The 71011-nt window shown below is 37.3% G+C and overlaps 6 protein-coding genes across 8 annotated transcripts; 3 read left to right on the top strand and 3 right to left on the bottom strand.

The window, feature by feature from the left end:
- The first annotated feature begins 3708 nt into the window (after nucleotides 1-3708).
- Nucleotides 3709-8306, top strand: XK-1 (xylulose kinase-1). Of its 3 annotated transcripts, none has more exons than XM_021972222.2 (9): nucleotides 3709-3864; nucleotides 4010-4269; nucleotides 4928-5067; nucleotides 5149-5401; nucleotides 5495-5627; nucleotides 6256-6314; nucleotides 6657-6934; nucleotides 7785-7854; nucleotides 7980-8306. In XM_021972222.2, exons 1-9 carry the CDS (start codon nucleotides 3798-3800, stop codon nucleotides 8175-8177), a joined length of 1458 nt encoding a protein of 485 aa, XP_021827914.2. In that variant the 5' UTR covers nucleotides 3709-3797; the 3' UTR covers nucleotides 8178-8306. The 3 variants fall into 3 exon arrangements, with proteins under 3 accessions (XP_021827914.2, XP_021827913.2, XP_021827915.2); XM_021972221.2 differs by having other exon boundaries at nucleotides 6226-6314; XM_021972223.2 differs by having other exon boundaries at nucleotides 4924-5067; nucleotides 6226-6314.
- Nucleotides 8307-9058: 752 nt separating this feature from the next.
- LOC110768496 (uncharacterized) lies at nucleotides 9059-16130 on the top strand. Its single transcript, XM_021972246.2, has 3 exons — nucleotides 9059-9184; nucleotides 9410-11889; nucleotides 12589-16130. Exons 2-3 carry the CDS (start codon nucleotides 9472-9474, stop codon nucleotides 15970-15972), a joined length of 5802 nt encoding a protein of 1933 aa, XP_021827938.2. The 5' UTR covers nucleotides 9059-9184; nucleotides 9410-9471; the 3' UTR covers nucleotides 15973-16130.
- Nucleotides 16131-35447: 19317 nt separating this feature from the next.
- On the bottom strand, nucleotides 35448-38864 carry LOC110768483 (uncharacterized). The gene is made up of 5 exons (XM_088245127.1): nucleotides 38348-38864; nucleotides 37225-37452; nucleotides 37054-37146; nucleotides 36533-36637; nucleotides 35448-36411 (listed from the first exon to the last, which is right to left on the bottom strand). The coding sequence occupies exons 1-5, from the start codon at nucleotides 38753-38755 to the stop codon at nucleotides 35791-35793; spliced, it is 1455 nt and encodes a 484-aa protein (XP_088101253.1). The 5' UTR covers nucleotides 38756-38864; the 3' UTR covers nucleotides 35448-35790.
- A 724-nt stretch (nucleotides 38865-39588) lies between these two features.
- LOC148292432 (uncharacterized) lies at nucleotides 39589-44305 on the bottom strand. Its single transcript, XM_088245820.1, has 3 exons — nucleotides 43456-44305; nucleotides 40387-40452; nucleotides 39589-39605 (listed from the first exon to the last, which is right to left on the bottom strand). Exons 1-3 carry the CDS (start codon nucleotides 44303-44305, stop codon nucleotides 39589-39591), a joined length of 933 nt encoding a protein of 310 aa, XP_088101946.1.
- Nucleotides 44306-58534: 14229 nt separating this feature from the next.
- Nucleotides 58535-60568, top strand: LOC110768486 (RNA-binding CRS1 / YhbY (CRM) domain protein). The gene is made up of 2 exons (XM_021972230.2): nucleotides 58535-59177; nucleotides 60203-60568. The coding sequence occupies exons 1-2, from the start codon at nucleotides 58608-58610 to the stop codon at nucleotides 60476-60478; spliced, it is 846 nt and encodes a 281-aa protein (XP_021827922.2). The 5' UTR covers nucleotides 58535-58607; the 3' UTR covers nucleotides 60479-60568.
- Nucleotides 60569-60871: 303 nt separating this feature from the next.
- On the bottom strand, nucleotides 60872-67736 carry LOC110768485 (MATE efflux family protein). Its single transcript, XM_021972229.2, has 14 exons — nucleotides 67187-67736; nucleotides 66996-67090; nucleotides 66290-66398; nucleotides 66107-66162; nucleotides 65547-65602; nucleotides 64937-65075; nucleotides 64719-64856; nucleotides 63795-63863; nucleotides 63598-63708; nucleotides 63243-63371; nucleotides 62753-62830; nucleotides 61629-61700; nucleotides 61487-61549; nucleotides 60872-61404 (listed from the first exon to the last, which is right to left on the bottom strand). The coding sequence occupies exons 1-14, from the start codon at nucleotides 67635-67637 to the stop codon at nucleotides 61303-61305; spliced, it is 1668 nt and encodes a 555-aa protein (XP_021827921.1). The 5' UTR covers nucleotides 67638-67736; the 3' UTR covers nucleotides 60872-61302.
- Between the last annotated feature and the right edge of the window lie 3275 nt (nucleotides 67737-71011).

Here is a 71011-nt window from a genome sequence, read left to right as displayed (position 1 = left end):
CATATCACATGATTAGTACTAAACATACTCATTACGTGTGTATAATAATGTCCCTGAATACATTCCACTAGGAAATACATATATAATATTATTTCTATAATTACATATATTTTTCAAAATGAATCATCATGAAAAAAGTACTTCAAAATTAATTAATTCATTTGGTTATAACACAGGATAAAAACATTGGCATGTTGGTTATACCGTAACCACATCATCATGTTGTTTTACTTATCTGACTCTAATTAAATAAATAAACGAACACAATATTTTTTTATAAAAAATGGAAAGACTCATGATAATAATCAAAATGGTTAGACGATTTCCAATTTAGCTTTTTTTTTTTTTTTTTGTGTGCATAGATGTTCTTAAAATGATGACGTAAAAAGGGTTCATTTATATTAACTTACTAAACGATTAGCGCTTGAGCAGTATGTAGTTTGAATATCATAAGATTTTTCTTTTTATTTTTTCAATTACCATGTGTTGCCATGTTTACCTTCAAACATATTGGCGATTGTACGTAGCATGTGATTTGTCTAATCTTATTATTATTATTATTATTATTTTGCTATAACAAATCTTAACGGTGTTACTATTCAAGTAATAATATACAATTGGAATTTCACTGTCCAATAAAAAATTTGACTGAGTGATCATCATAAAATATTTCTTATTTCAAGGGGTTGAGTATTGTTAGTATGAGTACGAGTTCATCGAAATGCTGAATCAAGAGGTTGAGTATTTGTTGGTTTAAGCGTAATTCTCTCCAGATCAAATCAACATGTTGTTGTGTTTGGTCACTGAAGATGTTGTTCCTATTTTGGCTCTTTTATAGCTTTATACTGTGATATATTTCACCAATAATTACTATCATTTTTTCTCAAAAAAATATTTCTTATTTCAACATAGGAAATATATATTTGGTGTGTAGTCTCTTTTAACTCCTGTAACCCTAGTTGGAATGAAAATGAAGTTCAATTTCAAAGTTTTTCACTAAGTGGCAAACTTGCTATTTATGAATTATTATAGTGTCTCTTCTTATCCATCGATATGATCATTTTCATAATTAAAAGTTGTAAAAATTGCATTCAAAGTAAAGCATGGGACATTGACAATTCATCACCCCTCCCCAGTGAACTAATTTACCTTTTGCTTCCAAAAGTGGTAATATCAACTATAGTTAATTTCACTATTGACATTAAAAAAGAAGGCTATGATTGAATTATTAATCGAATATAGTTTTAATACTTTTGAAATGGCTTACCTTCGTTTGCCTTGATAAAAGAAAAAGATTGATTTACATACCCTAACCCAAAAATTAGAGACCAAGAAGATGGATTCACGTCTTTTTTCTTTTAAAATTCTGATAAATTATTGATTCATCTGGCGTCTAAATATATGATTAGATGTTTATGCGCAAAAGCGTACGGATAGTACTACGTGATAATATTGATTATAGGTGAGAGTAGATGACTGATTAATATGGATTCTTAATTTTAATAATTTAAATTTATTTAACAACCGCCGTATTTATTATTTGAACTCAAAACTTCCTCCAACAAAATGAGTTAAATGCCATTGACCAAATGAACATTTATCGCACTCAACATTTGTGGATATCGTAAACATTCAACATGTACTTTTTATCTTTTAACCCAAATAACAGAAAAGGAATTTTTTTTCATTTTGTCAAAAAAGAAAAGAAAAGGGTTCTAATGAATGATAGAGATGAGACACCTTATATAGATTCATAATTATATGAGAAAAAGAAGGGTAAAGACGTAATTGTGGGTCCCAAGAAACTGTAGCAACACAATCCTACAGAGACGGGCTTGTCTTACTGACCAACACCAACCCATATAGCATTAACAATAAAATCCAATTTTAATTTGGGTTTTTAAGATAAAATCCAACATAGAAGAGCAAATTTCTAAAAAGACCTTGTGCTTCTCTCATTCTTTGGCTTGGAAATGGGACCGTGGCTGGCTCTTTGCTGATGCACAACTTTAACTTGAATCTGCGTGCTGGAAGAGTACAAACAAAGAAAACAAAAATGGAATGGGTGATCAATTTTGCACTCATATTTTTGCTTGGAGGGCTTTGATTGCCACAAGTAAAGCAAGCAAAATGCATTTGCAACCTTTTGTTTTTTAGGTGGTCCTAGAGGTGTTTGTGAATATGCCTGTGTGACCTTGAAGAGAAGCTGTTTAGCTGTCACCTCCACTTTATTTTTCCCGACATTCAAATGGCTCACGTGCAATTGGGGCCTTCTGCCCTTTTGCAAATTAGCAATATCCATGTGGGTCTATTTCAATCAAATCATATCTTCCCATAATCCTATCCCATTCATCAATTTTTTTGGGTGTGTTTTTTGTTTTCTGTTCTTCTTTTTGTTGTTTTCAGCCTAAAATATCAACCTAATTCTAATTAGAACAATCATTAGAGCTTAACAAACAAAATGCCCTGCAAGGAAATTGTATTTCAAATAGTTAAAAGCATTTACTTTTGCATCCGAGATTTTTAAGTTCGATTTTCCTCTCTCCCATTATTGCTTGTATCAAGAAAAAAAAAAAAAACCAACAGCCAATCCAAACGTGCCATGCCATCAATGCTACACAACATGATTGTACTGACTGTAATGTCAGAGTTTGGTTATCTAGTTCAATCACATATTTGCATCACACTTCTATCAGGCCCCAATCCAAGAAAGTTACCTAAATCTGGAGCTGTGATGTGAATCACATCCCAAATGATTGAAAAAGACACTTCTATAATCAAGATTCGATGAAAAAACAAAAGAAGTAAAATCAGAACATCAACTAAACTATAAAATTCCAAATATGAATTTTCATCAACAATTTTTGTTTTTGTTTAGAAACTTAGGTACCAAGATCATGGAAGAACAATTCAATATAAGCTCATGCATAATCAATCAACATTTATTGACAAACACAAGTTTTTTTTCTTCATAAAGTTTAATAAAATCAATCTTTCAATCATGTTCTAGAGGCTCCCAAAGATCTCTTACCTCGATTCCAAAGCGTTATTGTGCCTCTTAAGTATTTCCACACTAGTCAAACCTACCAGTCCAACCTCAAAGACAACCAAACTAAAACCAAGCAATGTCTTGCTCTTATTCGGAACTAGTTATTCATTCTTATTTGTCTCTTTGTATGTTTAATAAATTATCTATGCATATGTCATACTATAATTTGCCGATAGAAACGAATGACTCGTTGCAGGTAAGGAACCAAATAATGTTCTTACGAAAACAAAAGTATACAAGAAGAGTTCAAAAATGGTGACTTTATGAGGAACCCAAAAGGCCCAATTCTCTCATTACTTAAGAAAGGTCAGGGGTTCGATCCCTGCTCTTGTACGGAGTCACCACTTTGGCCAGCACTTTACCCCTTACGGGCCGACCCGGTGTGAGCGGGGATTAGTCTGGGTTGTGGTTAAGGCTTAAAGGTGCCACCCATAGTTGGAGCCCATCCAGGACCACCTCGTGGTTCAGACCAAAAAAAAAAAAGGCCCCATTCTGGTCACGTAGGTACATTGCAACTTCTTAAAACTCAAGTCGCAGGCTTTAACACCATTGGATTTGAAGTCCATTTACATGAGAAGGGTATTTGGACTTTTGGGCCATTACCCACAATTCCCCAACCAAACTGAAAATCAACAAAAAAGCTATCGACTTTTGGTTAAAAATCCATGTCCCCTACTTGCTTGCTTCCCCTTATCCTGGTAGCAAAGAGCAACACCCTGTTACAGTGGCACAAAGAACACAGTAGACTATGCTTGCCTCTGTTTACAATCCTGCAATCTCCTTTCTGTTTCCATGGTCTTCATCCCCTAAACATGGTTATCTCTCTCTCTCTCTCTCTCTCTCTCTCTCTCTCTCTCTCTCACACACACACACACACACACACACACACACTTTTCATTTGTGTTTCCTAGCTCGTTTATTAATTTGTGAAGTGTTTGGTACATGATCTTGATGCTTCAGGGTTGTTTAGTTCATGGAAGCAATTTTCAGGAACTGGGTTGTGTTTGTATGATAATGTGAACAAACTAACAAGAAGAAAAGGTCCAAGACCAATACCAATGGCTTTTGGAAGCAACACAAATGAGGCTGAAGTGGGGGTTTCACTTGGGGAGAGGCTTTATCTTGGAATGGACTTTGGTACTTCAGGAGCGAGGTTTGCGCTCATCGACAAGCGAGGGACAATTCATGCTGAGGGAAAGAGAGAATATCCTCATTTTATGGTATGCTAATAATTTGTGTTGCTATATATCTCTTCTTTTAATAATATGTGTTTAGTTCCATTTTAATTTATTGGGTTCTATATATCCATTCTGTTGCTTCCAGGGACTAGTATGAGATGGAATGCTTGAAACCATTTAAAAAAAACATTTATTCTGATCAGTAGAAATCAAACTTTTGTGTTGCTAGGGAGTGTGTGTCTCTATATGTCTGTGCGTAGAAAATTTATACAAGGCTTTGTGCTTGATCACAGATGTGGGTTAGGCCAGTTGGCCAGGGCAGTGAGCCCGCCCCCCTTGCACCCAACTTCAAATCCCCCTCCCCGTGGGTTAGATTAATTTAGAGTAATTTATCGCTTGTATTAAAAAAGGCTTGTGCTTGACTGAGAATTGAATAGTACTTTAATGGGGTTAATAGTTGAGAGAATTTCTACGGTAGAAATTGGTTTTGGAATTTTGGGGGACAGTTGTATTGAAATTTTCAGTCAGAAGCTACAAGGAGTTGGAGGTTTTCAAATTTAACTGGATAAATCAAAGATCAAAGTTGGAGTTAAGTATGGTGGAGGTGGACCTTACCAAGAAGAAGGAAATGCTTTTGTGATTAGTTGCACCATATTTTCTACTCCAAGTAATTGATATCTGCTTTCTATTGTTTAGGAAGAGTGAAGAAAAGGTGGATTGGGCACGTTCATGGAAAGCTACACTCTTCTCACTACTTGAAGACATTCCATCTCATCTCCGCAAGCTAGTTGCTTCCATTTCCATTGATGGGACTTCTGCAACTACTCTCATTGTAGACAGGTGGATATCTTAGAGATTTGATGCTTATGCTTGTTTTTGTATAATCTCATTTGAAGCAGGCATTTGAATTTAAACATGCAGCAACACAGGGGAACCATTATGGAGACCTCTCCTATATAACGAGAGTTGCCCTGATGCTTTGCCAACAGTTAAGTCTATAGCTCCTCCAAACCATACAGTCTGCTCTGGTTCCTCCACTCTGTGCAAGCTTGTCTCATGGTGGGAGAATGATGATTCAAATAAAAAATCTGCACTTTTGTTGCACCAAGCAGATTGGCTTTTGTGGCTTCTTCATGGAAGGCTTGGAGTGTCTGATTATAATAATGCCCTGAAGGTATTTTTCAGTGATCTTTATACATCACATCTTCTGGCTGTAAATCATTAAACTTTTGTCTGTAGATGTTATAATTTCATTTAAATGTCTTAGGTTGGTTATGATCCTGAGCTTGAGTCCTATCCACCTTGGCTCCTGTCTCAGCCATATTCACAACTGTTACCTTCTGTCAGAGCTCCTGGAACTTCAATTGGTCATTTGAAAGAGCATATAAGATCAGATTTTGGTATATTTTCCTGGCAAGTTTCCTATTAGTGGACACGTATAGCACTTAAAAACTTGTTTTAATTTTTTTTGTTTTTATACACAAATCCTATTATGCATTTATGCAATGGATCATTGAGCAAATTAACCTAAATGTTAAGTCTGTACAGTAGCAAACTTAAAAGTAACTTTCGTTCAATTTGTTATGGTTCACTGCTATCTAGGAAAAACAACAACTAATAAAGAGTGTCTTTTGAAACCACATAAAACTTTAATGTATGAAATAACATGTTCATATTTCCCCTGTGGATAATATGTGTTTTCCTGGATATTGTAGTAGATTTATATTTGAAGATGATGGGAGATGATCATGACTTTTTAAGACTGTCTGTCATTAGTCTGAAATAACACTCATTACTAACGAATACAATTCTGGGTAGTTCCATCCAGCAAACAGTGCTAATGCATCAGATAGGAAAAAGAAATACTTCGAATTGTTCTTATATGCTTCTTTTATTCAGGTTAAGACTGAATTATGGAAATAGCATCAAGTCATACAGTGCATGTCTTATCATCTTTCTGTTGCACATTAAACCTGAATATATAAAATGTCCTTGCAGGTTTCCCAAATGATTGTGTTGTATGCGCAGGAACCACTGATAGTATAGCAGCCTTTCTAGCAGCTCGTGCAACACAACCTGGGAAAGCTGTAAGAGTTCCATGTGTACCTTCTTACTCACTCAGAAAGTTTCATTGTATGCATTGCTAAATGTGAAAAGTTCTTGTGGGCTAGCCATACTGGAAAGCTCTCATCACCAGGTCTTAAATATTCTGGGGGTTCAAGTTATGGCCATGAAACCTCATTCTGTTTCTGCACCTCCAAATCCTATGCAGACCTTATCTTGCTCCGTACATTGAGTTTCCTAGTACTTTTTTTTACAAATTTGTACATATGTTTCATTTATTATTTTCCTGAGGTTTTGTTGCTTCCAAAAGGACTCATGCCCACTATTGATCCTTACTTTAATTTGTGTATAATTTTTCTACATAGGTAACTTCTTTGGGTTCAACACTTGCCATAAAACTGTTGAGCACTACTAGGATTGAAGATGCACGGTTTGGGGTGTATAGTCATCGCCTTGATGATAAGTGGCTTGTTGGAGGTGCTTCAAATACTGGTGGAGCAGTTCTTAGACAAATTTTTACTGATGAGCAACTGGTGAAGTTGAGTGAACAAATTAATCCCATGGAAGCCTCTCTTCTAGACTACTACCCACTGCAAACAATTGGCGAGAGATTTCCAGTGGCAGATCCGAATATGGCTCCTAGGTACGTGGAATTTTCTGTATTTCTTGAAGGAACTAGAAAGAAATATCATGAGAATGATAGATGCTTGACTTTATTATCCAATTTATCCTGGTATGTTGCATGTATTCTTAGGTTCTCAATGTGCAGAAGCATGGTCAATCTTTCTCGTAATACAAGTAATACATGATAAGATGTTTCTCTAGAAATATTATCTATATATATATTCCCATTTGTTTATTTAGTGGAAACAGAACATGGTGACTGCACCACGTTCATTGTACAAAGTATAAATAATCAGCTGCAACTTGGATGGGATTAACAATAGGATCATGTAATCAGGGGTTGGTCATCTAACACTAAGAGATGAACAACTGATGGGGATTTTGGTTATCCTATGCTTCAAAAACCCTTTACATGAGAAAGTCTTGCACCTGAAAATCTGCTTGTCAACATAACATGACTGAAGAAAGCAAATCTCAAACCAGACATTTCAATATTTTTATCTCTATTTGATGGAAAAAAATATGTTAGTGTTCCAAAGTATATCAATTTGATGAAGCATGCAGCTCAAAATGTTTCTTGTCAAGTTCTTGGGGTGGTAAGGAAAATGCCAACTATCCTTAGAAGGAGAAAATAGAGATGATGAATCTGCCAAAGTACTTCAGTGTATATAAAACCTCGCTTAGGGGTTTAGTGCGTCACGACTCATAAATTATCAAAAGGGAAGCAATAGTTAATTTTAGATCTTTTAGAAAAGGAATTCTTCATTTGGCATTGACTTTGCTCACAATATTTGCTTGTGCAGTCTCTGCGTTGGACTAATAATCTCCTGTAGTTTGAATGGTTAATTTTTGTTTTTGTTTTCGTGCAGGTTAGATCCACGTCCAGAAAGCGAGGTTGAGTTTTTGCATGGGATTCTTGAATCCATTGCACGCATAGAGGTATGGAGATTGCCTTATCTCTGATCAAACTTGATCAACGCTGTTGAAATAGGAGACACGTAACAAAATAAAAACCAGATGCTGATGGCAATAAAACCTTCATTTGTGATTGTGAAATGAAACAGGCAAAAGCTTACAGCTTGCTGAAGGATCTAGGAGCAACTCAAGTTGATGAAGTGTTCACAGCTGGGGGTGGCGCGAAAAATGAGAAATGGACAAAGATAAGAGAGAGGGTACTTGGCTTCCCTGTGAGTCGTGCAACTCAAACAGAGGCTGCTTATGGAGCTGCTTTATTGGCGTTGAGGGGAACTGATGAGAAATGAATGTATTATATGTAGCATACTAGCGTGTATATCAGGTTGAAGGTGGTGAAGAAAGCTAACATTTTAATCATGATAATTGTATACTTATTTGATACCAATGTCAATATAATCTTAGGCTCGTTTATTGAATTCTATAGTCCTTGGACTTTCATCATTGTCACCATTTCCGTTTAATTTTCTCCATATTTTGATCATGCGTTGCACACACGACCAACTTCTGAGTGACAAAAAGATTGTACTAGGTTATTACTTCCCTAACGATCCCACGCACTCGGTAAGTTGAGGTTGGTAGGATTGTTAGGGGAGTAACTGTAACATGTCAGAACACTTTTTGACTCAAAAGTCAGTCACATAACAGAAGTGAATACAAGGATGAAAGCGTAACACAAAAAAAAATTCAGGGACTGGAAAATTCAAAAAACGAACTTAGGGACTAAACTGAAAGTCGGGTAATAATTCATGAGTTATTGCTACAATTAACTCTATCCTAGAAGGAAAGAGCTCAATTGACCAAGAGCATTTAGCATATTCGAGGAGGTAAGTTCGATACCCCCTTTCACCAATATTATTTGTATTTTTTTTAAAAAAAACACTACATCCTTGGATTGGATCAGGCCCGAAAAGTTTAGCTATGATCGGTCAAAGCCCATAAGTCCCAAATCAGTCATGCACTTTTTACGTGAGCAAAACATAGTTTGTTTGAGGTGAGACTTATGCACTTTCGACCAAAAGAAAATGAATATTCAATGCCTTTGTTCGAGGAGGTTGCAATGATCATTCCCTCCACTCACATTACCCATCAACATTTTTTATTCAAAATATGTGGTTAAACAGAGAATGTACATGCATGGCTCCCACTATATGCTATTTTGGTTTCTCTGATTTTCTCAAACAAAAAAAATAACATTACTTTCAGGTTTCCGAGGTGGTTTGCATGAAGGGCAGGAAGGAAAAAGAGGAGAGGCAGAGGGTTCAAAGCTGAGGATTTACATTGCCATTTTCTTCTGGTGAGTCCTTTCTTTGCCGAGGTCTTTCTCATTTTTTCCATTTTCCCTTTTGCAAAAAGTCTCAATTTTTTTTTTGTGGCTTTTCAGGTATTGGATTGTTCTTCGTCTGATTTGCTTTTGTTCTGAATGTGTTTTTGCTAATTGTTTAACAATTTTTTGCTTTTGGTTTTGATTTGTTGAGTACCCATATGACTATGTTGTCTGATTAGTTTTCTATACGTACAGATTGGGACTTGAAATTAATATCCTTATCCATTATCCAGAGGAAGTAAAAAAGACAGAGAAACATGGGGTTGGTGGTAGAAATGGGAGTTAAAATCAGGAAATGTGTGACCATACCAATCAGAACAAGTTACAGATTAGCTTGTAATCATCCATTTCTTGTGGCCATGCTGCTTTTCTTGATATGTCTGCACAGAGCATTTCCTTATGTGTTTTCTCTTTTGGTGACTGCATCCCCTGTTTTTGTCTGCTCTGCTGTTCTTCTTGGGACCCTTTTGATTTTTGGCCAACCCAACAACATACCAGAAATTGAAAAGGAACAGAAGAGTAGCCATGATATTGCTTCTCTTAGAACCAGGGTTTCGAGGGATGGCGTTGTTGTTGTTCAGAGAGATGGGGGCTTTTCCTTTGAGAGATTCTCAGGAAAGACAAGGGAGATTGCAGACAGCAGTGAGGCTGAGGATTATGGTGGTTCAGTTGCTTATGTGCCACTTATTGATGAGAGTTTGCAGCACAATCAGAGTGAGAGGAGAGCGGTTGAGGATATGGAAAGAGAAATAGACAGTAAGGAGTTGGAAAGCCGGAGAAACATTCATAAAGAGAAAGTGAGGAACCAAGGCATGACAAGGGATGTGGAGGCTTTTGAGAAGCAGCATTCTTTGGTTCACAAGCTACGACATGAGAACCGAGAGCCATTTCGCAAGGGTGATCACTTGGAGCCTTCTCTAAATGGCAGTGGTGATGATGAGGCTTCAGATACCGGGTCAGATGGCGCGGAGAGTTCATCACCAGATGCATCAATGGCCGACATCCTTCCCATTCTTGATGAGCTACACCCGCTTTTAGACTTAGAAGCTCCACATCCTGCTCATATGTCCCATGATGAGTCTGATGCTGCTCATATGTCCCATGATGAGTCTGATGCTGCGTCTAACAAGAGTAATGATGGCAGTAATGAGTCATATGAGGATGTTGTGAACCAGCGTGGAGAAATAGAAGAAGATGGGGGTGATGAGGAAGAAGCACAGGGTGGCAAGGATGATGAAAGCAAATCTGCAATCAAGTGGACAGAGGATGACCAAAAGAATGTCATGGATTTGAGGAATTTGGAGCTTGAGAGGAACCAATGGTTGGAGACTCTTATTGCAAGAAGAAGAGCAACAAAAAGCTTCAGTTTAACAGCTGAGAAGAATCTAATTGATTTAGATAGTTCTGATCATCCTTTCAATGTTACACCACTTTCAACAACAAGGCACAACCCATTTGATCCTTCATATGATAGTTCCTATGAGAGTATGGGGTTACCACCCATTCCGGGTTCTGCTCCATCAATTTTGTTGCCAAGAAGAAACCCTTTTCATCTTCCTTATGAGCCAAATGAAGAAAAACCTGATCTCAAGGGAGACCATTTTGAACAAGGTTTTATGACATTTCACCCCAAGGAAACGTTCTTCAGCAGGCATGAAAGCTTCAGTTTGGGACCATCGAGCTTCGGGGATGCCAAGAAAGAGAGGCAAGATTTTAAGTGGAGACCTGTTTTTGTACCGGAGCAGTTGGGTTCAGAAGGAACAAGCTATTCCTCTTTACAAAGACAATCAAGTGATGTTAGTGATTCAAAGTTGAGTTCCACTGCTGATACTGAATCAGTGAGTTCTGCAGCAGATATGGATGATAGGAAGTTCAGCGAGCAAGACTTTACTAAAGAAGCAGAAGTGATCTCCAACATTTACCATGCTTATGATCTGGTTGGCCATGGAAGTCAATCCTCTGAAGATGTCGATTCTCTAGAAACGGAACGCGCTGGAAAAAGGGAAGCTCAACATGATGAGCTAGAAATAAAATTGGGCAAAGTGGAAAATCTGGAACCGAGCTTGTCTGGTACAGGAGGGTCTAATCCTGTGGAAATAACGAATGACATTCGGTCGAAACCAGGACAATTTAAAGGGGACAACAGCAGTAGGTCAAGCTTGTCATCAGTGTCAGAAATTGATGAAAGATTTTCAGATGTTAGGAAAGGTGGAACAAGAAGTTTAGAGCCAAGAGGTGATCATGCTGCGGAGTTCGGGATTTCACCACAACCTCCACTTGAAGAGTCAGAAAGCCAATTTATGAGTGGGATGCTGGATGACAATCAACATAAGGAGCCAATCTATGATTCAAGCCCTCCAGAATCTGAGAAGATCCTTTCCTTTGATTCCATTTCTTCTGATATGCATGCTGAGATATCTAAACTGGTTCCACTTCCGGCATCAGCTGGAATGCGTGATCCGTCTTTAGAGCAGGATTCTGATTTGCATGGTGAGAGCAAAGAGAAGGGTCCTTCAGAGGCAGATGTCAATCTCCCTAAGAATTTGGATGTGAAGGCAGCTTCTTCAAATTCTAGTTATCAAAACGTTCCTTCCAAAGAAAAGCAACCTACAGAACAGGAAAAAGATGTGTCCTGGTCAGATAAACCACGTTTTGATGATCTTAGTGCACTCCATGTAAGTTATGCAGTCATTATCTGTTACATTATTTCAAACATATTTCCTCAATCAAAGTAGGTTTGTACTTCTTTTGTACTATGTGAATTTTCTACAGCACCGGCATAATTAAGTTGGGTGGCCCTCCTTTCTTATGAGTTCCCTGGACAATCCAAATTTTTTCCATGACATCAAACTTCCCTGTTCTTTTTCTGCCATTAAAGAAAAAGTTCTATAGAAAGGGTACATAAACCAAATAATTTTCCGTGAGTGCAATGTCAAGCTGTTGAGACTGATGCTATTTTATTTGTTGGATGATTCGCCTGTCAAAGTGATTTACTTCATGTGTGGCCTACGTAATGCACACCAAATAAGAGGTTCTGGATTTATGCCTGTCTAACTAGAGTTGTGTTTTAATTAAGTCCATGGTCTTAAATTTTATTGCTAACCTGTGTTTTAAGACTATTAATTCTGTTGCATTCGTAGTGCAAGTATATTTTTCTGGAAAATCTTTGCATCTCTGCATAAATATATTCTTTGACCTTCTCGGTATGATCTTTTATCTTTTATCTTGTACCAGTCAAACCAATTTTGCTGGTTAGATTAAACCATTTAGTTAGGACTATGGACATCCATTTGAAGTCACAATGGTACTTTTTTTTTGTATGTTTATATAGAAAATTATATAAGATTTTAATCATGGATTCTTTGAAATTTTAGGAACCGGCTATCATCTTGCCAGAGCCCAAAAAGGATTCAAGCACCATTCAGGATGTGAATGTACTGGAAGTCCGTGAAGTTCAGGACATGAATTCTAAACCCACCTCAAGCAAGGAGATTGCATCAAGCACTATCGAATCTGGTGTTCAGAAACCTACCACTACTCATAATGCTTTGAAGAAAGTCTCAGAAGGTAATGTTGGCGAGCTTCCAAAACCATCAGATTCAAAGGATGGTTCAAAAAAATTAGAAACTAATGCAGTGGGTACTACAAAAGAGATTGCATCAAGCAATACAGGATCAAGTGCTCAAGAAACTACCCCTACTCAATCTGTTCTGAAGGAAGTCTCTGAACGTAATGTTAGTGTGCTGCCAAAGCAATCAAATTCAAAGGATGGATCAGAAAAAGTGGAAACTATTGCAGTAGGTTCCAAAAACGAGGCTGCATCAAATATTACAGGGTCTGGTGTTCAAGAAGCTATCACTAGTGATATTGCATTGAAGCAAGTCTCAGAAGGTAATGTTGGTGAACTGCCAAAGCCATCAGATTCAAAGAATGGATCAGCAAAAGAAGAAACTAATGCAGTGGAATCTAAGAAGCAGATTTCATCAAGCAATACAGGATCTGGTACTCCAGAAACTATCACCATTGATCCTACTGTGAAGAAAGTTTCAGAAGGTAATGTGGGTGAGCTGCCAAAACCATCAAACTCAAAGGATGGATTTGCAGAAGTAGGAACTAATGCAGTGGGTTCTACCAAGGAGATTGCATCAAGAAGTACAGGATCAGATGTTCAGGAAACCATCAGCACTCATACTTCTTTGAAACAAGTCTCAGAAGGTAATCTTGGTGGGGTACCAAAACAATCAGATTCAGAAGATGGATCGACAGAAATAGAAACTAATGCTGGGGGTTCTAACAAGGAGGTTGCATCAAGCAATGCAGGATCTGGTGTTCAAGGAACTATCACTACTCATACAGCTTTGAAGCAAGTCTCAGAAGGAAATCCTGTTGAGCTACCAAAACCATCTGATTCAAAAGATGAATCAACAAAAACAGAAACTAATGTTGTGGGTTCCACCAAGGGGGTTGCATCAAGCAATGCAGAATCTGGAGTTCAAGAAACTATCACTACTCATTCGGGTTCGAAGCAAGTTTCACGAAGTAATGCTGGTGGGCTGTCAAAACCAGCAAATTCAAAGGATGAATCTGAAAAAGTAGGAACTAATGCAGTGGATCCTACCAAGGAAATTGCGTCAACCATTACAGTATCTAGTGTTCATCAATCTGTCACTACTGGTCCTGCTTTGAAACAAGTCTCAGAAGGCAATGCTGGTGAGCTACCAAAACCATCCGATTCAAAAGATGGATCGAAAAAAATAGAAACTAATGCCGTGGGTTCCACTAAGGGGGTTGCATCAAGCAATGCAGAATCAGGAGTTCAAGAAACTATCACTACTCATTCCGGTTCGAAGCAAGTCTCAGAAGGTAATGTTGCTGGGCTACCAAAACCATCAGATTCAAAGGACGGACAGACAGAAGTAGGAACTAGTGCAGTAGGTTCTACCAAGGAGGTTACATCAAGCAATGCAGGATCTGGTGTTCAAGAAACTAGCACTATTGATACAGCTTTGAAACAAGTCTCAGATGGTAATGTTAGTGAGCTGCCAAAACCATCAAACTCAAAAGATGGATCAGAAAATCTAGGAACTAGTGCAGCGGGTTCTTCCAAGGAGATTTCATCAGACAATGTAGGATCTGGTGTTCAAGATACTGTCACTACTCAAACTGCTTTGAAACAAGTCTCAGAAAGTAATCTTGGTGAGCTACCAAAACCGCCAGATTCAAAAGATGGATTGGCAAAAGTAGGAACCAGTGAAGTGGGTTCTACCAATGAGGTTGCATCAAGCAGTGCAGGATCTGGTGTCCAGGATACTATAACTACTCATACTTCTTCAAAACAAGTCTCAGAAGGTGATCTTTGTGAGCTACCAAAACTGTCAGATAAAAAAATTGGATCAGCCACTGCAGGGGGTTCTACCAAGGACATTGCATTAAGCAATGCAGGTTTGGGTGTTAATGAAACTTTCACTACTGCTACGGCTTTGAAGCAAGTCTCAGAAGGTAATGTTAGTGAGCTGCCAAAACCATCAAACTCAAAGGAGGGGTCTGAAAAACTAGGAACTAGTGCCGTGGATTCTACCAAGGCCATTGCATCAATCAATCCAGGATCTAGTGTTCATGAAGCTATCACTACTGATACTGCCTTGAAACAAGTCTCAAAAGGCAATGTTGGTGGTGAGCTATCAAAACCACCAGATTCAAAGGACGAATCAACAAAAGTTGGAAGCAATGCAGTGGGTTCTACAGAGGAGATTGCTTCAACCAATGCAGGATCTGGTGTTCAAGAAACCATCTCTACTCATACGGATTTGAAGCAAGTCCCAGAAGGAAATCTCTGCGAGCTACCAAAACCATCAATTTCAAAGGATGAATTGACAAAAGTAGGGACTAATGCAGTGGGTTGTAGCAACGAGATTGCATTAAGAAATACAGAATCTGGTGTTCAAGAAACTATCACTACTCATACTGCTTTGAACCAAGTCTCAGAAAGTAATGTGAGTGAGCTTCCAAAACCATCAAGTTCAAAGGATGCATCTGCTGCAACAGTTGGGACTAATGCAGTGGGTTCTACCAAGGACATTGCATCAAGCAATACAGAATCTGGTGTCCCTGAAAATATCACTAATACTGCTTTGAAACATGACTCAAATGGAAATGTTGGTGAGATACCAAAACCATCAGATTCAAAGGATGGATCAACAAAAGTAGGAACCAGTGCAGTGGGCTCTACCATGGAGACTGCATCAAACAATACAGGATCTGGTGCTCAAGAAACTATCACTACTGATGCTGCTTTGAAGCAAGTGTCAGAAGGTAATGTTAGCGAGGTGCCAAAAGTCCCAAAACCCTCAAATTTAAATGATGGATCAACAGAAGTAGGAGCTAGTGCTGCAGGTTCAACCAAGGAGATTGGATCAAGCAATACAAAATCTGGTGTTCCAGATGCTATGACTAATGTTGGTGAGCTGCCAAAATCATCCGATTTGAAGGATGGATCGACAAAAGTAGGAACTAATGTAGTGGGTTCTACCAAGGACATTGCATCAAGCAATACAGGATCCGGTGTTCAAGATACTATCACTACTCATACTGCTTTCAAGGAAGTCTCAGACGGTAACGCCGGTGAGCTGCCAAAACCATCAGATTCAAAGGATGGATCAACAAAAGAAGGAACCAATGCAGTGGGTTCTACCAAGGAGATTGCATCAAGAAATGTCTCCACTGATACTGCTTTGAAGCAAGTCTCAGATGGTAATTGAGTTGCCAAAACCCTCAAATGTAGAGGATGAATCCATAAAAGTGGGAACTAATGCAGTGAGCTCTACGTAGGAAACGAATTAAACTTAGCCGTCTCCAATTTCCAAATTTTGTAAACAAATTTCACTTTGAAAACACAGAAGCATTATATGCTAAAAAGCATTTCATTTCTCTCAGTATATATGGATGAATTTGATGAAAATAGCACTTCAAGTTCATTGTTTTCATTCATCATAGATTCGTAAGATACTGGTCTGGTTAAGCAATTCAAAGTTATCAAATTGCTTAAAAGTTATTTTTGTTGTCTAGACAAGTGTAGTGTACATAAGCCCTATGGGCTAAGTCTTCTTTGTACCAGCTCAAACAGCAGGTTATTAATATTGCTTTTTATTTTGGGGTAAATGAGGAGAGAAACTCTCATATAACGGTGATATCACTTTTTGCTATCTCCAGCTAATAACGCAATGATATATGGGATAACCTTTCCATATGTCACTGTGTTATTGATTGGGAATAGCAAAACAGTGCTATCCCTAAGAGCATGTCCACCGCAGCCCAATTTGCCAGGGCAACAGGCCCCCCAGCTCGAAATGGACCTCCAGCACAGGAAATTCAGCCCGAGCAAGCCCTGGGTCCCACCAGCCCGGGCAAGCCCAAGGGCAGATCTTGCCTGGGCTTCAGCCCGAAGGCGCTGACGTTAGCGAAGCAAAATAATTTTTTTTTACTGTTGTAACGGTAAAAAAATTTTGATTTTGCTTCGCTAACGTCAGTGTGACGTCAGCGACTGACAGCCCCCAACGGGAAGATGCCACGTGGCGCGTCCGGATGCTTCGATCGTTTTTTGTCCAGAAATCCGACGGACTCGATTTTTTGGGGTAAAAAAATGCGAAAAAAATTTTGAAAATTTTTTAAAAAAATACCAAAAATTTCTGGATTTTTTCCCTATAAATACCTATCAATCTCAAACTTTCAACACCAAATCTTCATACAAACTCTTCTCCTTTCAATATTTTTTACATTCTACTCACATTTTCTACTAGTTTTCATTTGTATCAAAAAACAAATGGCATCTTCTGTCGAAGCCGGAGGCGCTTGGACTACTGTGGAAGATATTGTGTTGTGTGAGTCTTGGGTGAAAGTTAGTCATTGCCCTATATCAGGCAATGAGATGAAGTTTTCTCAAATGTGGAGAAAAATTCATGAAGAATTTTCTGAAAGATCCGGTTAGGCGGAAATGACCTTATCCTCCAGGTGTAAAATTTTGAATAGAGAGTTGGGGAAATGGAGGGATGCCTTGACAAAAGCGAAGGAGAACCTTCGAAGCAGTCAAAATCTTACGGATGAGGTAAAATATTTATGATTCTCGTTTTATTCAATTTAATGTAACTTTTTTTTCTTGCATATTAATTTATTTATATTTTGTTGCATAATCATTTTTTTATTTTGCAATTTTAAATTGTTAATATTTTCTTCCATATTTATTTTTTTCTTGCATAATCATTTTATTTCTTGCATTTCTAATGTATTTATATTTTGTTGCATAATCAATTTGTTTCTTGCATTTCCAAATTATTTATATTTTCTCTCATATTCATTTTTTGGTAGCATTTCCAATTATTTATTTTTAATAGATCATACAAGCACAAATGTGGTTCGGTGCCACGGGGCAAGGCAAAAAAAGTTTCCAGAATCACCAATGTTGGGAAATTGTGAAGAATTGTTCGAGATTCAAAATAATTTGCACGGCTCCGCCGGTTGTGTTGAATGAGACGCCGCTCCACGATTCGCCGGCAACCGATTCGCCAGTGGACTCCCCAATGGATCAAGACTCACCACTCCCACGTGCACCGAGACCTATTGGGAGAAAGGTGGCAAAGGCGAAGAAAGGGAGCACTTCAAACAATGAATGTCCACAATTTTTGGAGCAAATCGCTAAGAATGGTGCACTGAGACTTGAGAGAGACTTGAAAAGAGAAGAAGCAGACAAGGCAAGAGCTGAAGCATTTGCAATTGAAAGGCAGCATGCACTAGAACAAGATATTGAGGATAGAAAGATGAAAATCATGGCCATGGATACCACCCATATGTCTCCTGAAACAAAGTCCTATTGGAAGATGAAACGAAGGGATGTGATGAGAAGAAAACTTTTCCATGACGATGGACCTAGCAATACGAATTGATTAAATGATCAAAACCAATAGGTTGGATTGAAAGATTTGTCATATGTATGAAGAATTGTTGTATTGTTTCCCTTTTATTCAATCAAGAAAGTATTAAATAATACGACTATTTATTAAAAAATTTTGCAAATGAAAACAAAGTTTAATTAAAAATAAACCTTATTTTATTCCAAACAAAATTAATGGACATGTGGCAACCAAAATTAATGGTTTAAAGTATAAAAAAATAGGAAATAAAGTACAATGAATAATATTTGCCCTTGACCTAGCCTTTTGGGATGGAACCAAAAAAGGCAAGGCTGCCACTATTCACATAAATAGTAGCAGCCCTTGCCTTGCCTTAGGCCTTACCTTAGCCCTTTGGGGTGGACATACTCTAAGTATTTTTTGGTAAAATGAGAGAGAGATAAACAATAATTAAGCATGGGTTCTTGATTGTAACTTATAATGGAAGGTTAATGAGAGCCGTTGGATGATAATGATGAAAAAACAAAGTGATCAGTTTTGTCAGAGAAAGATGTAGACTGGAAGAAGTAGTGGAGTGTCTGTGAGTGTCATGGGAAACATTCGGCCTGAGTTGAAACGGCGACTAATCAGGGAGTATAGAGTAGGAGAGTGGAGAGACAGAGGCAACCAAAAAGGACAATCACCAAATCCATGCATTTAATACGTAATCATCATGATTCAACACTGAGATCTTTCTTTCTCTTTCTCCTGCTACCTCTTGCTTGCCCCCAGAAATTTAGTGTTTTCCTCCCCCACGCGCTTCTTATGTGGGCTCTACAACTTCTCCATGAGTCATTTGTTTGGGAAATTCTCTGAAATGTAAACATTATTGTAACAAAGTTATCAAATATCGTCATTATTATAACAATGTCGGTTATGTCAGTTAGTTAAGGTATAGTGTATCCGCCTCGTTACATTCGAATTTGAACCCTTTTATGTATCATATGTAATATGATAAATTGACTATCACAATAATATCAACATAATATTGATACTTCATTTATATTAGGCTTATTATCACAAAAGGTCCCTAAGGTTTACGAAACTATCAGATTTCATCCTTAATGTTTTTTTGTGTCATTAGTGGTCCTCAAGGTTAGTATGTATGATCACAAATGGTCCCTGCCGTTAGATTCCGTCAAAAACTCCGTTAGTTTGCTGATGTGGCATATATATATCACAAAACATCCCTGAGGTTTACACACCTATCACAAATGGTCCCTGCAAATTTTTAAAATTTTTTAAATTTAAAATTCATAAAATTTTGGTTTTATTTTTTAAATTATTTTAAAATATATATTGTATTTTAAATACACATGACACTATATTATTTTAGATGTGGGCTCCACATAGATGCCACATCAACAAACTAATGGAGTTTTAAAAAAATAATTTAAATTCATAAAATTTAAAAATGAAAAAAACCAAGGGTTTAGGGATTATAAATGGTCCTTAAGGTTAAAATCCTTATATAAATGGTTTTTTCATTTTTAAATTTTATGAATTTTAAATTATTTTTAAAAAACTTTATTAGTTTGTTGGTGTGGCATATATGTGGAGCCCACATCTTCAAAAATATAGTGTCATATGTATTTAAAATACAATATATATTTTTAAATAATATAAAAAAGAAAATCAAAATTTTATGAATTTTAAATTAAAAAATTAAAAAATTTCGCAAGGACCATTTGTGATAGATGTGTAAACCTTAGGGATGTTTTGTGATATGTATATATGCCACGTCAGCAAACTAACAGATTTTTTGACAGAACCTAACTGCAGGGACCATTTGTGATTATACATACTAACCTTGAGGACCACGAGTGACACAAAAAAACATTAAGGATGCAATCTGATAGTTTCGTAAACCTTAGGGACCTTTGTGATAATAAGCCTTTATATTAAATCGAGACTATCTGAGGCTATTTGCTATCAAAGATATTATCAACAATCAGGGTTGTAAATGAGCCAAATCTAATACCAAGGTTCTCAAGCTCAGCTTAGATAATACTACGGGTACAAAATTGAATCACAATACAATGTCCATCTTATAATCGTTGCGTGGAAGACTGAATCCAAAGCATCTACATTCTCCACTAGTTCATAATATAAAGTCATGAAAGAAACATGAAAAGTTTAGAGTAGTTTAGAATATTACTTCATAAAATTAAAAATGAGATAAGAAATTTCATTATCAAGGACTAACATGTGATGACATTTACAAAATACATATTAATTCCGTCAAATGAAGTTAGAAAAAAAAAATCCAGGATAAAAAAAATAAACATTAATATTTTTTGTCCTTCTCAATGCATTAGTGTTAAGTATCACTCATTTGTATTTTAAACATATGCATAGAAAGTTTGAATTCTTAAATTTAAACTATTCTTAAATTTCAACATTGAGAAGAGGGATAATATTACTTGACCAAGTGCTAATCACTTACTATTATTATTTTTAATAATCAAAGCGAATTATATTATTTAGAGCAAATGATACAAAATACATAAGGATTAGACATAGGCCAGGCGTGTCAGGCTAACTACTCTACATTTAGGGCTCGTTTGGTACGTCAGACTGTACTGACTAATTTCTGTCGGATAGTATTAATTTGTTCCGGATAGTACTGACTGTTTATTCATAATATTATAAGGCGTTTGGTGCTGTTCCGGATAAATAGTCTGACTAAGGTTATACTGTGTTTGGTGCTGTTCTGGATAACATCGGACCAGACTATTTTAAAAAAAAAAAATTCTTTGATAATTTAAGTGGAAATTGAAATTCAAATGTCACTAAATTTTTTTTGGTACGATTCATATAACAATATTTGTTTTTAAATTGTTTTTGTCAAGAATTTATAACCTATTATCATAATTGTAGTATCTCATAAAAATTCCAACATACTCGCATACATTAATAAAAACAGAACCAAATAATGTATAATTCAAAATGATCACCGACTGACCCAAGTATCAAACACCTAACCCAAACATGATCTGGACGCAAATGGGATTTCAAGTTTAGTAATAATAAAAAATAAAAAAAAAGAACCAAATTAGATGCCATCACTTGATGGTGTCACATGGCCGAGAGGTAAGGAGCCTTATGCAGATGAAGCAAATCGACTATTGAGGCAAGCCATAGTTCAGAGAAGGGTGGAGGTCATTATTTTGACCTTATCTGGTCACTTTTGATTTCCCCTTGGTTTTCTTCTTGCTTGGATAAAATTGTATCTTTGTGCAGGTTGTACTGGAGACTATTGATTCATATGGATGTTTCGTGGGAACTTTATTGGAGTCAAATAACCATGTGGCGATAAAGCATATATTTTGGTTGACGCTGTGAGTGATGGCATCTAATTTGGTTGTTTGTTTTTTCACAAATAGTTTACTTCTCAAGGGAAAAATTCATAACCTAATTTCCACAAAAATTTAATAAAAAATGAAATATATAAAGAAAAGAGAAGAAGAAAGAAGCATATTGGAGAGAGTATAAAAAAGAGAGAGAGTGAGAGTGAGGGATGGATACCTGGAGAAGAGTGAAGAGAATAACCTGTGGAGAAGATAGCAGAGAAGAACCCTAGGGAGAAGAAGATGAAAATTACCTTTGTGTTCTTTTTCTCTAGCCGTATAATTAAGCGTGTATTATCTAAACCGGGGTGTGTGTGTTGTATTAGTTAGTCAGGTAAGGAGAGTATTAAAAGCCCAACTTGTATAAAATAGTCAGGTAATTAAATAATACAAGTTGACACCAAACATCTGACATGGACTATTTACTCCTATCCATAGTCTAATACGGTGTACCAAACGATCATCGGTCTTTTCAAAGATTAAGCAAGCAATACGTCGTGCAAGGAACTTGTAGTTGATGTCCTGTGTTCGAATCCTGTTTCAATGTCATTTGTTTGTATAAAATAAAAAAAACAATAGGTCGTGATCTTGACCAAGGATTAAAATATTGATAATATTGTCGATATTATTGTTTTTTAGGGTTTAGGATATTTTGGAACATATCCATACACATCGTATTATCATTGATAATATCGACAATAATAACAGGAAATATCGACGTTAATAATTTCTCACACGCTTCAACAACATTTGGCCAAAATATCGTGATAATATCGATAATATCGAGATGATGAAGATAGTGACAAATTTGAACCTCATAGGAATTCTATGTAATACTAAGTCACTCCTATATCTTACCATGCAATATATAAAGTGTAAAATATTGTAGTAAATCATTATAAATAAATGATTATAGTATGTTTAATCTTCTTTTATTAATTACTACATATTTTTCTAGACTTCTAATGTTTGTTAGCTCGCTATATAATCAACTTAAATCAGTTAAACCCATCCTCCAATGCATTTTCTTTTAATTTTTTTATTTATGATAAACTAATAGATAATTGACTAAAGAAACATCCTTCAAAGTTTCAATAAAAATTTCCATTGTTTGTATTCAATGTTTCCCGATATCAATAATTTCTCGATATTTCTATCGAAATTTTCATGTTTTAGACCTTGATTGACACTCCAAGTTTCGTTTGTAAAACTCCAAATTAAATATTTTATATTAATAAAAAAACTGCTAAAAGTTAAGTTCGAAGTGTCAAAATCACTCTCTTAAGTAATTTAGTTAGTTAAAACATTATTACTTGCCAAAATAAAAAATCCAAATTTGATTTATGACTTGAAACGCAATTAACACAGTGATGAAAAGAATCATATATTTGGAAGTTTTTGTATACACAGATCCTAGACTCAAACTCCTTAAAAAGAAAAGGCAACCAAAAACAAAACAAAGAAAAGGCAACAAAAACCAAATCCCCAGAAACAGGCATCACCTATAGTTCTGTCTTAGTACGCGTGAGAGTAGTAGAAAACTATTAAGTAACCCAAGAAAAAAAAAGGACAAGCCTCACTTCACATCAGCAAAAAGGCAAGTTTTCTTTTGCCCTTTCAAGTGTACTTCTCATCTCTCAGCCTTTTTAGCCAAGGGCCAAAATACCTCTTTCAATCTCCCTGTCTCTGTCTGTCTGTTTCCCAAAGTTTCCAAACCCTCTTTTCTTTCTTCCATGGCTGTTCAAATCACTGGAGGGTTTCAGGGTTTGAACCCATATGCCCCCGAGTTCTTCCCAAACCAAAACCTACTCTCACTCTCTGGTTCAGTAATCCCCTCCTACTTTTACCCCCCACCGCCTCTGGTAAACCCGAACCAATATTCCTCCTTCTACTTCTCTTACTTTCATCAAACAAACACTACCACCTTTGATACTAACTTTACCCCCTCCGATACTAATTACTCTTTCAACCCACTTTTCCCTACCGAAAGTACCCAACAAGCCCCTCTCAACTTTCTGCAACCATCAACTGAGCCAACTCTTACCCTACCTCATGAAGAGCATGGCCTCTGTGGAGTCCAGAACCAAGAGGCCAAGACAGTGCCTCGGCCTCCAAGGCGAAGGGCGGCCAAGGGGTATTATAGGAATAAAAAGCGGTGCCCTTTTGGTCATGGAGGTCTAGGGAGTAGTTTTAATGAAAGCAGAAGGGGTACTTATTGTAAGTGTGAGAAGGAAAGGGAAGTGAGGCCAAGGTTGGGGTTTGTCAATAGTTATGATAAAGGTTTTGATAATTGGAAAAGTAATGGCATGGGAAATAATTGGCTTGTGCCCAACAAGGTGAGGAGCAAACAATTCGCGGATGTGTTGCCTGTGGTACGTGGTGGAGACAATACCACTGTTATGATCAGGAACATTCCCAACAAGTACAAGTATGCACTAGGCTCTTTGCTTTGATTATGATCTTTCTTTACAGTTTACATGCATGCTTTTGGTCTTCATCATCTGAGGTTTTTTTATTCTTTCAAGTTTTAAGTTTGGTTTCCAAGCTTTTTCAATCTGGGTTTTGAGATTTTCATCTGGTTGGTGCATGTGGGGTTTGAAATTCAGTTTGGTCAATTGGGTTGAGTATTTTGCTTTGCATGGGGTTGGTTGATTGTCTAAATCTCAATTTTGATTGGGAATTTAGTTGTTGATGGTCACCCAATTAGTGCGTGGGGTTTGAAATTCAGTTTGGTCAATTGGGTTGAGTGTTTTGCATGGGGTTGGTTGATTGTCTAAATCTCAATTTTGATTGGGAATTTAGTTGTTGAAGTAACCCAATTAGTGCATTTGGATTTCTAAAATTGTGGCTCATTTGATTTTGTGATCTGAATTCATCAAATGGGCCCTTTCTGATCCTCATGGTTTCTCCCTAATGCTTTTGCGTTTTCTGAATATCAAAGTCGTGATCTGCTTATGGCTTTTCTGGACACTCATTGCGCCATGGAGAATAAAAAATATGAGAAACTTGGCAGAGAAGGAGGAGATAACTCGACGCTAATATCTGCTTATGACTTCTTGTATCTACCAATAGACTTCCAGTGAGTATAAATTAGCAATCACTACTTATCATTCCAATCACTTTATTAATTTCTGATATTAATTTCCATTTGGGTTTTTTGTTTTTCCTTTTCTTTTCCAAAAAAGTTCAATTTTTTTAATGTTTTGATTGCATTTGCAGGACCGGGTTCAACAAAGGGTATGCATTTGTGAACTTCACTAGCCGAGAGGCAGTGTGGAAGTTTTACAAAGCGGCTCACAGCCAAGCATGGGAGCTCTTCCACTCTACTAAGATACGTCAAATTGCCTATGCCAAAATTCAGGTATATGTCTTATTTATTATAGCTGCAGTGCATGTTGTTTTTAATTTTTAATACCATTAATTATGCAAATAATGTAATTTTAATTGATGGCCAACGGGTTCATAGCTCGGTGATAAGAGCATTTAAATGCCAATTAATGGTCTCGGATTCGAACCACACCTCCCCCTACCCCTTCCAAACTTTGGAAAAAACAAAGCACAAATAATGCAATTTTAAATGATGAAATGAAATGATGATGTATGGTTTAATGGTGATCAGGGGAAGAAGGAGCTGGTAAGGCATTTTGAGACGATGGGGTTTCCATGTGAATCAGAAGATGTGTTGCCTGTATCTTTCGAGCCACCTCGAGACGGTCTCAGGAGGCTTGTTCTGCGCACGACAGTAGGCAAGCGCATCTTCCGCAAAGAGGAAAAATCTCAGTAGTAGTAGTTGGGAGGCCATCTCTCCTTCCCTAATACTTGACATGACAATTAAGCTAGCCTTTCGATCCTCCACGTCATCGTCATCATCTCTGCATGCGCTTCCTTCCTTCCATGTCATATCAATGCAAATATCCATCATGATACTGTGGGCCCTCGTCCAGTCTCATCTCTCTCTCTCTCCACCGTTTGATCTTTTCGTATTTAGTTGCCTTTTGTTGGGGAGTTTTAGTTCGGTTTCATTTCAGCTTTATTGTCAGAAGTTTAATGAGTAGTTGGCTTTCCTTCCTTCAGTTGAGTAGGGATTAGGGTAAGAATAGTAGGAGTGGTTGTACTAGATTGTGGCCAGGGTAGTCTGTAGAGATGTAAGCTTGTCTTGTGTATGCAAAATATGTGTCTGTAGAGAGGCCAAAGTTAGTCGGGGTGGAGCTTGGCACCTGGATTTCATCATGGTCCTGATCATTATGGATCTGAGGGCCAATAGGGCAGGTGATGGGCTCCACCCTCCAGAAATGTATGGCTCCGATTGCCTTGTTCTCCTAGGCAACAGTGAAATAAGAAATGGCTTCTGATATTTATCTTTTGTATATTTTACTACACTTTTTTCCTTCTTCACATTTCAGACGCTGTGCATGTAATCATGTAAACTGATGCTTAATTTTTTCTTAATTGTCCACTTTAATATAATATAAACTACCGAAAAAGGGATTCGAATTCGGTTGCACAGTGGGGAAAAACGGTCTGTGTAAACTGATGCTTAATTTAATAACCCTTAGCTTTAAAGTTCTTGTTTTTAATTTTATGTACTGTAAAGTTTGTAAGAGTAGGGTACTGTTAATATCCAGTAGGGTACTAGAGATGGTTGGGGCAAGAGAGGGAGAGAGTGATCAAACGGGAATTTGAGGCCTGATTTTGGGGAGGCATGGTTTGTTGGTTCTCTGAGTCTCTGTTTGGGAGAATGGCCTACACTCTACTATATATACTATAAATAAGTTTTAATAATCTGGTGATGGGATTTAATTCTTTCTTGTTTTGAAACAAGTAGCCGAAAAGCTAGCTTTTTGTTTCCAACTGAAGCTGCAGATTTTGTAAAAAGCCATTAATTTTTGTTTTTGTTTTGTGATTCTCTCTGGGATTTATTTATTTTTATGAACCCTAATTCGTCTTTTTGGGTTTGTAAAGTTGAGCCACTTTGTGACAGTCTTCTTCAAACCAGTGCAACCCAATCTACAGTTCCTATATATATATATATTCACTATGTTTTTATTTTTCTTAGCTCATCTCTTTCTAATTATTCAATTCTCTGCTAATTAATCTTTTAAATTTGCATCCATAGAGATAATAGTCGGAATAAAATTTGATACTTTATAAGATCTTTAATTTTCATCACTTGTTTGTATTCTTTTTTCAAGTATTTCTTTTCTGGTTTCGTTTGTTCATTAGAGATTGTCGTGTTCGTTTGGCTCTTCTTATGTTCACAGTTATTTGATATTTTGTTGCTCTATAATCTTCTGAGACTGTCAGAATTGGTTGTTCAATTACAAGCCTCCACTAAATTTCACAGTTTTAAACCTGTTTGGTTCGCGGAAAAGATTTGATGGGAAACTGTTTGTGAGAAATTTATCAAGCCGCCACTGGGATTGAATTATGGTAATAAAAAAAAATTTCTTTTATGGTGAATGATAACATTGAAATAATTATAAGACTAATATAGAATTTATACAAACAATATGTATTAATAAGAAAAAGTAGAGAAAATGGGATTTGAGGACTGATTTTTGCTGTATTTTACGCTTTCTTTAAGATCACAGTGATTAATTAATTTTGTTGTTGCTTCATAACCTTCACTAAAATTCAAATTTTTTTTGCTGTATACGTTTATAAAATAAAAAGTTATCTTATGATGACACTTAAATAATTCTAAGAATATTTCTATAAAAAAAATATTCTAAGAATAATAAAGAATTTAGAAAAAACAATATATATTAATAATAAGAGAGTAGAAAAAGAAGGGGATTTGAAAACTGATTTTTGTTGTAATTTATGGGTTATTTAAGATCACAGTGATTATACTGTATGCAGATTTGAATGCATGTTCATGAAAATAAAGACTGAGAATCTGGATAAAAAAAAAAATTTGGAAGGGATAATAATGTGGGCATGGTCATGAGTGCATAACGTAGGTGTTCCAAGTTTCAAAACTCTCTCTCTCTCTCTCTCTCTCTCTCTCTCTCTCTCTCAGTTGTCAGCTTTGGTTTTTGGGAGGTGGAAACGTCAAATTGCAGCTGGATCGTCAGTTTTGGGTGGTGGGGGTGAGCAGTGGAGCAGTGGAACTGTGGAACTCAAATCGCCTTGCCTTCCAACATTATATAGGCGGCGGTGTTAAATGCCTCTCACAAGTCTCAACATATATATAATCATTATTGGCAAAGGAATATTAATAATTTTTTTTTGAAAGAAAGCCAATTTTCCTTGGAAGTGGTGGAGCAAAATTTTTATTTCATAATTTCATAATAAGGGAGCAATCTTATGACGTGATTATTTAATGGATAATATTAGCGACATCAAATTTGTGCATCAAAATTGAATCCCAAATAATGTGACATACTCCACATCATCAATTTTCATTAAACTATTTTCCAGCATGTATTCGTTAAATAAAAATGATTAACTTCTAAAATAATTGAATTAAGAATGAAATTGAAAAGTCAACTAATTTAAAAACCAATTCAAGAGCCCTCTCCTCCATCCTCTACTCCGATGTCTGATCCTTTCTACCACAGATGAATTTCAACGTATCGACGAACACATGTGATACTTTAATTTTCAATTTGAATGAAAGAAGCTTGCATTTTTAATTCTCCTTCGACTACAACACAAACTAGTATTAGAGTAGAGGGAGGGAGAGGGAAGAAACAATCATGGTTTAGCTTGTACAATAATGTGGAGTATGCTATATCATTTGGGACTCAATTTTGGTGCACAATTTTGGTGTCCGTAGCATTATTATTATTTAATTTACCATGAGAATTATTTTCATATGTTCACTATTACACGTGCATTGAAAATGTTTCGTGGTTTTTGACTTGATTTGGGTTTATTGACACATATAGGTGAATGCAAGGCGAAATCAAGAATTTTTTAACGGGTAGGCTAGCTAAAGTTATTACATTAAAATTTAATAATCACTTTTTTCTTTTGGCACTTCTAGTTTCTATAATCTTTCTAGATTAAAAGTATACATTAAATCATATAAAATACTCTAGTTCATAGGTTCATCGATTAAATTCCAATATTTTTTTTCTTTTTATACAAGTAATATTAGGGGAGGGGAGAATTGAACCTAGGACCTCGATTGCAGGGCTAAATGCTAATTTTCAATAAGCTTTAACATAAAACCAATACATATTGTTTGAAAAAAAAAGCCAATAAATATTAAATGCAATAAAAAAAAAACACATATTATCAAAATGAAAATATGTTCAACAATAGAACTAAAAGTATACCTATTTTAATGTGTAGTTTTATTGTTGTTATGCAACTAAATTTATAAAGAATTGCAACAAAAAATGCAACTAAATCTAAATCATGCAATACTAAATCTATTGCCTAAACCTTAAACTAAATCTATTGATGTCAGACTCAAACAGTTTTTTTCTCCAACCATCCAATACTCAAAATTTGAGTAAGCATTTTTATTAGTTTTTCTTAAGTTAATTTATGTTTAGACCATTGTTATTTATTTATTTTTGAACATTTTAATCAATAAAAATTCAAAAATAAATTTTTAATTCATAAATGGTGGAAGGAGAATAAAACAAGAAAGAGAAGGAGATAAAATATAACATTTAATTGTTTCGTCGTTTCAATTTTTTTTTTTTTTGGGGATAAATATTTTAATGTTGGAAGAGTTAAGATAACCAACTATTTTAAAAGGACACGTGGTGGGCTAAAAGGGGAAGTGTCTCACACACACCTCCTCTTCATGAAAAAACTGGCCGATAGGCTTAGGTTCTGTTTGGGATTGCTTTTTTTCTTCTCACCAAAAACCCACTTCACTTTAAAGTTGAGCATTTTAAGGTGTTTGGTAACAATAAAATATCCCGATTATTTTAAAAGCAGTGGCCTTTTGACAGCAGCTTTTAAAAGCATGTTCTAAATTATTTTTCAAAGCTACTTTCAAAATAAGCAAAGATGAACCTTTAATGATTTTTTTAATTTCCAAAATACCATCATTAATTTTTAAAAATGACGCCACCATTATCTCCACATGCAACTCCACCACCGCAGCCACCACCACCATATCATCGTCCTCATCCGCTACTACCACCACCACCACCACCACCACCTCCTTCTCAACCTCCACCACCTCCACCTCCACGTACACCTCCACAACGGCCATCCCCACCACCACCACCACTACCACCACCACCACCACCACCACTATCACCACCACCACCACCACCTCCACGTTCATCATCACCACCAACACCTCCACCATCACCTCCTTCACCACCACCTTCACTTCCATCTCTTTCACCACCACCTCCACCACCACCACTACCACTACATGATTACCACATAACAATTTCAACATCATATCTATTTTAGTAACTATTCATAGTTACAACAGTTTTATACTAAAATTTACCAATCGGTTTTGACATTGCTTTTTGTACAAACAATACTTTAAAAATATTGTTTACCAAACATGGAGCTGCTTTACTTTACAACTAATTATTTTCAAAGCACAACATAAGTAACTTTTTAAAAAGTGATAACAATCCCAAACTGGCCATTACATGTAGGATGTAGCTAGGCTCCATTGCTAGAGATGACATAAATCTATGTTGGACCGGGTCCCTATTAGGTCCCCAACCCTAATGGGGGAGATCTCGGGGGAAAATCAGGGGTGGGTATGGAGATCCATGAATTTTAAAATTCCTCAATCGGAGATGGGCCAGGGATGGTATTGTTATCCCCGAACTCGATCTGATAAGTAATATATTGGTTTTTAAGTAATTTATAATATAATATAACTATGTATGATTATAATATATATTTAGTTTTGTCAAATCGAATTGAGATTATTTTGAGTTAATTAGTTGAATTTTAGAATTCAATTGAATGTAATTGAGTTAAATAATAATTTAAGTTGAAAGATACATGTTTATAATGTAATATGAATATTTTTTTAAAAAAAAATTGGAAATTCGGGGCCAGTTTGGGAGGTAGCCCCCCTGAAGGGTACGGGGACAGGAATTCCTCGAAAATTCTTGTAAGGGATGGGGTGGGGTTGGGGATAGTATTACCATAGTTGACCCCGAATCGGCCCGTTGCCATCTCTATCCAGGGCTCTTCAGTTGGCTGAGTAAACCAATGAAGCTGGACTCCACCATTTATTACACGGATTGGAATTTGGTCTCAAATTCTGCCTAAAAAAGCAGTCGGCCAAATTACCCCTCCTGATATATGGGCTGGAGATGTTTTCTGGACTAAATTCCAAAATTTTGTCCGTTAGAGATGGCCTAATTAATATAGAGAAGTTTTGTTGAAGTTTAACAATTTTCATGATCCAGTAGCATAACAGTCAAGGATGTTCCCAATCGCATGTGCATGTTGAAAATACCTAGTCAAATGTCATTGATCATGATACTAAACATCACTGTTGTGACACTCTCCATAATCCAATTACAAAAATGATTATGAAATCCCAACTTTCCCATTATCTCATGTGGGATGGACCACTCAAATCTACCATATGCTTTTGCTATGTCTAGCATAAACGCAATGTAAAATTGATTGGCACCACTCTGCTTCTTGAATGTATGCTCATAAACCACCAAAATATTATCCATGATTTATTGATATCAACAAGAAGTGGTGCTTGTTGTGTAGATTCAGCTGCACCAAAATGGATTCAGCTGCATCCTCAACTTGTGATACTCGCAAGTGCACGAGCCGTTTGGTAGTATAGCATATGTAAGTGCGAGGTCAATCCCACGAGGATTGGTGATTGAATGATCCAATTCATTTCCCTACACAAAATAGAAATGAAAAAGAAAGGAAATAAATACAACAAGAAAGAAAGAAAATAACTAACTCAAGCAGATAAGTTCCCAAGTTCAATTAGATTAATGGATTGATTCTAGCTAAAGTATGATTAAGCCATGGTGTGTGGTCATAACCTTGTGTTCCTAATTTCCTAATTTGATCATTTGTTGTCTAACCTAAAATTAAGCATTAGGAACCCATTAAGCATAGAAGAACAATTTAAACAACCAAGCATGTATCTAATCCCTGTTGTCGAATGTCCATACATACTCTTCCTATTCATAGTTCAATTCGAATTAAAGCATGGTGTATACTCTTAATTCAAACCAAGATAGCTAACATGCAAGCCTAAATGGTGATCAATCATTCAAACAAGCATATTAACTTATAAGCATAATGAATAAGAACAAAAACCATAATTGAAACTTGGAAACTAATCAAACTTGAAACTAAAGAAAAGAATTTACATAACAAAGAAAAATAAACTACAACTAAGAAGCAAAAGGAAAGCTAGAATTGAGAACTAGAAAGCCAAATTAAGAGAATTTGAGGGAGATAAGGGAAGGGAGCTCTAGAGAAGTGTTTGAGAGCTCCCCCCCTTGGGGTGTGTTTACAAGCTTAGAGAACCTCCCTATTTATAGGCTTAAGGAAGTGAAAAATCTGAATTCAATATGGCCAATGCATACAACACTTGTTTTATAAAATCTGAAATGGTTGATGCACTTGTATTAGAAAATTTGAATTGGTTGATGCACTTCACCAATAAATCCCACCAGCAGCCCTAGCTCATCTTCATGTCACCATGACCAAGCTTCCAACCAGCTCAATAGCTCATGCCTAGCTCACCATGACCAAGCTTCCAACCAGAAACAATAGCTCATCCTGAGGTCAACATGACCAGCAACTTCAAGGGCTTACGAATTGGGCTTCCCTTAAGCAAATTAAGACTTTAATCACTCAAACTTGAAGTTCAGAATGTCTTCTTTCCAGCCATATATCATTTGGGCCAATCCAAGGTCGGAGGAGGAAGTTAAGGCCAAAACAAATTGCTAACTCATTTTGCGCGCTGATAAAATCCATCCTGAGCATGGCTCTGTGTTTGCTAGGTAATAGACTCCATATTTATCCAATGGGGCTGAATTTAGGATATGTTATAGTACACACCCATTGGAACAACTTTCATGAAGAATGCTGCCTCATACGAGCTGTGTAGGTTGCTGAAACAAAGCTTGCAATATGACCTACGGAACTGGACTGGCAGGGGGCTGTAGCCAAAATGAGTTTGTCTTTTAAGCTCTTCATCCATTCATCCAAATTAGGCCTTAACATGCTTGAATTGCATGAATTATGCTCTCTTGCTCTATTTGCCTACAAAACACACAAAGGGAGGCAAATAACTTAGAAATCTAAGAAACTAAGCAAAAGAAGTAAGTAAATAGGGCATGTATATGTATGAAATTATGAACTTAACAGTGCTCACTAGTAATATGAGGCAAAATCCCATTCAAAACTATTTGGCCTTGGGGATTCCATTGCTAATATTTGAAACACTGCTTCATTTGCCTCCACCCTAGTCACAGGCTTTACAAGCCTCTCATTATGTTCCAAAGTCACTTTTAGAGTCCCATACTTTAAGATTATTTATTCCACCTCAGTGCTAAGAGCTTGACATGCTCTCATTTCCATGCAATACCTTATTTCCATCCTATAAACTACACAACATATTAAAACGTCATCATTTCACTGTTTTAGAGTGAAAGAACTTTGTGTTCTTATCCATGTCCCACAACCATTGAAGTCAAGATTTTGTTTTCCAAAATAACTTTTCCTCACTGAAAAAATCCTTAAGTCGACCCTTTAATGTCATGACTATTTGGCGATCCCATTTTATTTTATTACCAACTAACATGGGATGACAAAACACTTCCCAAACTACATGAGAAACCAAGTTGTTAGGATACAATCATTTCCGTGAATCAGTAGTAAGCACTATGTCCAACCACTCATGAAAAACTCCACCCTCACGGCTATTTTTCCAAGTATATGGGTACGCCATGAAACTGAGATCAACGAAACCCCGAAATTTTCTTGCTGCTAGTCTATGAGCAACTCCACCCACCTTCTCAGTGGAGAGTTTAGGAGGGGGAGTCTATCCTTGGTAAAAGTTGTTATGTTGATTTCTGCAGGTAGGGCACTGTGTCCTGGCTTATTACATATTTGGAAAATGAGTTGGAGAAAGTGTTTAACTTGAAGGAGGAACTGTTGGTCTTGTAGTGTTGTTTGAAAAATCTTAATTGAGTTATAGGGTTTTTGGATATGTTAAAAGAGAATCTTGCTTGGCTGGAGCAACAAAAGGGTCGAGTTTGATAAGGTTTTATGGAAAGAGAGGCTTGGAAGGCATGATTGGTGGGTTCAGAGAAGGAGTTGAGTATGGAGTCGTCATTTCTTCACTTAAGATAAGACTGTGAAGCTCCTTAGATGTCAGGTTCAGACCTTACTCTAATGGAGGTAGCAAATGCATCATAATTTGAAGGGACACAATCAAGCGGGTGAGCAACAAAGTCTATATCATTCAAGGCCTGCAATAGCTAAGCTATAAGTTGTGCCTTTGACAAGTTGAAGATACTCGAACATGGTCAAGGGCACACGACGCTTCCATGAGTTGGATCGAGAATAGAGATTCTGATCACGCTCTAATGAATCATATGAGCCTATAGATCACACTAGGGGATTGACATGAATTACGTGCCTTAATAGTATGATCGAGAGCATTGAGTCAAAGAAAGACCATATCACACGACAATTCCAATTGAATAGATTCTTAACCCCATTTTATATTGGCTTAGGTAGCCGTGACATGTTGCTAGAAGTCACTCACGGTTTGTGGAAACCCTAAGGACACACTATAACCTAGTCCTCATAAAGGGAGAATTAAAAGGAGTTTTAATTCACAATCGATCAATGAGAGTTTTGGATCGCCCGCTATCTTGCTGATTAGAACCTAATGGATTGCAACTGATAAGGTTGGATGAAAGAAAATATGTATGATGTGCATAGACTTCCCAATTTAATAGAAATAAAAAAAATAAGAGAATGTGAGAAAATGGTAGTTTGGGCCTAAACAATAAAATCGGGTTCATGGCTGTTGCGTCGATTCAGCTGCACCAAAATGGATTCAGCTACATCCTCAACTTGTGATACTCGCAAGTGCACGAGCCGTTCGGTAGTATAGCATATGTAAGTGCGAGGTCGATTCCACAGGGATTGGTGATTGAATAATCCAATTCAGTTTTCCTACACAAAACAGAAAAACAAGAAAGAAAATAAATAAAACAAGAAAGAAAGAAAAGAAAATAACTCAAGTAGATAAGTTCCCAAGTTCAATTAGATTAACGGATTGATTCTAGCTAAAGTATGATTAAGCCATGGTGTTTGGTCATAACCTTGTGTTCATAATTCCCAAATTTGATCATTTCTTGTCTAACCTAAAATTAAGCATTAGGAACCCATTAAGCATAGAAGAACATTTTAAACAACCAAATATGTATCTAATCCCTGTTGTCGAACACTACAAAAAAAGTCAACAATTGTTACCTTTTTATTGGTGACTGTTGGCATCATTAGACACCTTTTTTGGTGAGTAAAAGCAATAGTAACGGTGCAGTTACAATTTTGGGCTTCATTACATATGAAGCTGTTACTAAAGGCTATTGTCACCATTATAATAACATTCGTGACATTGTGGAAATTGACTCTTAACAGCATGTGGGGCCATTATCTATCCAATCAACTTCAGTTTATAATATTTTATTACTTATTTGACTATCCAATCAACTTCATATTACGTATTTGATTGTTAATAGCATTTAAATACAGTAGGGCCCATCAAATTCAACAAATTGACAATACATGTGTATTAGAATTATTAAAAAGAATTACAATTTCTATTTGTACATTTCTTACTTTTCATTTTCCAATAATTAATTAATAAAAATATTGTTTTTATTGATGTCTGGTGTTTATTGTAATTTCATTAAACTTCAATAAACAATTTAATAAAGATATTGACTTTCACTGCAATTTCTTCCAGTACAGTAAACATTTCATAAACATATTACCTTTCATTTCATAATTTTCATTACAATTTACACATATGGAGGATTAAACCTCCCAAAATATTAAGTCATTGGTAACTAAATATACAATCATTTGGGATCTACTTTCAAAACAACTAATTTCATCCCACTTGAACTTGGTCTTCAAAAAGGAAATGGCATACTCTAGTACCAACGAAGCAGTTATAATAAAAATACCAAACTAACATGTATTTTGGTATTATGGTATTATGAAGTTCATAATACCAAAACACATATATATTGATAAGCATGGTGTGAACAAAAAGCATAATGGTACTCCATGGTCTACATACCATAAACTCTAACAATATTTTTCAAACTTTGAACACATGGCCTACATTCCTTGCATGCTCCTCCTCTTCTATCCCCCTTATTATTGGTCTATAACCATCTTGATCAATTAATGTTTGGCTTGGCATGTAAGGTGAATGTAAGGTTGCAGTCATAATTTCTTCCAATCTATTAGAACCAAGTGCTACTTGCAGAGTGCTTGATGAAACATGTCCCAGTAGCAATTCAGAATCAATGTTAGAAACATTGCTTGCACTAGCTAAAACCTTTTCCATGATGGCTTGTTGTTTCGTTAAAAGTTGCTCCAAACGTTTCACTTTTTCCGTTGTGGCTCTCCCCTCCTCTCTCATTTCCCTTTTAATTCTCTCCTCCCTTTCATTTGCATCCTTTCTAACCTGCACTATTCTTTCTTCGTAAGACTCACGCATATCATCAAACTCCAGCCTCAAACCTCTTTTTTCTCTCAACACACCCAAAACATCCTCAATTCTCAACCCTATGCCATATCCTCTCACCCGATTACCCTTCTCTCTTCCAAGCACTTCAGCATATACAATATTGATTTCCTCTGTTGTTACTTCATCTGGTAGTTGGTTTTGCTTCTTTTTATTCCTAATATCAATGATCTTTGAATTCATTGATTCCTGCATGAAGTAATCACAAAAAATATATATATTTGTTAACTGTGCATTCTACTACATGGATGCCTCTATAACAAACAACACAAGATAACAGATCCTAAAATACAATCAAATTCAGCCTCACCATAGCCTTTGCAGCTGTCTCATTCACAGGTGTTCCATTCTTTCTTAGGTGGCACAGTTCAAACATTTTGCATCTGTCAGGGGAGACACCCCTGTGATTCACCTTCTAAAATCCACCAGGCAGTTCACATATCAAATATCATTTTAAATCACTGCTAGTTCTATAGTCGTAGAGAAATTTTCAAGGTAAAGCTAATGACAATAATTTATTTTGTGGAAGGTGGGTATTGACATGCTTGTAGTGTGGATAAAGGTTGCTATAATCTCTTCTTCAACATTAGCATGTGGCATGCAATGTTTTTGTAATGATCATAGGATCTACTCATTAGGTTTGATGCAATTTTAATACTGATGTCGGTTGTGTGTTCATGGCCCATTAATTAAAAAATTGAAAGTACATACCAGCTGTTCTATGTTTTTATCATTTATATACGATCAAAAAATTATGAGAACTTACATAAGCAGACTTGCAATATGATAACATGCTCCACATTAATTGACTACAAAAACTATAACACTTACATATTGGTTCCTCACTTGGGCATATGATTTTGTCCCTGTTGTGTGGTGCATCCTGCACTTCGCACGATTACATTTATTTGTGATTGATCGTTTCTGTATGAATATTTTATACAGCGTCAAACAATTGACCATTTGAAAAAACAAAAAGCAAAGACATATTTCATGTTTTACCTGCGCTGGACCAGTCTCCCAATATTTCACCAATAACCTCCACTGTTCTTTGCTAACCCTGTCATCATTGCAATTCCATCGCTCCTCTGAATTCAAAAAAGGATCATACCAATTCTTTTTTAGATTGGCCTTGTGTTTCTTCCAAAGATGATTGAGTTTCTGCTCAGCCACGGCCCGTATTTTGGGTGCCTTCTTTTTAGTTTCCGGATCAGACCAATCAATTGTCCTCTGCATTCATATTCAACTATATACATTAACATTTTAGTGGTTTGACATGTATAAGTTAATCAGAGTAGTCAACTGAAACACGAAGACCAAAAGCGCTGAAAAATCACTTAAAGTACAAGAAACCTTTTAACTTCCATTGAAAAGTTACATTCCTGACAAATAATTGGTTATTATACTTTTGCATCACCTGTTACTTCCTGCTGGTTTTAACCTCATTAATGCACAAAAATGTATTGCTGCTATGTGATGTAAGCCCTATATGCATGGTGATGAGCCTTACATAAAGAGAACATATGACCAGATTATCAAAAGAAGTAAAGAAGAAACATACTAATCTGAAATGGAATACCAGATTCATAAAAGCATCGACTAAAGGGCAATCCACTATAACCTAGTGGGTTACCACAACCCTATAAGTTACATATCATGATTGGTAGAGCTCAAGATAATTGAGGTTATTGAGTTGTATTCATTTGTAGAATGTATACAAGATGCCTATGAGAATAGATTATAAGAATGAGTCATATACAAGATATGAAGCAGTGGCAGATCCATACAAGATATAAGAATGAACCATATACAAGATATGAATTAAATATAGATGAACATGTCGTGGATTATAACGAGCAAGGCAGCAGAAGCTGGACGCTGCTTTGATTCCCTTTAGTCAGGCCTTTCCACAAACAAGTGGTGGCCGTTCTTGCCCAACCACTCAACCAATCAATGGGTCAAGTTACCAACTTAAATGTTGTTTTCCATCGTCCCAGGGGTCAACGTGGTCCCTGATAAAAAGCCTTTACATATTAACACATGTGATACAAACAGATAATACCAGTAGAATATTGTGTAGATAAAATTATTTATAAACAAAACCAACTCACAAAATACTTTATACCTTGATTCGTTTCCATGCATTGCCTAGTGTTGTTCCACGTTCAAAACGTCGCCAATCTTGTACATCAATTGGAAACAAACCTTGGTCCACAGCCATGAGCCCTAGAAACCTTTGCCATCTAGCTACTGTTTTTTTGGGGGCAATGGCTTGACCCCTTGCATTAAACTCCACCACCTCAATGCTCTCTGTTGCCCAATTTGGTATGTTTAACCCACAGGCTCTACCATTACGTACGATACTACTGTCGTCTTCATGGTCGTTAGTAGCCTCATTTATGATTCCTTCCACATTTCTTGGCACGTCATCTTCTTCCCAATTGTCAATTTGTGTGTTCCTAATACTTGTATGTGTGCTTCTTAGGGGCAACTGCGAGTCGCTGTCTATATCCAACAAAGCAGTATCATCCATGTATTCTATAAAGAGACAGAGTAAAGTAGATTTTTCTTTTGTCAGAGAGAGTGGGTTTTTCTTTTGTCAAGAGAGTAAAGTGAGTTTATAAAAAAGCACTTATGCCAGTTTTGCATTCCCAAAGCATAATTAACATTTGAAAAAAATATATTTAAAACTCAAAATAATTCATCAAGCGCCAAAACACACTATATTGGCGCCCAATATCCTAATTTCATATTTAACTTCCTTTAAATAAATAAAAAAGGAGATACCTTCTTTTAAAGTAACAAAAGTATAATAAACCAATTAAATTTGTCCAAAATTAATTAAAGAGATGTGGGTATTTCACCCCAAAAAAAAAAATTTGGGATATTTATATTTTTGACGATTTATGTTGTACACTTCCCAACATTTAGGGTGAAAAAGAGTTGGCAAGTTTAATCAAGTCAGACACTTATTTCTTCAACCTACCAACCTTTAACTATTGCTTCACTTTCCCCTTCTTTTTTGTTTATCTTTGCCTGGACTCTTTTTGGTCCAGCCTTCGTTCTTGTTCTTGTTCTTTTGCTCTTTTTGTGGCAATGAATCAGTTTCCAAATCCTCCAAAGGCTCCAAGAAAACCACATCATAAAAAATGTCCAACTGCAAAATGTAAGTTGGACTTTGGTGAACCAATGTACTCAACTGAAGTTCCAAATGATAAGATCAAAGAAAACGTTCCACATGATAGGATGAAAGAAAAGGGTTCAGTTGAACAGATAGTATCAAATTTGTCAAGAAGGTAGGGAGGACTCAAATTTGATGATGTAAATATTAACCATTTAAGATCCAAATAATACACGAAAATCAAATTAAGAATCTACAAGCCCTAACAAGTAAGGATTAAGATTTTATGATTGATAAAACAACATACAGAAATAAAGAGGTAGAACCTCGGATTGGGAATGGAGGCGCCTTTAGAAATTCAATCGCCGCTGTGGAGTAGGAGTAAGAAGATAGTCCTTGAAGAAACTGCTAAAATATGAATACAGGTTTTCAATATGTTCAGATACTTTATTCTTCTCCATAAGGAGGTATATATATGGGTTTACAGAGTGCTTTACAAGGAATAAGATACAATCAGGGATTAGGAAAGTATCTCCTAATTATACACAGATTTGTCAACTAAATGGAATGGGAAAGTAAATCCCTTAATTAATCAAGGAAATAATTCTCCTTGATTAATTAGGAGACTCACGTCAACACTCCTCCTCAAGTTGGTGCATATACGTCACAAATGCCCAACTTGGTAAGTGAGTCATAAAACACTTTGCTACAAACAGCTTTGGTTAAGATATCAGCTAATTGATCTTCTGATTTTACGAATGGTAGGCGGATGATCTTCTTCTCAATTTTTTCTTTGATAAAATGTCTATCCACCTCAACATGTTTGGTTCGATCATGTTGAACTGGATTATGGGCAATATCAATCGCTGACTTGTTGTCACAATGCAACTCCATTGGCTTTCCTGGCTTGAAACCCAGTTCTGTCAAGAGTCTTCTGATCCATAGCAATTCACAAACTCCATGAGCCATTCCTCGATACTCTGCTTCTGCACTAGACCGAGAAACCACATTTTGTTTTTTACTCCGCCAAGTGACTAGATTACCTCCCACGAAGGTGAAGTAGCCTGAAGTAGAGCGTCTGTCAGTAATGGATCCAGCCCAATCAGCATCTGTATATCCCACAAATTCAAGATCTCTAACTTTAAATACCTTAAGATTCGATCAACTGCATTCCTATGAGACACACTGGGTGAATGCATAAACTGACTAACCACACTCACAGCATATGCAATATCTGGTCTTGTGTGGGCTAAATATATTAACCTTCCAACAAGGCGTTGGTACTGTTCCTTATTGGTTGGTTCTTGATCCATACCTTCACACAACTTGTGATTCATCTCGATTGGTGTGTCAGCAGGCTTACATCCAAGCAATCCTGTTTCAGCAAGTAGATCCAATACATATTTCCTCTGTGACAGAAATATACCATTTGCGGACCTTGCTACTTCAATTCCAAGAAAGTACTTCAGATCACCTAAATCCTTCATCTCAAATTCCTGAGACAAATACTTCTGTAGTTTCAATTGCTCTCCTGTGTCGTTTCCAGTCACAACTATGTCATCCACATAAACAATCAGTGCGGTAAGTTTCTTTCCATCATGCTTCAGGAACAAAGTGTGATCCGCATTACTCTGTGTATATCCAAAAAACTTCATGGATTTAGTGAATCTACCAAACCATGCCCTGGGAGACTGCTTTAACCCATACAATGACTTTTTGAGCTTGCAAACTTGATTCCCTTTGTCACGAGTGAAGTTACATCCTGGTGGTAAGTCCATATATACTTCTTCTTCCAGGTCTCCATGTAAGAATGCATTCTTTACATCAAACTGATGTAATGGCCAATCGAGATTTGCTGCTAGAGACAGGAGGATCCTGATAGTTTTGATCTTGGCTACTGGGGCAAAGGTTTCTTGGTAGTCTATCACATATCTCTGTGTGTATCCCTTTGCCACCAATCTAGCTTTATATCTTTCAACAGATCCATCTGCCTTGAGTTTCACAGTATAGATCCATCTGCATCCCACTGTCTTCTTTCCATGAGGTAATGGCACGAGTTCCCATGTGCCATTCTTCTGGAGAGCTCGCATTTCTTCATTCATGGCTTCTTTCCATTTTTGATCTTCTAGTGCTTCAGTTACACTTTTGGGAACAGGTATTTCGGCTAACTGCTTCACAAAGTGTACCCGTGACTCAGATAATCTGGTGAGAGATACATAATTGTTGATGGGATATTTTCCCTTTGCATTAATATCTGCTTCGTAGTGTACTGAGGGTTTACCACGATTCTTCCTTTTTGGAATCTGATATGTAGGCTCTGCGCCTTCTGAAACGCAATCAGTTATTTCATTAATGTTATCAGTTTCAGGTAGAGAAGTTACCCGAATGACGTCTTCAGCAGATGATTGGTGTGGTACTAGAGCTGAAGAATTTTCCGGAGCAGGCATAAACTCTTCAATTCTCTCCTCCTGAGTGGGATGGTTGGGATCGGACTGAAGCGGAACAATTTCATCAAAAACTGGGGGGAGCGACCGGTCGTGAGGGTCAGGCAACCGGTCGTTTTCAGGCAGAGTCGGGATCGTGCGTTGCGACGTGCGTGGCGACCGGTCGCTTTCAGGCAGAGTCGTTAGCGACCGGTCGTTTGCAGCTGGCGACCGGTCATTTTCGTCGGGCGACCGGTCGCTATAGATCGACGACCGGTCGTTCTGAGTCTGGAACGAATCTGGAAAAAAAACTGGAGTAAAAAATTCAGAAATGTGAGAAGGATCCTCCTGTGCATCCGAAAAATAGCTCTCCTGTTCCCGGAACGCAACATCCATGGAAGTATACACTTTCTGACTTGGCGGATGATAATACCGGTAACCTTTCTGATGAGGTGCATACCCAATGAACACACACTTGTCGGCACGGGGATCTAATTTGCCGTTGGTGATCATGTAAGTGAACAAAGACCACACAACCAAATATGCGGGGTTCCAGGTTTTGGGAGGGAGGTATTTGGCTATGGTGTTGGAGTGTTTGAAGGGGGGTTCGGAATTGGAGGATACTAGAGGGAATCCGATTGATAAGGTAAGCCGCAGAGAGGACGGCTTCGCCCCAAAAAGACCGAGGCATATGTGCACCAAAGAGGGATGCACGAACTACTTCCAGTAAGTGTCTATTCTTTCGTTCACCCACACCATTCTGTTGAGGAGTGGACGGGCATGAGCGTTGATGGATGATACCGTGAGCTTGGAAGAACTCATTAAGATCATGGTTGAGAAATTCCCCGCCAATGTCAGACCGAAGAACCTGAATTCGGGTATGAAATTGTGTCTCCACCATGTGATAAAACTGTTGAAACTTGGAACTGACTTCCCCTTTAGTTTTGAGAAGGGAAACCCAGGTCATGCGTGTGCAATCATCAATGAACGTGACAAACCATCTAGCTCCCCCGGGAGTGGTAATTTTAGAAGGGCCCCAAACATCAGAATGAACAAGGGAAAAAGGAATTAAACTTTTATTGGAACTTAAGGGAAAGGGAACACGATGGCTCTTGGCCAGTTCACAAATGTCACACTTAAAACTAGAACTCTCTAAATCTGAAAATAATGAAGGAAATAGCTTATGTAAATATCCAAACGAAGCATGTCCAAGACGGCGATGCCATAACCATACTTCGGAAGTTTTCTTCTCAACACTCGTCCCCCCAATTTTGTAAGCTTGACTGAGGTTGGCTTCACTGTCAGATGCCAGGTCCAAATAATAGAATTTGCCCCTCCTAGTACCACAACCAATCGTCTTGCTGCTGAGAATGTCCTGAAAAACACAATGAGTAGGCCAAAAGGTTACAGTGCAATTCAAAGCCGTAGTAATTTGGGCAACAGACAAGAGATTATGATGTAAGGATGGAACAATCAACACAGAATCCAAAGTGAGGGAGTCAGAGAGAGAGAGAGGGAACCCTCCCCAATCACCGGGGAGGGGTTACCATTGGCATTAGACACCACCGATTGAGAAGGCGGTGTATGAGAAATAATGTCCCGGATCAAAGGTCATGTGATTAGTGGCTCCGGTGTCAATGACCCATGTGTGTTTCTTTGAGGAACTATGCAAAACATAACCTTGGGTACCTGATGTGGCTACAGAGGCAGAGGCAGGAGCTGGTGCAGGTGGAGCAGCAGGACTTACAGGATCTGTGACGGAAGATGTGTGAAGGGAGGTGCTCTTATTCCTGCGAGGAGCTTTGGAGTGGTCCCACCAATCCGGGTACCCAATTAGTGCATAACAGCGAGCACGATTATGTTTGCTCCCACCACAATGAGTGCATTTGGTTTCCGGACGAGAGCTTGTGGTCTGAGTCTGAGAAGCGCCATCGGTAGAGGGTGGAGGGCCCCTCGGACGTTGAGTGGCCAGAACCGCAGTGTCTGGAGTACTGGCCATGGTCAGTCGTTGTTGAGCTTCGCGACGTACATATGCAAAAGTGTGGTCAAGGTCCAATTTGGGGTCTTTGCGCAGGATCTCCCCCCGGACTTGATCAAACTGAGGATCGAGCCCGGCAAGGAAAAGGTGAACACGAAGACGATTCAGTTCAGTCTGGCGCTCAGTGATGTCGGCGTCACAGTGCATGCGATTCGGGGTGCGATGATTAATCTCCTGAAAGATGGTCTGCAGTTGGCTGTAGTATTTGTGGACGGGAGCACCATTCTGTTTAATGGTGAACGCCCGTTTGTTGAGATGAAACAGAAAAGTTTCATCCCCCCCATCAAAGTAGGTTTTCTTCACGGCATCCCAGATTTCTTTGGCGGTACTAAAACGGATGAACCGACCCATCAAGTCTGGAGACATGGAGTCGATGAGCCACCCTTTGACACGAAAGTTCGCCGTACACCATTGGTTGTAAGTGGAGGAGGACTTAGGGGGCTGCGGAGTGTCGCCGATGAGGTACCCCAATTTTTCGCGACTAGCAATACGTAACTCCATGACCTGAGACCATAAGGCATAATTGGTCTCTGTCAAGGTGATGCCGGTAGGAAACGGAGCGTTATCACTCTAAATAGTAACAATTTGGGGGGATGAGGAAGTGGATTCGGTGGTTTGGGAAACGATATCCATGGCAGCGGAAGGAAAATGGGTAGGGTTTCGGGGTTGTGTTTAGGGTTTCGGGATACAGGATTTAGGATTCAGAGTGTGTTTAGGGTTTCGGGGTGTGTTTAGGGTTTCGGGATTCAGGATTCAGGGTTTCGGGATTCAGGATTCAGGATTCAGGGATTCAGGATACGAGGATACGGGTTCGAGAAATTCAATACGAGGATTTAGAGACAACCTAGGATCGATTGCTCTGATACCATGCTAAAATATGAATACGGGTTTTCAATATGTTTAGATACTTTATTCTTCTCCATAAGGAGGTATATATATGGGTTTACAGAGTGCTTTACAAGGAATAAGATACAATCAGGGATTAGGAAAGTATCTCCTAATTATACACAGATTTGTCAACTAAATGGAATGGGAAAGTAAATCCCTTAATTAATCAAGGAAATAATTCTCCTTGATTAATTAGGAGACTCACGTCAACAGAAACCACTTGGGCAAGAACAAACTGTGTTCTTCAAGAGCGCTAGCAATGGAGCCGCCGCTGGGAATGGATGCGATCTAAAATATTTGCAGGGAAGGATGGATGCGACAAGAAGTTGTATTCTTTAATACCAATTAGAAGCAATTGTGAATTGTAATTTTATTGGAGTGTTTTTCTGTTTTGCTGGAAGTATTGGAAAGTTAATTTAAATTGTAATAAATTGTTTTCTTTGAATCTGGATAAATTTGCAATACTTTATTGGTTAACCATTGTAATATTTAATTGCTTTTGTATACGTATTTCCTTTTTGCTGTGTTCTATACATATTTAATTGGATTACTACTGTCAAGGTTGATTATCCTCAAATATTATATTCAATAAATTACTGTTCATGTGTCAGCTGCTTTATATTTATTATATTTAAATCAATACTCACCAATTCTTTAAAGTGTGAGATAATTAGTCACAAATAATGGTGACTAGTAACCAAAGTCATTGACCACCCATTCAAATGTCACCAAAACTATTTTGTTGCTATAAAAATGTGACTAATGCTTTCTTTTTTTGTAGTGGAATGTCCATACATACTCTTCCTATCCATAGTTCAATTCGAATTAAAGCATGGTGTTTACTCTTAATTCAAACCAAGATAGCTAACATGCAAGCCTAAATGGTGATCAATCATTCAAACTAGCATATTAACTTATAAGCATAATGAATAAGAACAAAAACCATAATTGAAACTTGGAAACTAATTAAACTTGAATACTTAAGAAAGAATGTACATTACAAATAAAAGTAAAGTGGAACTAAGAAAACTTGAAGGAAAATTTAGTAAAATCATTTTGTTACAACAATTGACAACTTGAAAGGAAACTAAGAGAATTTGAGGGAGAGAAGGGAAGGGAGCTCTAGAGAAGTGTTTGAGAGCTCCGCCCCTTGGGCTGTGTTTTGAAGCTTGAAGACTTCTCTATTTATAGGGCTAAGAGGGAGGAACATCGTGATGAATTCCAACACCACCATTCCTCATTTAATACAATCCATAACTCCCACATCATCTTGTCTATGTTAGTGTGGTTCGAATCAATCCCATCCCATACTTCTTTTGCTGCACCTCAAGCTTTCTTCACATGGGATTTCAAAGGTGTTCAATTGTGGCTGTCTTTTGCTGCCAACCCATGTGGGTTTTCTTTTGGTTGCTGGAAATAAAAGATTCTTCTGAACCAGGCTTGGTGTAGGAAGGCCTGAGGTTTCAATATGTATCCAATGGGGCTCAAATTTGGATATGTCATAATAGACACCCATTGGAACAACTTGTATGAAGAATATATTCCCATCTGAGCAATACAAGTGTATGTTTTGGGCCTTGCAAGTTGACTGCCGAAAATAGACTGGAATTGACTTCATTGCAGTTAGCTTGTGGGCTTGTTTTAGGCTTGATCTTCCCTCCTACAAAATCTGGAAAAATCTGGATCTTCAAACCCTTTGAATTATCTTTCCAAGCATATGCAGCCCAGCTCAAGGAAAAATCGGAAAGCCCTTCAAATGTCATTTTTGGCCCAGTAACGCAGATGCTGCCGAATTTGACCTTAAGTTGCCAAAACTTGTATAACTTTCTCTAGAAGACTCGGAATCATGAACCGTAAAATTCTCCAGAAACTAGACTTCCGCATCTTTCCAATGATCTATGGCTTGTTATCTGGTTCTTCTTGAGCAAGTACAGTCCAATCCGTGAAGTTGACTGATCTGCAAATACCGTTTTGAGCTAACTTGTCTCCAAAATGCATTTAATGAGTCTCAAGCTTATTACACTGAAACAAACACAAAACTTATTAAAATCACAAGTTTAACTTAAAAACATAACCAAATCATAAGTTAGAAGGATACAAAATGATATGTAATTATGCACCGATCAATGGCCCATTGGGCTTGAACCCATTGGGATAGTCAAGTCATGTATGCATAATAAGATGACCGCATGATCACAAAATGCCCAGTGAACCCACATGGCCGGTTTTGCCAAGGGGAGACTTTGGTCTCCTCCTTGTGTGTCTATATAAATGAAGTTTGCCTTTTAAGGTGAGTTAGGGTTTTTAAGCTAGTTTCAAGAGAAGATTGAGAAGACCATCAAGCTATTCCCACCTAGCCAAAACCGGCCACCTTATGGAGAGAGCACTGCATCCTCTCATCCCTAGGTTGCATAATATTCTCCTTATTTCCTTGGTGTGGAAAAATTAGAGGTCACTTCTCTTGGTGATTCTTGGTGAACCATAAGAAGGCCTTTCTTACAAGGTGATCAACTCAAGGATGTCAACCTTGAGTAGTGCTTCAAGGGTAAAGTTTCTACTATCTTCTTCTCATAGTCTAGAGCGTCTAGGAGAGGAACAATCTAAACCAAGCCTTAAGATAATTGGGGTTAGTTTTGTTAAAGCTCAAAGATTCAATTTTTAGCTTCTGTTGCCTTGAGGTTACAAGTAACCTCATCTATGTGGCTAAATCAAACTAAAACTTTAATGTTCCCTTCAATCTTGTGATGTTGGTGGACCAACATAGGGTGGCCATTATCGCTGTGTTTTGATTAAGAGAGATTCGAGGAGCCTGTGCCTTGAAAGATAACAAACGAGCACGAAGATCAGCAAAGTCAGGAAGCGGAGGAAAATTGAGAATTGCTGTGACGAGCATTTTGTAATTGGGTCCTAAACCCCGGAGCGTAGTGGTGACAAGTTCTTTTGGGGAGACAGGTTCATTGATGGCAGCCAGTGAATCAGAAAGGGACTTAGCATGACGAAGGTAAGCATCAATGGGTTGAGTCTTTTTGCATATCCATGATTTAAAAATGAAGAGCAGATTCATTGGCCATACTGGAGTGAGAGAAGTGGCGTTGGAGACACTCCTAGAGATCCTTGGCAAAGGTGTAGCCGATGATGAGAGAGAGAGAGAGAGAATGGACTCAGAGAGTGTACTGGTGAGGTAGTTAACAATGAGTTGGTCTTGTTGGTACCACTGAGCATGGGCGGGATTGGTTTAGGTATGAGAGGCGGCGGTGGTTGTGGGTGTTTCGGTAGTAGAACTAGAGGTTTGGGCAGAAGGTTGTTTTTGAATGCCATCGATAAATTTCCAGAGGTTATGACTGACTTAAAATGGTTTGAGTTGGCGGAGCCAAAGGAGATAGTTGGAGTTAGTAAGCTTGATAAAATGAGAAGAGTTGGGCCTAGGGAGGGAGATGGTGTATTTAGACGAAGCCATAAGGTGGACCTAAAGGAGAGGATTGGATCGAATAAGGGAGAGGGAGGAAAATCTAGGTAAGGCTGATACCATGTAGAGAATATATTTCCTTGTATTAAATAGATTACACAAAGTCCCTATTTATACTGATACAAGAAATCTACTTAAGGTAGGAAATAATATAGACATGAATACAATCCAATTTACAGTAGGAAAAGCTAATTGCTAGACGGAGATTGTGAAGTTGACTTCTGTGTGTGCTAGGAAAGGAAAGTTGCGTTAACACAACATTATATATGAGGTCATTAGAGAGAGAGAGAGATGAGTTTATCCATATTTTACAATGGTGATCCTTCTTGAGCTATTAAATAAAGCCTGGATTTTCAGGGATAGTGAGTAAGCAAGTTGTAGTAAGAAGAAGGTGAGACGCATAAGTTGATGATCCAATTATGATGGATAACATGTCATATCTTTGGAAGATAAGATTGAATAAATCCTTCCGTAAAAGGTAGTTATAAAGAGTTATTTGATATGGACAAGTGAGGTAATATGTTGGGTTGCAACGAGAGGAAGATATGTGTGAGAGGTTACGTTAGAGGAAAAAGACCTTTGAAGATATGAGAAAGGATTAGTGGCATCGTGTGATGTGTCCATGGTGATTGCAAAAAGAGAAAGAAATGAGGTAAGGCCTTAGGAAAAGAGAAATGAAGTACGGTCTTAGGAGAATATAAACGAGGTTTGGAGTGTAGTGAAAAAAGAGAGAGAGAGAGAGAGAGAGAGAGAGAGAGAGAGAGAGAAAGAGCAAGAAAAGAAGCATTAGATATTAGAAGCTCTGATATCATGTTGAGTTTTCACTAAAGAAGAAAGAACCATGGCAGTTTTGGTTGTGCAAATATTATCGTTTACTGTTTAAGGCTGAGGGGATATGCACCAACATAGGTCATCCTACTTTGTGTAAGGAGACCAAATTCCAGCCAAGTCAAGTGGTGCTCAACTCCATAAGGCATAGCCAATAAAGAAATGGCAAAAAATAGATAAAATCCAACTAGTTGGATTTGGAATAAATAATCAGCCAAGATAATCCAAGATTTCAGATTGACTCACCGCTCACTTGTGAGACCTAAAAACAGCTAGGTCGAACTCCTTTTAGTACTGAAAACTGGACCAACATTTTGGATTGAGAACAACAATTCGGGTTTATCTTTTTCTAACTAAAAGGCCACCTAGATCCGACAAGTTTTCAGTATATAAAGCCTTTGTGATATGTAGATGAACTATCATGACTTGGCATTGTTATCGAGCTTCAAGACTCAAAGGACTCAAAAGACCCAAAAGATTAAGCAAAATAGTTAATTAGCAGTTCAATTTCACAAATATCGAAAAGAGAGATCGTAGTTCTCTAACAACCTATAACAAACATAACAACTTAACCAAAACTATACAGGTGTAACAAGAATAATTGGCATCGTTATCGAGCTTCAAGACTCAAAGGACTTAAAAGACTCAAAAGATTACGCAAAATAGTTAATTAGTAGTTCAATTTCACAAATACCGCAAAGAGAGATCGTAGTTCTCACATTTATCAAAGAGGATTGGAGCCCACTTGAATGATCACGCAAAGAAGCCTATGAGTTTCCTCAAGTTGCATCGCAAGCAAAGAAGCCTATGGGAACAGTTAAAAACAGAGAGAAATTGTTGTCAATCACCATCTTGTGAAAACAAGCAAGCATTAACCGAAAACAAGCAAGCATTAACCAAAACCAATTTTATATTATAAAAGCACTAAAACAACATTCAGTAACCTAAAATGGTTATGCTCCAATTAAAAATAGCTAATTTCTTATTTGGTTGATTGTTTACAAGGATCTTTTTTCATTGAGACTTAAAAAATATACCTAAAACAGAGATTCTGCCCATAGTTTACTTTAGGGGTTTCTAGATCAATGAAAGGTCTATAGCTGATTCGGTAAAAGGCTATTGGATCCAAAATTTTATTAATCAGTAGTGGCAATTTCACAAATACCCAGAAAGAGAGATCGTGGCTAGTGCCCACCTTTATCAAAGAGGATTGGAGCCCACTTGAATGATCACGGAAAGAAGCCTATGGATTTCCTCAAGTTGCGCCGCAAGAAAATAAGCCTAAGGGCTTCAATTGGTTAATGTTATATATATATATATATATATATATATATATATATATATATATATATATATATAAGGGGAGGGCAGCCTAGGTTATATATTAGTTCAATTTTTTATTATAAATAAAGAGTAACATGTCTCTGGTTAATCATGCTTAAACCCTTAGACCAGGCTAGGCACCAGGGAGGATTATGGCTTACATTACCTAACATGTCTATGTGGTGTGTATTCAATTCTACCAAATTATAGCGCATCTTTTTTTAGATTATTAGATTTTTTCCTCTCTCAAACCCTAGCGCCACACCCTCTCTCTCAAACCCTTAGTCTTTCAACGCAGCGAGGAGGGATGTGGTCACTACCCCTCCTTCCCTCCCCCCTTATACCCCTTTCAAATTCCAATTTTCATCTTCCATCTTCCTCTTCATTCCATCTATGTTATTGTGGGGGCCATTTTTGTTCTAGCAGCTCTAGGTGGACTTGGGTTGCTGTAAAGAGAGAGTGACGTTGCCCCTTCGCCTGGGTTCAAGGACTAAGCCCCAAAATATCCCGAAAGAATGCTGATTCTTAGGGAATATTCTGGTCATCTTCAATGGCTCATTGCAGGTTTTGATGTATAGTAGGTACTAGAATGATTTTGCTTGATTTTGTTGTATTGGAAGTGCTTTTCTTGAAGTGGAGTATGTGTTGCAGGTAGTGAAGTATTGTTGGAGAAGATGCTGAAGAAGATGGAGTTCCTGGAAGCTGGCATACAATAGCTAGTGGAAAACATACAGCAGCTGATGGGATGGTGTGAGATGGCTTCGGAAAGAGTTCATGTTGTATAGAGACTATAAAAGCTTGGCATGAGAGGTTTGTGGCGTGAGAGCTAAGTCTCCATGAGTTTAGCAAGAGAGCGTTTGCTTGAGTTGAAATAGGATGCTGGATAAAGGGTATTTTATGGCTTGGAATGGTTTCTGGTTGCTGTGAGAAGAAGATGATGGTTTCTGGGTTAAGCTTGAGTGTTTTCCAGCGGTGAGACTATGGCTTGCTCTATGTTGGTTGGTTTTGGGATGGCTTAAGATGGTTTTTGGATGATATTCGTAACTTGGAATGGTTTATGAACAAAGAAAAGCATGATGATGGAGGAAGGCTTGGGTTTTGTGTGTTTACGGCAATGGGTTTTCTGGAGAATGAGCTTGCCTCATGTTCTTCTTCTTGCAGCTGCTCTTCCGGCGGCTCTTTGGATTTCTATGACATGGCTTAGGTATGGCTTGCTCTTGATGTGGTTAGTTTGTGTATAAGGATTTGGATACTTGAATGGTGTTGAAGCATGGTAAGGCTTGTTTCTGGGTTTGGAATGGCTAAGGCTAGGTGATTTCCAACAGAGAGTGAGCTTGCCTCTCCCTGGGAGAAAAGGAGAAGAATGAAAGGGGTTATGCTTGGGTATTTCTAGCAGTGGATATATTGCTTACTAGTTGTCCCCTTTTTTCGTTGGATTAGTCATTGCTTCCTTTTATAGACGCTGGAGCTCCAACATTTATGAAGCAAGCAATGAATGAGCGGCGCAGAAGTTGGCAACATTGATTTATGGCGTTTGACTCAGGTTTTCTTGCTGGGAAGTTGGGGTTAGGTAGTAGGCACCGCATCCTGGTTCTAGAGCTACTGGAAGGGTTTAGTGCTCGAAGAAATTGGGAGTCGGGTAATAAATGTTGGAAGAAAGTGCGCTTTCTCTACCTACCCATTCAACAGGCTCAAGAAAATGGGCTTGGGTTTTGGGGTTCCCAAGTAGCCCAAAACCTCTATTCTTTTAAACCTTTGATGGGCTTCATGGATCCTTGCAACCATTCACACCACAACTCGCTCAGCAAGCCCCAGGCATGTATGTGGCTTGGGCCTACTTAGGCTTGTCGGGTGGTTTAGCATAGGATAATGTATTATTTGTTTGACATGGCATGTACATTATTTATATATTTATTTAATGGATAAATTCCTAAAATACAGCTTGGATTAACGCATGACCAACATTATATGTTATATTAAACATTCTTAAGCTTCTCGTGACATTTTGGGCCTCAACAGTTATCATCCATCTTCCATCTTCCTCTTCATTCCATCTCTGTTTTCTTCCTTCTTTTAATTTCCCAACTCCCTTTAAATTCCACCCTCCTTATATGGCTTCTTCAAGGACTCTATCTCTCTCTTGGATCTATCGAACCCCATGGGCTGCAGCGATTCATCTCAAACACGATTTTTCGTGTCCCCTTCGGAAGATGTGTAGAGCTCTTGCTCGGGTGCTTGCACCACCTCCTTCCATTCTTGGGTTGTTATCACCTCTTTCCTTGTGTAGGATGTTGGTTCTTTGGCTTTGGGAAGTGTTTTCCCTAGTTTGTTCTTGGATTGGCTATTGTTTCCTTCTTGGTGCTTTGGTGGTTTCGTTTTTGTAGGAGTTATTGCATCTTTGATGGTCGGTTTATGTTTTGCGAGGGATTTTCAGATCTGTAGTTTTTGTATTTGTTTTGTGTGTTTTGGTGTGTTTGCAGTTCTTTCACTCATCATTAGTCCTAGTGGCGATGTCTCGGTCTTCATGGAAGCTGCGGCAGCGGTACTTTGGCGTTTGGTGGTGTTTCTGCTTTTGGTTGGCTCTGGCTTTATGCCAGTTTGGTACTCTGACTTTATGCCTGTTTGAGTTTTATTTCTAGTGGACTTTTATTGTTGCATTTGTTTGGACTCATTTTATGAGTTTCACTATCTTGTAATTGGCATTGCCTTTCTATCAATGAAACTTGATTCTGACCCCAAAAAAAAAATAAAAAATAAATAAATAAATCAACTTTTTTATATTCTAAATGACCATCATGTTTTACTATTGATTCTACAAATACTATAATATGAGTGGATTTAATATATACAATAATGTAGCTTTTATTTTTATTTTTTTATGAAGTGATATTTTAACTAATCTAATGTACAAGGAAGGGGATCGAACTTGGATATAAACCACATTTACACAATAACTATAGCTAATCAGACGCGAGCCCCTCCTCGGGCGGATTCCTCCTTTTGCTCCTCAGCCTACAGGGTATTAGCAGCCGTTTCCAACTGTTGTTCCCCTCCCAAGGGCAGGTTCTTACGCGTTACTCACCCGTCTGCCACTGGAAACACAACTTCCCGTCCGACTTACATGTGTTAAGCATGCCGCCAGTGTTCATCCTGAGCCAGGATCGAACTCTCTCATACACTATGGGGATGGTGAGAAAAGATATATTTTACATCCCAGAGGGGCTATAATTGGAGATACCATTGTTTCTGGTACATAAGTTCCTATAAAAATGGGAAATGCCCTACCTTTGAGTGCGGTTTGAACTATTGATTTACGTAATTGGAAGTAACCAATTAGGTTTACGACAAAAGATGGACCATCTATGCCACAACTTCTTTAATCGTATTCTTAAAGCCCAACAACCGGATTTTAATATATATATATATATATAGATAATAAAAATGGGATGCTATTGTTAACTTGGAGATTAAAGAAGGAAAGCCAACTCACTTTTCTTCATGGAATCTGGGTTGCCGGGTTTGACTTGAGAACGATGCGATTGGAGTTTGAGGCTTTGTGTGGTTACAACAAAGTGGGGTTTTCAGCTCTGCTTTATGAGCTTCAAAGTAAAATAGCTAAGTGACAAAGCTCCACAAGCAAGATGAGACAGTTGGGGTTTATCGAACCCAATGAGGAAAGTGAGTCTCGTTTGTCCTCACCACAGCACAAAACCCATATGCAATTGTTGCTGGGTATTGGCTTGGAGAAGTTAGACAGCTGTAACTTCTCTTAGAAGTTGAGGGTTTTAAGCACCTAACAATAAAAGGTGGGGCCCTCTCTTCAAGCAAATGGTTTTGTGAACAAATAAAAGAGACTTTGTCATTGTTGAAGGTTTCTGGTCATTTTCGACCAAAAAAGAGAGTTCTGGGCACAAGTGGAAACTACAATACGAGGGTTGTGCAATGGGTTAATCAATTGCCTATTTTCCTGCCATTAGAAACATAGTTAGATGGTCCTAATTAGGTGGCCCTTCTTTTAGCGGTCCCAAATATAGGGAAGGCCAAACCCTAGCTAAAAGAAAAACTCTCTCTCTCTGAAAGCTTAGCCGCCGCCCCCCTTTGGGGGTTGGTGGCCATTTCCTTTGGTGCAACCCGTCCTGTTTCTACTCCCTTTCCTTCTTCTCATCCCTCCTTTCCTTTGCCTCCCGCTTCCCCTGTTGGGGTTTTATTTTACTTTTCCACGCCTTTTTCTCTTGCTTTGCTTTAGTTTTGGCTTTTGGTCCAGATCTCTTCTTACCCATCTTTCTACTGCTACTGTGGCTGATTTTGGGTGGGTTCGTGGTTTTCTGGTAGCTCTTTCGGCGGTCGGCGCGGTGGTGGGCTCTGTTTTGGTGCTCCTGTTTAGATCTACTCAGATCTATTCGTTTCCCCGGGACTGCTCATCGGCCTGGTCGGCTTGGGTGTTCTCGGCTCTCCCTGGAGTTGTCGAGCTTGCGGTGCAGATCTGTTTTTCTGCAGTTTTCTTGCGGTTTTTTAGTGCTTCAACTCGTTTTGCGAGTGTTGCTTGTTCAGTCTCTTCTTGTATTTGCTTGTAAGAGTTTAAGTTTTGTTGTATTTGTAGTTTGGGTGCCTTGGCGTTTGGCTTTAGGCTGTTACTGTTCGATGCCGGAGTTTTCCTGGCCTGCGGTGTTTTTACCGCTTTATCTCTGGTCCTCTGTGGCCATGACTGGAGTGCCCGATTTTTTCGGTGTCCTCCCTCTCTGGACTACTGTCCAGTACTGTTCTCTCTGGCCTGCTATGGCCATGTCCGGAGTGCCCTTTGCTTCCGGTGTCCTCCTCCTTTGGACTACTGTCCACATCTGTATTAACCCTTTCTGGGTATCTGTAACCGTTTTGGTTCTTGTTCTGGTCTGTATGGCTTTTAGCCTGGTGCTTGATTCATGAATACAATATCGCTTATTCTCAAAAAAAAAAAAAAAAAAAGAGACTTTGGTGGCCCAAGGATGCATGCGGTTTTGGCCTTCAGACTTGGGTTAAAATTGATGAATGCCAATATATATATATATATTAGTACCAACAAATGGCCAAAGATGACCTTTTAAGTTGGCTGGAGAATAAAAGGGGTTTTTGGCATGAGAGAACCCACGTAGGTTTACCTTGGTATTCCCAAACTTGGGTCAAATTGGCATGGGTGTTGAAAGGCTATGAGCAATATATATGTTGCATATTATACTTTGTAGATATATGTAATAATATAATAAATTAAAGGCCTATGACCTGGGAGGTTGGAGACAAGAATGAAAGGCCAACTAAGTGGCCTACGAACTCCCTTTCTCTATCTAAATATATATATGTGTATTAGTATTGAAAACTAAGAAGTCATGTAAACCTTGGCCAAGTTTCTTGGATGGACTCATTGGAATTCAAGTCACCCGACATCGGTGGATTATGTTTAATCAAAATTAGAGACTCCGGAAGCCACATCATCTCATTAGATGTTAAGCCTAAGTGCCCGTTTGACATTGCTTATTTGGGGTGATAAGTGATTTTAAAAAAAATTTGAGAAGCCCAACCCGTTTAGTAAACTGTGAAAAAATCACTTATTGTTAAAAATTGCTGTGAGAGAAAGCTATAAGGGAAAGCAGCTAATGAGGTGCTGTCATTTTCTAATTATGCAGAAATCAGTTTCGAAGAGGCGTTGGGTTTAATGATTATGCAACAATTATTTTCTGATTTTGTTGAAATCAATATCAACAACACTTTTAACAAAAAATTTACCAAACGCCAAACTGCTTTCTCTTACAGCTAATTTCTCTCACAGCAAATCTAACAGCGATTATTTTCACAGCACAGCAATGCCAAACTGGCCCTAAGTCCTCGGAGGTCCAAGCCCAACTCGCGGAAGTAGGCCCAAAACCTCCGGATGTTTTCATGCACGTGACGAGATCCATCCAAGGAAAGCAATCAAAGAGAGTGATGTCAATCTGGAACATTCCTAAGAAGGAGAGAATCAAGTGATCAGATTTGCAATATGATGATCTCATTCGAATCAATTCCCCGAATTTAGGAAGCCACACAAGGAAAGATTTTGAACAAAGTTGACCTTTGGCCATTTAATGGCCAGCCCATGGGCTGACGAATGCCCCTATATAAACTACATCAGACAAAGAGCAAAAGACTCGACATCAAACACAAAAACCTACTTCTTGTCTTTCAATTTTCTATCCCTAGACTAGGTTTTTATTTTCCAAGCAAGTAGACTAGATCAGTTCTTCACTTTCGTTAATTTAAGTTCAATTTCTTGCATTTTCCTTTATGTTGTTTTAAGATTCAAGTTTATCGCTTTATTTTTAATTGTTATCGAATTCTCTTTAAGTTTAATTTAATTTTAGATTGCTTTATTTTATTGCCTTTATCGTTTATATCGTTCTTATTTCGTTCTTCGTTTAATTTATGTTTATCTATTGCTTTGATTTACTTTATCGCATTTTAATTCTTGTTTTTAAGTTCAATCACATCTTTTAATTTAATTTGCATCATTATCATTAAAATCTCAAAAAATACTAAAATACCCATACGAAACCTAACCATCCTCGACCCCGAGGAAGTGAAAGAACTTAGGCCAAGAGGAGGTTCCTTGCTTGGCCGATCAATCAGCTGGTTAGAAGTCAGAAGTGCGAACATAACAATCCAACTTTTTCCATTTAAGCTAGTCAGTGGCTTGGTGGTGGCACGCCTACGCAATCCAAGAGAAAAAGGACCAAAAGTTCCTTCCTTCGGCCACCTCGACCGAAAAGAGGGAAACATGATGGAATATGAAGAAAAATCATTCTCTTATTACAATTACTAGTATCTCCAAACATGTGAGGCATTTTCCCCATATCTTAATTTTATGGAACCTTCCTTTGTGCCTCACTTTATCATTTTTTGTGAACTTCGTCCACAAAACTATTAACTTGCTAATGTAATTTGGGCAATTTAGTAATATTAGCTATAAAAAAATAAAAATAAAATCCAAATTTTCATCAAATGTAACATCTCTTGATAGAATAATCTTCCTTGAAATTGGATCATACAGCCTGTACCCTTTCTCACTTGCACCATAACCTACAAAGATGCACTTATGACTGTTTTCTTCCAACTTGTGCCTGAGATTAGAGGGGATGTGTGCATAGCAAAGTGAGCCAAAGACTTTCAAATGAGCTATCCCTGACTTTCTGCCACTGTAAGCTTCAAATGAGAATGAGGTTAGTATTGACATTCTCAACGAATCCATTTCGTGAAACAAACTCTACCTAGTAAAAACGGTAATTTTCAAATCTAATATGACAACTGCCATGAAAAGCACAACTACCTCTCATTCCATAAGTACAAACAAGAAGTTCTCTAGTTGCAATTTCAAGGCACTTTTTACAATTTTCGCTAGAAAGATCCTCAATACATTTAGTCGCACCATAAAGTGAAATAGCTTTTAATATTTGTAGCTTCCCGCGAGCATACAATGTTTGGCCAACTATTTTAGAGCATATATGGGCTAACAATTCGTGAACTTTCCCATGCATAAAATACATAAATAAGGGATCACCAACGATTTTGGTATTTATCTCATAAAATGCATTATATGTGTCAATTACATTAAGAAAATTTGCATCTGAGTATTTTAAGAGACAATATGCGTCGTAAAATATAGCTCCTTGAGTGAACTGACATTGCTTTTGAAGCTCTTGGCCTGCTTCAATGATACATTTTATGCATAGTGTGTAGTGGTTGGCTTTTTTCATAGAATTCCAGCATTGCGCTAGCCCATATGCATAAGTATTTGTTTCTTTCATAGATTTAGCTGTGCTGCTGATAACTCCACTGCGATATCCTGAATGTGATATTTCTTTAGACAATACATGTATTAGTAACCTAATTTTAGTTGATTGAAACATTTATGTCCCAAAATATGTCCTCCAAAGGTTTTATGAAGAAAAATAGTGTATAAGAAAAAACTTAGAAGGATTAATGCTTTTGAGTATAACATGTTCAAAAATTGAATTTGGATTCAATTGAACTCTTAAAACAAAGACATATATATATATATATATATATATATATATATATATATATATGACATGAAAAAACCCAAACTTTTCTATAACTTGGTCTTGGAATTTACTGACTTGGATTGGAATACGTTGCAAATGAAGTGAAGCTGAGAAACTGAAAGTAGAAATTCTACAATGATGAAAGTGAAAAACTACCGATAGTGAAATTTGGCCTAAATAAACATTACGAAGGTAAGTGTTGTTGGGTAAGCTTAAAAAACTAGAGCAAATGGCGGCAGCATCAGCAGTAGGAGCCCCAACCTGTCACCGGCTCCACTCCCTCCTCCACCGCCCATCACCGCCATCTTCTTCCTTCTCCCTTTTCCTCAAACCCCTTCTCATCTCCACCACCACCGTCTCCACGACTCCATTCATCCCACGCCGTAGAATTATCTCTCCTTCCCTTCCTTCCCTCCCTTCTCGTCCTCTCCTCTTCTGCCACTCTTCCACTCTCTCCCACTCTCCTCCTGCCCCCAAAGCCTCTGTACAAGAAGCAGAAGAAACCCAACAACTTGAAATTCCAGAAGATGATGATAACGATAATGGTGAGGAACCCGAGATTGAAATTGAGAACTTGGATAATAAGGAAAATGCCCAAGTGGGTTTGGAGTCTTCTTCGGGTTTGAAGAGAGATGGGGTCAAGCCACCAAGCCTTACGGTGAAAGAAAAGAAGGAACTTGCGTCCTATGCTCACAGCTTGGGGAAGAAGCTCAAGTCCCAGTTGGTGGGAAAGTCCGGTGTTACAGCCAGTCTTGCAGCTTCTTTTGTAGAGAATCTTGAATCCAACGAGCTTCTCAAGGTAATTTGTTCATTTATGAATTAGTGTTTTTCTTTTTAAAGAAGAATTTGGTGGTTGAGTTAGTACCCAGTTGGGGTTTAAGGGTTTATGCCAAAATTGAGGGATTTTTTTTGTGCTAGTGTGAAATTTGTCTGCTGTTTGTTGATGAGGCAAGTTGCATTTTCTCAGATTTGTCATAGGAATGGATTGAAGATAATTGAAGTCTTATCTTTTTTCTTTTTGTCACAGAAGTGTTGATTCTGATATTTATGGAATGCATATGGGGTAGCTTTCTTACTTCTCTTTGAATATCTAGTAGTAAGGGGTTTTGGTTAATAAATTTTGAAATCTCAAATTGAAGTGATCTGATGAACTCATTATTCTTATAGGGTTGCCCATCTACTTGCTAAACATGTGTTGTTATGTCATGAGATGTCTGCTTGATGATTCTGCTAGCTACTGCTCTGTAATAAAATGTTGTCTTCTGATAAAAAGGTCATAATTCTAGGCTCTATTGATAGTTTGCGAGGATCATATTTTTTTTTTTTTTTTTTTTTTTGAATAGAAACACTTTTTATTCAAAATTGAATGGAAAAAATGATGACATTTAGGACACAGACCAAACAGACACACTTGCCAAAAAACAGGGCTTTGTTGAGTTGAGTTGAGCTGATTTGGAACTAGCTCTTGATGACACTGCATAAGGCACAAGCTTCCCTATCAATCAGTTACTCCAAATTAGAAGAAAAACCTTGTACCATAGTTTATAACTGTACAATGTTTGTAGCATACTCTATGGTTTAGACTTTAGACTTTAGAACCTGATATGGAAAACTCCCGAACAGCCCTCCAAGGGAAGGTAGATGTAAACAAAGACTAACTCGGACAAGATGAGTTATTTTTAGAAAATTATCGTAATAGTCTGTATTTCATTTGTTGTGTGTCATTCTGTTTTCTCTCTTTATTTTACTTTTACCAATTGAAAGTGAAGAACTGAAATATAGGTGTGCTTAGCTAAACATAGTGCCATTTAATGTTGTGAACAGGTAAAAATACATGGAACATGCCCGGGAGAGCTAGACGATGTGGTGAAACAATTGGAGGAAGCAACTGGTTCAGTTATTGTTGGTCAAATTGGTAGAACAGTGATTCTATACAGGCCCAGCCTCACCAAGTTGAAAGCAGAGGAGAAAAGGCAGCAGATGCGGAAGGTATTTATGAGACGAAAGACGTATTCGAGACCCACATCGGTGGAATTTCAGAAAAAAGGAGAAAGACCAAGTACGTTTGGGCGTGATAGCCGAGGAAGAACTAGGGTCTAAATTCCTGTCACATTAGGGTTATGGTAATATTATTCTGGAGCTGTGTTGACAAGGTTCTGGGGGAAGGAGTTCTTACATTTTACCTTCAAAGCTTTGCATTGTGTGGATACTGTGGAATTTTTGTTGCAAAGTCAAATTTAAACTGAACCAAAAAATGAAATTGAAAGGTAACCTGGGATCTTGCTGAAAGATGGTGCATGTGGCTGGCATCGGTGACCATAATGGCAAAGGGTCATCTTGTTCTCTTCCCTAGTATCAGAAAAATTGAATCTTCACTTCTAATCATTCTCAACTTAGAAAATAAAAAAGAAAGGTTTCTTGGAATCATTTTCTAAATTATGTTTGGTTGTGATGCTTAATTACGTGTGAATATCAAATTGTAAGGCATAAATAGAATCCCAAATGCATACTTTAAATTATATAAAAAATAGGAATTGGTTTCATCATTGAACTTGTTCACCAATTGGATTGATCAACACCCAATTAGTTTACAAATAAAAACTGTGAATCTTTTTCTAGTCATTTATGTATGGAGCTTCTCTTTCTGTCTACAGAACAATTACAACAATTGATCAAAAGAAACCGCAGCTGCTTATAATTACTTTCTTGACGCCAACATTGCTTCCATCTGTTCATTGGATCTTGAAGTAGAACCTTGAACGTTCCTAGACATAAGAATAGTGCCAACCTCATTTTTGGCCACTGGGATATTGCGCATCTAATGTGATCATAATTGCTAATCTGTAAAATGATAACACTGCAACATGAATTTGATCCACGCCAAGATGTTACCATTTAGCTCATATGTTCATATGATTCCTAGATTACACAGCTCTGAGTTTTTCCAATTTGTAGCGGCTCATATCTTCAGAGAAAAGAATGCCGTCGGGGGATATCAGGCGTCGTAGAGAGAGGAAAAACCGCATCTGCAATGAAAGCTTTGTATTCAGATAAGTTCAAATAGGTAAATATTTAGACATGCACAGTCATAGAGATATTGGTCTTTACCCATTGGAATGCTACCAGTGCCCACCAGCAGCCTGCTAAACCATATCCTCTACTGCTCAACAGCTGATGAAAGAAAAGTGTGGATGCATAAAGAACCAATAACTCTTGAAGTCGACACCAAGAGATTTAAAACAGATCTTACCAGCAATAGAAGTCCACCTAAAGAGAAGCATCCGCTCATGGACAGACTAATAAATTTTAGATCTCGTCCAGCCTGAAAAAAGAAAATTCTGATGCTCGAGAAAAAGTTTGTGCCTATGATGTAAGAGAGCTCTCTATAGTAATATAATAAAATAAAAAACAACAATTTGAAGCAAGTTTGGACTCCAAATCATGGCATTCAAAAGAGGGTCTTTCTTTAATTTGTAATTTGGATAATCAGCAAGTAGCACAAGATTTAGCAAAACAATATAGCTTGTTGAGTATGTGCTTGTGCTGTCGGATTTCAAAAACAAAAAAGAAAAGCCTACTTCCAGCAGAACAGAAGTTCTGGAACACTAAAGTGCATAAATGAGATTTTGGGAGACTTGTGTATTTCTCTCAAGTGGTTATTGTTGTGATAGAAAACACCATGGGATACATGGCAGAAGGGGATGAAATGCCTAATGTCCCAGTGAACTATAGACCCAAAAGAACTGAATTCTATCATCTGGGGAAAGGTAAACCATAGGCCAAAAAGTGCATCCCTTGTCCAGCAAAAGCAATGGAATGACGGTTTCCTTTTATTTTATTTTTAATCAGTAAGCCATAAGTTTTATTAGCAATGACAATACCTGGAAAATCTGACCTCAGATGGTGACGAGTTGGGGTATATATTAGTCTGATTTTCCCAAAGCACAAGAAAAAAAAAGGAAAAATAGAAAAGGAAGAAAAGAAGTCCCTTAGCTCAACAAGCTTTCAGTTAAAGTAAGATTAAGTCCTATTAATAGAGACAGAAAATCGAGTTCGCTGAAAGGTAGTGCATGTTTCATGAAGATAAGACAAATCACAAGGAGCATCCATCAGACGTTTGACCATGCCACAGAAAGTAGAATCCCATTCAAGTACACAACATGACTATCAAACTTATTAAACCCTTCCAAGAGAGCTTATATTTCACATTTATAAACAGGATGAACTGTTCAGTATTTCCACTGGAAACACAGTGCATACATAACTCAAAGTTTTCATCAATCTTTGATCTAAAAGGCAGGCACAAGATGTGCAACCAAAGGCTTATAAGAAGAACATTAGAAAAATCATCATTGAAGATAAAATTGAACATACCAGCAATGTTCCCTCAAGGCTGTGAGTGGGGGGAGTCACAGCTAATGCAAGAAAATATGGTATCAGCACCTTATGCATCTGCATTAACACATAATAGAATATGATGAGGAATTACACTTGTGGAACCTTTTACAAGTTATTACAACTCATGACCAACGGACTTGTAGAACCTTTTATCAGTTATTCCACCTTTTCATGACCAATGTAAGCCATAGGTGAATAATCAATATGCATGGAGTCAAAAATTTGATATGATTGGAAGAATAAATGCTGATGATTCAGTTTAAAAGCAGTTGTCACAACCCTCTTATACTATGCGTCCGGTGGAAAGCTGTAAATATTATAGAAGGATCAATACAATTTATAAAGGAGCTAACAACCCAACTTGATTCTTTCCTTGATCAAGATACACAGCAGCACTTATAACTAATGGCAACAAAAGAAATTTGAATTAGAAGACTTTAACGAGTTTAAGAAAGCAAAGACCAACCTCCTGTATGATCTTCTGATCAGGTGTAAAGATATTGGGAAACAACCATGGAACACATGTTCCAATGATACCTAATACCGAACCAAGTATAGCTCCAATGATGACAAGTGACTTCAGCAGCATTCGAGCCTGTTCGTATCATAAAACTTTCAGAAGACAATGAACAAATAAACATTAATATAGATACAGATTCTAAATAGGAATAATCTACATTATATTCATTGAAAGGGGAGTATCCTATGTAATTTATTTGTCCACACCAAAATATACACGGAAACTCTTCAAATCTCAAACAGTACAACCAAGATAAAAATTTAGATGTCATCATATCAATAGAATGTTAAGTAGGACACACCTTTGCCAAACTACGATTTACTCCATATATAAACTCAGGCATAAATGATTGCGCAGTTTGAGAGAGAGGTTCACCCCACACCGTACACATGCAGAATGTTTGAATCATGACCTAGTAAATGGCAAGCCATCAATGCACATAACCATCTTATCTCCAAAAGTAAACCACTACTAACATGAAATTTGACCAAAACTAACCTGATGAGCAGCCATGGTATTTGTTCCCATAGATGTTGCAAAATATACAAGGAGGGAGTAGAAAGCAACCTATGCATCACAAATTCACAATATCACTATTAGAGAACAAAATTATATTTTAATTAAGATCCCAAGTTAGATAGAAAATTTTGGTTGCCTAATCTGTTTAGGGGTGTGATCCAGTTTTTCCTAAAGTGAGTGAGTTGGTTGTTATTTAGTTTCCTTTAGGCCGTATTCTATTTAAACTAAAGCATCTAACTTTCTCCCTTATTTTTCGGCACAGTATCAGAGCATTAGACCTAACCTTCTTTGGGAAAAATATTTCTTTTTCTGGACAAACTTAGCTATGTTATAAATAGGTTGTCATAATGTTCTCCAATTTTATTTTATTTTCCTCTCCTTTGTTAGTCTAACCGTTTGTTCTGTACTTATAGTAGTCGACATCCGTTGTTCATCGTTTCTCATTGTTAACCATTAGAAGTCTAGTTTTGCATCATCATCTTCGACATCTTCACTAACTACTATTGGTATTTCTTCTTTTCTATGTTTCTGATTGTGATCCACTGATCCTCATAGGACTCCTGCTGTCCCCTTCTGGTCAGATCTTGTTGTTGGATGTTCCTTTATTGGTTGCTCAAGCGTTGTTTGGGTGCTCCCTAAGTTGAGTCATGTTTGGTTGCTGAATTTATTAAATGTAGTATGACTATTGAATATTTGTTCATAAAAATTTAAAATACACAAACGTATTTATGAAGTTTTGGTTTGAAATTTGTGATGATAATGCCATCTAGTATGAGAATTTAGAAGTTTTGTCCCTTATCGATTTAAGAGGGAGTGCAAGAGTATCGATCATGTTTAACGAACTATGAAAAATGAGAAAATCGCATCAGACATGATAAAGAAATTTAAAAGAGTAAATTGAACCTTCGACATCATTGTCACAAATACTGGAGCAGCAAGCCCAAGTACTGTCAGAAGTTCCTTGGATGAGGGAACAGAGATTGCATAGCCGTTGTATCCTTTATTGTTGAGAGCTTCAATCATCATATATCCTGCAACAACCTATTTTATACCAGTCAGTAGTAGTGGAAAAGAAGTTAATGTGCCAATAGGAAATATATTAATATGTTCATCTAGCATACCTGTGACACCATTGTTGCCCATGCTGCACCAGCAATACCATAGCCTAAGAAGCTACAGAGGAGCACATCACCAACGGCATTTATGGCACTAGCTACAGCCAAGGCCTTCAAAGGACCCCAGGAATCTTTCATGCCAAGACTGGGAAACAGATTGAGAATATCAGAGACTGAACATGAAGTAACAGCTGCTCACAATCTCATTAACCTCAGCACTTAAAATTCCTGCCAGAGATAACCTTCCCTTAGGCAATAAAGTGATTCAAGTCAAAATAATAGTTTTGCCTGATAAAAAGTCAAATTAAGAGTGCTCGTCTCATACTTGTTTCTGAGACAATGAGACGTAAATTCATAAACTTAATTATATCAACTAGATGGTGCCAAATTTCTTTCTTTGACAGTAAATTCTTCTCAGTTCTCCCCCAATAGAAACAATATCCCCTGTGCTAAACAGATATTAAGGCCTTTACCATATCCCTTATGTAGAGCAGTTGCTAATTATTTTGAACAAGGAGGACCAGTAGAGCTTCTATCAATTTACTTATTCACTTCTATATCTTTAAATGGTTAGAATTTTATGCTGTAGATAATGCATGGGAAGAGATATAGTAACCTTGCACTCTGAGTAACCCAACCAACAAGAAGTGCAGGCCATGCCAATCCTCGTATCTACCAACAGAAAATAATCAGTCAAATTACAAAGTCATTTAAAAAGAAATCAAGACAGGGATTCTTCTACTGGTTGTAGAAGAACACCAAGCAGAAAGATATGTCAAATGATCATCCGTTGTGACAACATAGGAGCAATCAAGTAAAGAAAAGACTCAGTTTTGATTTCGCCTACTAATGAAGAACGGGACATTATTAAGCAATTACTTACTTTTTGAGCACAAATTTGTGTTGCAGAAACATTAGTTTGGACTTCCATCACAAGTATAATAAGACAGGTTCTCATTTATTTGCACCTTCCGTATGATAACTATGAACAATGGCACTAAACAAATAGAAATACCTCTTAGATCAAATAATCTTGACAAGATAATGCACAAATTCTACCAAAAATCTCATTCTCACGTGTACGTATACGCACAAATGTCGTTGTCATGCATATGTGACCTAATGACTAAGAGCAAATGTAAATAACAAAAACGAAAAGAAAAAAAGGAAAGACACCTGAACATATGTATTCGCTGCAGAAATAAGTTCCACATTCTTTGATCCAGAAAAGGCTGAAAAGCAAGAATTCATAAGTCAATAATCATCTATAAAATGCATAAATTAAACAATTGAACAAAATCAAGCACTTTATCTTTCGGCAACATAAGGATATCTAAAATATGTATCTGTCCTCATTACCCGTTAGTGCCCATGAACCAAAGAACCTTGTAAATAAAAGCATTAAGAAGCCACAGGTCAATCCAACAAAGAGCAAATTAGATATCTGATGTTGCACTTCATTTTTATCCTGCACCAATACTAGATAGTCAAAGAAATACAATAAAAGTCATGGAAAATAGAGATCTAAGTAGCAGATGAATTCAGCATGAGAATTCATAAGTATACATAACAGAAGTTTGTCTCAGGAAAAAGAAAAGAAAGAGAAAGCAAGAAAACACGATTTGATGCCAAAGCAATAAATGTAGTCTGTTACAAATTACAACGTAGTGATAACAAATATACACACTGACAGTGCATGAACATCTCACAAACAAAACCTCATGCCCATGCTCACAAGCAAGTCATCAGCTATCATTATATTTGTTCTATTAGAGAAGTCTTGTAATGAATTTTCAAGAAAATACCAACTATCCAATGGGAAAAACTTGTCCCCACCTAACTATGGCCCTTTGAGTTAAATCCATTTTCAAAAATTGACTGAAATGACTATACCTCCCCGGACTGCGTAGTTGTCTTGGAAAGACTAATATATCAGCAATCATGAATCATGTTTATAGAATATGGGCACAAAAAATACCCAAAAGATGAAAGTTTCATGTCTAACTCATTTTCTTATCAACACCTACGCAATGCACACTTTTCCAATATCCTAAGAGAAACTAACCTGTCTTGCAAGCGAAGTGGCAACCATGTTTGAAGTTGCAATAGAAAGGAACATGAACACATAGCTCATATAATCACACATTACAGTTCCAGGGCCTGCACAGAAAATAGTAAACAGAGCTCAGCTAAATTTTCACCATTACCTAAACAAAAAAACAAAAACAAAAACCCAAGTTTATTTGAACTAAGTACCTAAAGCAGCAAGCTCAATAGAGCTTCCCTGACCAATGACCACAGTATCTATGAGACTCATAAGTGGGCCACATATCCAGAGCCCCGTGGCAGGTCCCGTAAACATTGCAATCTCCTTCATTTGATTCCATAGACTCGGATTCTCCAACTCTTCTTTTTTCACCTCCACAACTTCTCCAGACACCGAAGCATCATCTTCCCCATCTTCTACTCTACGATTTCCGGCGCTATCTTCGAGGTTTTCGCTAATGCAACCTGTGGCGAACCCATTACGACGTCGTACTGGAGCCGAGAAGCGTAGTTTTGGGAGGCGAAGTGTGTGGGTAACGCGTGAAGTGAAAGAGAGAGATGGATTGCTGAAGAAGAGTGAAGGTTTGGAACGAGAGCTGTGGGTGGGGATTTGGAGGAGACAGGAATGAGGAGGGTGAGCTATCAGGGTTTTGGTTTGCATTTTTTTTGTTTGCTTTCCGGGAAAATTGGGCAGGAAAATCTCCGCCCGGGAAAGAAAAAGGAAGAAAGTTTGAAGAGACGACGTCGAAGGCCAACAAATTTGAAGAGGAAACCTTGGTCATTTGCCATTGGTGAATTCAAATAAAATGGGTTAACTCCACGTGGAGGGTTGGGGTCTTTTCTTCCATGTAGGCTTTTTGTTGTAGCTTTTTGTTTTAGCAAATTTAGATTATTATTTTTTTAAGTGAAAAAAGGTACAAGGAAGAATTCTCTACCAATCTTATAACCATATATTCATAGATGGAAATGGACAGAAGTGGTAAAATAAGAAAATTTCAGCAATTTTTAGAGATTGTGGGATAAAGTGAGAAAATTTCAGTTTTCAAGGGATAAAGTGAGACTGAGTCCGTTCTAGGGGTAAAACAATAATTAAGCATTAATTCTATGTAAAACGGATTTGGGAAAACTTAGATTGATACCAAACTTAGGTCTTGTTTTGAAATTTTTTTTAAAAATAAAAGTAAAAATTGGGTTACTTGAACTTTTTAGTGTAGGCGACAACCATTTTTAGATTCAATAACTCTTAATCTTGTAATTTGTATACCTTTGGAATTTTGAGATCAATTGCTAACTCAGTTAAATTTTGAGGATTTATTTATTTATTCATTTTTTTTTGTATAGACAATATTGGGGGAGGGGAAAATCTAATCTAGAACCTTGGATGTACCATAAATGTTTTTAACCACCCGAGCTATAAGCCCCTTGCAAGAAAAAATAGGGGATTTTAGACACATAAATTGGAGTTTTAAAATATAAAATTTGGCTCATTTTCCAAAGTCAATGTACTTGAGATGTCAAAAAAGGCCAATGTACAAGACATGCCAAAATTGAAATTACATGACCAAATTGGAAAATCACTCAAATCTCACAAATATGTATTTGGCTAAAAAAATCATCACTCATTTTAAGAAGGTAAAATTGTATTTTTCTTAGCAACTGGGTGTAAAATGAGCAAATTATGAGGTTCAAACAACTCGAGTTTTTTCCAATTTATCAGTCTAATGATATCTCATTTTCAATGTTGGAAGAGGTCCCAAGTTTGTGTTCTCTCAGCCCCATTGATTAAAAATAAATAAAAATAGAACACCCTTTGAATCATAAATTAGAGATGAGAAAGTAATTTTTAATGTTTTCGAAAAGCCAAGCAAGTATGATTATACAAAATTTATCGTGAAAGAAGAACATGAGTAGACCTTGTTATAATAGACCCTTCATATTTAGATGATAACAATTGGCCTAAATCATAAGTATTAGATTTCACACAAGAATCAAGATGATGCTTCAAATTTCCAGTACCATATCTACTATAACACAAGTACAAATTACCACATTTCATGCACTTGGCTCTTAGCTTGCTATCTTCACCAAGAGGAACTATTTCAAACTGAGTTCATACCTGTTTTGTAAGCTTTTTATGTCTCTTACCAATTTGAGTGATATCAACTATATCATTAGAAGGAACTGATACTTTCATATCATTAGAAGGAGCTAAATCTTTAACACTATCTCTAGATTCTTGCCCATCATCAAAAGGATCCATCTATAAAAGTCGGTAGATCCTTGCCCACTTGCACTTAAAGTCAATTAGCTGCTTATCCAATAACCATATACTCTATATGTTAATCGAATCGAAGCGATTGTCTTGTGTATACATAGTAGTACTGCAAGGTCATGTATCATAAGCATAAGTCACGTTATCCTCTCAAACATGTGATTCATTTTATCACACGTCTACTTTTCTTAGTGTGTGTTTGGAGCTTTGATGAGACCTCTTGTTTCCTGGCTTAAGCTATTGCCTCCATTTGTCTTCATTGTATTAAGATTAAGGTAAAAAATATCGATGATATCGGAAATATCGATAGTCCAAAAACACGGAAATTTCGATGGAAATATTGGGATATTATCGATATCGATAAAAATTGAATAAAAACCATGGAAATTGTAAGAAAAACTTGGAAATTTTTATTGAAACTTTGCAGGATGTTTATTTAGTCAATTATCTATTAGTTTATCACAAAAAATTGGAAGGAAATGCATTGCATGATGGATTTAACTGATTTAAGTTGATTATATAGCGACCTGGCAAACACTATGAGTGTAGAAAATATGTAGTAATTAATGAAAGAAGATTAAACACCACAATCATTTATATATAATGAATTACTACAATATTTTACACTTTATAGATTGCATGGTAAGATACATAAGTGACTTAGTACTACATACAGTTCCTATGAGGTTCAAATTTTTCACTATCTTCCTCATCTTTATGTGCAAAGTAAGTATATTGTGAAGAGTAGTCATCAAATGATAAATCCCCAAAAGTAGAAACTTGAAAAGGAATGGTCAAAGATTCATTCTTATGTGAAAATTTGTTTCTTGCAAAAAGAATTCAAAACAAAACCATGTATATATATAAATATTTTAGCATATTTTCACAAAAACATAAGTGATATGGTGGTTAAGGTGTTGAAGGAGTAAAATGGGAGGGGTTTGAATCCCCTTGGTGTTTTTTTAAATATAGAAATTTATCCTAGATAATAAATATTAGCTTGCAAATATTTTAAAGTCGTTATAAATATTACACGCCGAAAATACAATCACAAACACAGTGAGTTGGATAAGGTGCAGGGGGTGGCTGACAGAGGGAGGGGTTCGAATCCCTCTATGCGTAACAAGGAGACTTTTCAGCATATCACCCCCTCAAAAAAACGATAATATCGATATTTAATACATTGATTAAGATACATCAATGACATTTTATATGTTGTCTGTGAAATCACATTCAATGTCCAAGACGAAAAACGTTTATTCATTGAATGGACCTTGCTTACAGTTATGCTCCTTGATACTTTAAGTAACTGTAGCTCAGTTGTCCACCTATGGGACAACTCCAATCCATGATTTCCCTACATCATTTCAAAGCACATCCGTTACCCCTTTTACACATAATAGGACATTCTTGACAATCAAGTCTTTCATTTGACAAGTATGATATGTTAAGTACACTACACATGATCTCTCAATTTTATAATTTAGAGGATTCAAGCAAACATCCTTTTGTTATATTTTAAGTTTCTCTTTTCAAGAAGACTCCATTCTTCTTGAGAGTTTCATATGAATGTGATTTCATATGATGACTCAGGATATCCTACTAAGGAGAGAGAAACTTTTGTTAACTTCACACCCAACGTTAACTTACGACTATGTGATCTCCTTCTAGTTAGTTCCAACTTGTGTTAACTTTATTTGATTCACCCAATTTCAATTTTTATTTGCCTTTCCGGTTTGTTTGTTTTAGCATTAGAAGAATGA

Source organism: Prunus avium, chromosome 8 (genome assembly GCF_965620075.1).
Source record: "Prunus avium chromosome 8, drPruAviu1.hap1.1, whole genome shotgun sequence".
In the NCBI taxonomy this organism is placed as follows: domain Eukaryota; kingdom Viridiplantae; phylum Streptophyta; class Magnoliopsida; order Rosales; family Rosaceae; genus Prunus; species Prunus avium.
This window is presented reverse-complemented; position numbering and strand designations above follow the sequence as displayed.

Bases quoted from the DNA above. Each gene is read 5' to 3' on its own strand.
- LOC110768483 (XM_088245127.1), bottom strand. From the start codon at position 38,755: ATGGATGATACTGCTTTGTTGGATATAGACAGCGACTCGCAGTTGCCC. The intron at 37,147-37,224 runs GTAAAACATGAA...ATATTCATACAG, and splicing joins GGGAGACTGGTCCAGCGCAG to AAACGATCAATCACAAATAA. The intron at 36,412-36,532 runs GTGAGGCTGAAT...TACTTCATGCAG, and splicing joins AGACAGCTGCAAAGGCTATG to GAATCAATGAATTCAAAGAT.
- LOC110768486 (XM_021972230.2), top strand. From the start codon at position 58,608: ATGGCGGCAGCATCAGCAGTAGGAGCCCCAACCTGTCACCGGCTCCAC. The intron at 59,178-60,202 runs GTAATTTGTTCA...TGTTGTGAACAG, and splicing joins AATCCAACGAGCTTCTCAAG to GTAAAAATACATGGAACATG.
- LOC148292432 (XM_088245820.1), bottom strand. From the start codon at position 44,305: ATGGAGTTACGTATTGCTAGTCGCGAAAAATTGGGGTACCTCATCGGC. The intron at 40,453-43,455 runs GTACCCAAGGTT...TGGGATATACAG, and splicing joins TGCCTCTGTAGCCACATCAG to ATGCTGATTGGGCTGGATCC.
- XK-1 (XM_021972221.2), top strand. From the start codon at position 3,798: ATGCTTGCCTCTGTTTACAATCCTGCAATCTCCTTTCTGTTTCCATGG. The intron at 3,865-4,009 runs GTTATCTCTCTC...TTGATGCTTCAG, and splicing joins GTCTTCATCCCCTAAACATG to GGTTGTTTAGTTCATGGAAG. The intron at 6,315-6,656 runs GTAAGAGTTCCA...TTTTCTACATAG, and splicing joins CAACACAACCTGGGAAAGCT to GTAACTTCTTTGGGTTCAAC.
- LOC110768485 (XM_021972229.2), bottom strand. From the start codon at position 67,637: ATGCAAACCAAAACCCTGATAGCTCACCCTCCTCATTCCTGTCTCCTC. The intron at 66,163-66,289 runs GTAATGAGGACA...CTTGCTTTTCAG, and splicing joins TGGTTCATGGGCACTAACGG to CCTTTTCTGGATCAAAGAAT. The intron at 64,857-64,936 runs GTATGCTAGATG...GGTATAAAATAG, and splicing joins GGGCAACAATGGTGTCACAG to GTTGTTGCAGGATATATGAT.
- LOC110768496 (XM_021972246.2), top strand. From the start codon at position 9,472: ATGGGGTTGGTGGTAGAAATGGGAGTTAAAATCAGGAAATGTGTGACC. The intron at 11,890-12,588 runs GTAAGTTATGCA...TTGAAATTTTAG, and splicing joins ATGATCTTAGTGCACTCCAT to GAACCGGCTATCATCTTGCC.